The 60,948-nt window shown below is 38.3% G+C and overlaps 4 protein-coding genes across 5 annotated transcripts; 2 read left to right on the top strand and 2 right to left on the bottom strand.

The window, feature by feature from the left end:
* The first annotated feature begins 11,958 nt into the window (after nt 1–11,958).
* On the top strand, nt 11,959–13,374 carry LOC116248256 (protein CURLY FLAG LEAF 1). Its single transcript, XM_050076168.1, has 2 exons — nt 11,959–12,440; nt 12,681–13,374. Exons 1-2 carry the CDS (start codon nt 12,282–12,284, stop codon nt 13,077–13,079), a joined length of 558 nt encoding a protein of 185 aa, XP_049932125.1. The 5' UTR covers nt 11,959–12,281; the 3' UTR covers nt 13,080–13,374.
* Nucleotides 13,375–21,779: 8,405 nt separating this feature from the next.
* LOC116248330 (GEM-like protein 5) lies at nt 21,780–23,705 on the bottom strand. Its single transcript, XM_031621067.2, has 3 exons — nt 23,265–23,705; nt 22,829–23,103; nt 21,780–22,187 (listed from the first exon to the last, which is right to left on the bottom strand). The coding sequence occupies exons 1-3, from the start codon at nt 23,575–23,577 to the stop codon at nt 21,966–21,968; spliced, it is 810 nt and encodes a 269-aa protein (XP_031476927.1). The 5' UTR covers nt 23,578–23,705; the 3' UTR covers nt 21,780–21,965.
* A 1,814-nt stretch (nt 23,706–25,519) lies between these two features.
* Nucleotides 25,520–32,028, top strand: LOC116246821 (cysteine-rich and transmembrane domain-containing protein WIH2-like). The gene is made up of 3 exons (XM_031618700.2): nt 25,520–25,708; nt 26,161–26,386; nt 31,669–32,028. Exons 1-3 carry the CDS (start codon nt 25,669–25,671, stop codon nt 31,715–31,717), a joined length of 315 nt encoding a protein of 104 aa, XP_031474560.1. The 5' UTR covers nt 25,520–25,668; the 3' UTR covers nt 31,718–32,028.
* A 13,764-nt stretch (nt 32,029–45,792) lies between these two features.
* Nucleotides 45,793–49,185, bottom strand: LOC116246659 (protein TIFY 9-like). 2 transcript variants are annotated; one of them, XM_031618462.2, is made up of 6 exons: nt 49,002–49,185; nt 48,735–48,903; nt 48,505–48,595; nt 48,277–48,418; nt 47,449–47,512; nt 45,793–46,219 (listed from the first exon to the last, which is right to left on the bottom strand). In XM_031618462.2, the coding sequence occupies exons 1-5, from the start codon at nt 49,084–49,086 to the stop codon at nt 47,451–47,453; spliced, it is 549 nt and encodes a 182-aa protein (XP_031474322.1). In that variant the 5' UTR covers nt 49,087–49,185; the 3' UTR covers nt 45,793–46,219; nt 47,449–47,450. The 2 variants fall into 2 exon arrangements, with proteins under 2 accessions (XP_031474322.1, XP_031474321.1); XM_031618461.2 differs by having other exon boundaries at nt 47,455–47,512.
* Nucleotides 49,186–60,948: the final 11,763 nt, after the last annotated feature.

Raw genomic sequence — 60,948 nt, 5'->3', positions numbered from 1 at the left:
GTTAAACGAGTTACATGAGTTAACACTTACACGAATTAAACAAGATAAGACCTACTCGAGTTAACGTTAAATGAACTAATGCTTGAACGAGTTAAATGAGTTAAACGAATCGAGTTCGTATTCGAGTCGAGCTTGAGCTTGGCATAAAGAGCTCGACTTGAGTTCGAGCCGACCTTGAGCTCTAGTTTTTTTAGTCGAGTTGAGTTCAAGCTGGCCAAGCTCAGGCTCGACTCGGCTCATGTGCAGCCCTACCGAGAAATAAAGTTAAAACAAGTAAAAACACTTCCAGTAACAAGGACAAAAAAGAAAAGTTAAAAAAATCACTTTTTTACAAACCAAAGGGTAATGTGAGGGGTAATGCGTTTGAAGGATATTCGTTTGAAACGTTCCAAATCCCAGTTAGATGGAATGCCATTTTTTTATTTTGAACCCCATCATAAGTTTTTTTTTTTTTTTTTCCAATATCCGACTTCTTGAAGTAGTTCTATCGCATGTCCAATCTGAATCCAATCAATTGATATCTCCATGCTCTGGGCTTTTAGATTATTGAAACTTTTTTTTTTTCTTGTTACTTGCTAGCTTAACATTTCGTACAAGAGATCAAGTGGCATTCTCCTAATTGGCTTTGGACTCATGAAAACCAAACTTTGATGCATAACATTCTCCTATAACATGCTTAATATACTATGGAGAAAATAACATATCTGGGTCCATATAACGTTTCGGGCTTTCTGTTGGGTACCTCACCTGACCCATAACATAACGTCTCAGCCTGGACTTGCATGGAAGCTTCCGGCCCAACTGTGTAGCCGGTGAACCCAATCCGCACATTCGATTTGACTGTACTTGGTTATGTGGAACCAGTCTTTGGCTACTATCGAACGTTATAATGATTATATATTCCAGACTAACGGACACGATACTAAATTTATAGTTACCAATTTTTCAATTATAACTATGACGAGGTGTGGGGCTGCACCATGTAACTGATCCCATGTTCACCTAAATTTCAACATGAATGTTACCAAGAGTGGGTTCCACCTGCATCCACCCCTGTTGCAGACATATTTATAAAATCGATGTTGGTAAAATTGCTTTGAATTTGAAATGATTTAGATAATGCCAATTGAAGTCTTAAAGAGTTGACACAATGGTTGGGGCAGTTGTTGGCAGTGGCTCAGTTCATATTTTGAATTTTTGAGACATCAACTCTTTGAATTGTAAAAAGAGACACTAACACACAAGTTAAAGCACAATAGAGATGACATCTAGAAACACCAAAATAAGAACTGCATCTCCTGAGAACAAGATGTTAGGTGAAAATTTTGACTCTTTTCTAAATTGTTTCTCACCCAAAAATCGATATCAATTTTAAAGCAACAGACTAGATGCACCGATTCGGGTACGTACCATTCCTTTTTCCATTAATTTGTAATGTACATTTTTGTTATTATTTAATCTTTTTTCAGTTAATCAAATCTGATCAATCCATGTCCATTTCGTTTTCAATTTCCTCAACAATCTTTTCTTCCTATCTTCCTTAATCTGTTCAACCTCCCAACCAAGCGGAGGGAACTCTTGTTTGTGAGGATTTCTACTTCTTTATGAACTCACATGATTTGAAACTGCTAACTGAACCCAACTAGGCGTTAGTTCAGCCATGGTAACCGATATTAAAAGACCGTAATCTGACAATCCCAGTTCATTCACGTCCCGGCTCGCCCGAGTAGTGTTGCTGCTGTTAAATTTGACAGAGACGAAAAGACCTTCATCTGACACAAACTCCAGTGCATTGACATTATGGGAAAAAGATAAGATATGGGCAGCAACCAAACACGCACAGAGACACATGAATATGCAATTTTCAAACGAAGGATTTATGAATTTGAAGAGGCCTGCAACTGTAGATTTGAAAGCTTGAAACGCCAGTTGCAGAAAGGAACAAAAGAGGTTAATAAATGGTCAAAGAAGAGATGAAGCAGTGCATAGGAAATCACGCCAGGGCCCAGGCGTGGCCACTTTCAGAATACCAAAAATCTGTGCTGTTAATTTTTCAATGACCAACTAGCAGAGATGCTAATGATAGAATCACGACCCTGGCCGCGTTCCCAGTCGATGTGCCCGAAGAGGCACCAAGAATTCCTTCATGTGGCCATGTTGGTCACGTGCAGATGCGGATGCATGCGTCCCTGACTCTGTTCCCCTGCGCCCTTTCCTCTAAACATCTTTCTCGGTCTAACCCTCCACTGCCCATATGGATCAATCATGGCTTCTCGGCAGCAGATTTGGTTAATTATTATTAAACCTCTTCGTTATTGGAGACCTTCAAGTTGAAGACAGTGTTGTAAAAATCAGTTTGAAAATCAAATCAGGAGCAATTCAGCTTCAGATGTGAATCAGCAAAAAACACTAAAATAAGAGATCTCTTGAAAATACTTCAAAAACTGACTGTGGCAGTCTCGAATCATTTCGATCCTGATAATGCAAGGGCTTAAGAGTTTGATACTCTATGATTTTTTTCCTGCTGCACTGCCTAAATTGAGACAGGCGAAGAGAAAAAGTTGCTGTGTTAGGCAAGAAATGAGTGCCTCAGGAATTTAATTTCACAACCAAACAAGATTTGATAGTTTCCAGATAGCTGCGCCCGCTTGGCACAACATGATATATATCGAACATCGTGATTTCACAAATGTAGTGACACTTTTGACTAGGGGATCAAGCAATTTCCTCAACGAAGAAACTTTGTCTTCGAGACAAGTGGGGTATTGCTAGCTGTTAGAGGCAGTCCTTTTGAAAAGATTTTAGATAAGCTCCATTCCATCTAGAAAGGCCACTGCACCTAGTGCAGATCAAATCTAAAAGATTTCTCTTCTCTACAACTGGTCACTCAGGAAAGAAATTAAACACATCACTATCCAGAAGATTGAGGCAAACGCTTGAATATTGCTGGAGATTGAAACACGAGATATTGTCCCTGCTACAAGCTAAATTTAAACGAGTGTTTCATGGATTTTCTTGAAAGTGGGGATGGGTTTTGTAGCTATAAATCAGAAAGGCAAACAAGTGATTGCGATTTTTTTTTTTCCAAATTTCTCTTTAACCTAATATCAGCGAGAGAGACCTTGAGGGTCCTTCATTCTTGGGTTACGAGGCCAAGAAAATGTTGTCCTTGTGGCTACTGTTTTATATCAAGAAGTAGTGACGGATACAGCGTAGCCTATGCCCTATGGTTTTCAAGGGAGTTTGTTTTCACCATCTTTGGGACCTTGTTCTTAGTGGTATCCATGATGTTCTTGCTTGTTTTCTCTCTTAAGGATATGTACCCAAGGAAGATAAACATGACTTATACAACCCTATTCATAAACATGAGTTATAAATGATAAGGGCTCCTAATTTAAGTCAGTTTCGAAGAATCAGTCTTTGTAATTTTGTTTGTAAAGCTATTACCAAACTCATGGTAAGGAGAATGACTCCCATTCTTTGAAAGATTATTAGTGGCAGGCTACGTTCATTTCTGAAGGGTTGAAGCAATTATCTTGCTCTCTTAAAGAATCCATTGATTTCATGGCTCCTTGCAAATAATTATCTTTTATTTTTATAGGATTGTTGATGCAAGCTCTGCTTGTAGAAATGCCAATTTAGAACCTTCTTATAACTACTTGTTGTAAAAGTAAAGTGCAATAACGACAAGAGAAGTAAAAAAAAAAACAAGCATTAAAGTAGAAACATTTTCTTTGTTCAACAGCTCAACTAAAGACAAGTAAGTTCGTCGCCCATTTATATGGATGAATGAAAGTATCAGTAAGTCCTGAACAAAATTGGATCTGAATGGATCCAAACATATACAAACTGAATATAAGTACAAAATGAATCCCAAAACAATATATAATCCAAAATCATAAATCAAGTAGACTAAGCCGACGAAGGACTATATGCGCGTCGTGATTGTCCCTTGGTTCACCTTGAGAATCTACGCACAAGTGCCTCATCTCGACTATGCTCCAAATCTGTAGTGGATTCACTGTTGAGGTCTCATGGTCTGCACTGAAACGCAAAGGTGGGACCTAAGGTGTGAAACTAGAGCCAGGTACACGATGGGTCTGGTCCTGATCAATTGTAAACACTCTATTTAGAATTTTTTGGAGGAGATAGCTGGATTCAATTCTAAGTTTGGACATAATATTAGCCTAAATAAGTTCTCCCTTCTTATGTTTACAATGGGTGCCATGAATCCAGTTGACTACTGGCCTGCAACTTTCGCTACTCCCTTCACCTACTTGGGACTTCGGTCTTCTTCTTGTTGTCGGCAAGCTACACATGACTGATGTGGCCCTCTACTTCATTCATTTGGAAAGAAGCTTGACGGTTGGAATGAACTTCATTTTATCCTTTGCAGGTGGATTGATTCTCACCAAATTAGTCCTAGCAGCTCTTCTCACTTATTGGATGTTGGCGGCCTTCCTTTGTCAGCAAGCTCTTATTAATGTCATGGAGTGCATATAAGAGATTAGTTTCTTATAGTAGATAGTTCATTCCAAGAGGCATTTTCACTATATTGGATCATGGATGAGAAGGTGGTCGTCCTAGAGAAGAGTGTGAATTGGGCCTTTGGAATTTGAGTGAATTAAACATTGCCCTTCACGCTGAACAAAAGTGGCCCATTGTATCAAATAAGAACTCTCCCTGGAGTTTGATGATTCACCTCAATCCATTCTCGTTCCTTATTTGACGTAGGGAATCGAAGCAGTGGGAATTTTGTTTCATTTTGCTAGATTTATAGAAAAACAACCAAGCAGGTTTCATTTTGGAACTTCAAATTGTATGCTTGGCTCTTTGCAAGTTGAGGAATAAGGTTACCTTTCATGATGGACCATCCCTTAGAAATGAGCCTATCATCGTTCAATATTATATATGTTGCTAACCATGTTAGAGAACTTAATAAATCTTCTAAGTTCTAATCATCCTCCAGTGATGAAGTTGGAAGCTTACTTTCAGTGTCAAAAATCTCTTCCTCCATAGGGCTGGATTAAATCCAACTCTTTCAATAAATTTGAATAGGTGTGGATTGCCCTACATGGTCAAATAATGAGGAAGCCGACTGAATTAAGTATAGTTAAGCACGTACAACATTATTAGGTACAATTGAAGAGAATGATACAAATAAGTTGAAAATCATTTTCTCTTTTAAGGTATTTTAGTCATTTTCAACCTAAGTCTGTGACAACATACAACTAATTGAGAACAGGTAATCTCTTTATAATTTCAAAGCTTATGTGCATTCTTAACGATACTGAAAATTAAGTTATTTCTTTTATTATCGTGGATTTTTTAGTTATTGTTGAATCTTTAGGTGCATCTTGGAAAGTTGTGTTTTCCTTTAAAAGGAAATAATTTAAGAACCTCAGCGAAGCAAGCCTCAAGTGATTTTGGAACACATGCCTTCTAAGGGAAACAATTAATATGAGAAAGTTCATTGTACAAAATCACACGCCCAAGCCCCCAAGCAGAGTATTTTCTATGGGCAGTTGCCCGCACCAGCCTCTTAAAATTTTTTTATTTTTAAATATAAATCTTAAATATTCATTATTATATATATATATATATTGGCCTCGTATACCGATATGTCTCAACCATCATGTCGTGTCCGCAACATTTGTCATGTCTTACAGCACATCACTAATCAAAGAGACGTTCTCCCATGTAATTCTCTTAGTTGCTGCTGGAAGCACTAATATTTCCACCCCCAACTGTGGAGAAGATTGTCCCCATCTTTAACGTTGTTGTCATCCACTGTGGGCGTATGGTGACAAGAATCCTTCATCCCATTTTCCAATTCACTGCACTTATTTTCTACTTCACTATTGTCCATCATTTCAAAGGAAATAAGCTAAAGAGAACGTCTAGTCATTTTTCTCTAATCTGATTTGAGTTTGGCAGACAACCATATTAATATATTTAGCCATCTAAATCGGAGTTGCTTGCATTATCCTTCGGCATAATTATCACATTTGAGAGGTGTTTGATTGCTCTTAATATAATATAAAATCATCAGAATTTGATAACCATCAATTTAAGGTCAGACCCTCCACTCCGATCTTAAATAATCATAACTGTGTCAACATCAAAAATTACAATAAGGATTTTAGATTTGACCTAAGATAATCAGTTTAGCGATCCATGGAGTTTAGCTCGAATCTTTTGCTACATCAGCAAAAATATGTCACATCACATTCACGCCAGATCTGTGGGTTTCAAATGTGAAGTGATGAAATATGAAATAACCTCTTAACTTTCAGAGTTAGCAAGACTTCCACGCATGCACTAGATTAGGGTTGAACTTAAGGCCAACCTTCTGGTTGGAAAAAGGCAGGAATTCAATATATATCCAGATTAAGCATCGGCTGCCATAATTTCAGTCGAGACCGTTTCCCTCAGTTTGGTCAATGTGAAAATCAAAGCTGATCAAGGGATTTTTACTAAAGGATATACGGAACTAGTTAGTATGATATACGAATAATAAAATTTTGAAATAATTTAACATGAAAATATATAAGAATAATAAATATAAGCTGAATAAAGTGACCCGGCTAAGTTGGCCCAAATATCATTTGAGAAAGGGCTCAATATGTCCCTTAATTTTGTCATCATGAGGTTTCCAGGCGGCGTAATTAGTACCATCTTTGCAATCTTTGATCGTATGTTCCAACCAAATCCACCAAAGCAAGCTTATGAATATATTTTGAAAATTAGGTTTCTGCCAAGATTAGGGGAGTGTTTTGTTTTACCTCTAAAACCAGGTTTTTGGAGTGTTTGGGTGCCATCAAAACTGGGTTTGAAAAGAACTCCGTTTTGACAAAACCTGGTTTTGTAAAAGGGAGTGAAAATTCAGGTCGCTTTAAGTTATTCAAAAACGAGGTTTTGGATGTGTCCCTTAAACAAAAAGAAAAAAAAAAAGCTTGTAAAACTCCTAAAAAAAATTGGTTCCCATAAAACCTAGTTTTTATAAGAATGGGTTAATGAAAAGTGTAATCCAGAGTTTTTTTTTTTTTTTTTTGTAAACCTAGTTTTGATGGCAATGAACACTCCAAAAACTCGGTCTTGAAAGTAAAATAATGAGAGCATTTGGATGACACCCTCGTCTAATCCAAAAACACACTTTCTTTGTTTAGGATATAAACCTAAAATCCAGTTTTTATAAATGACTCAGCGGGGTCAGGTTTTTCACTCTTTTTTACAAAACCTGGTTTTGTCAAAACTAACTTTCCTTGAAACTCAGTTTTGATGGCAGATGAAAACCTGGTTTTGGAGAGTCATCCAAACGCCGCCAACATTTTGGAGTGTCATGCGAACGCCTCCTTACAGATTTCTTCGATAGAAAGATGAATGAAAAAGAAATAGAAAGAAAAAAGGAGACCTTGGGGGAACGATTGCAGAAGTGTTGAGCTTAATAGTCTTCCCTAATTTTTGTGAAATTTTGTAAAGACATTTATGTAACTCTTACTGTTTGCCTTAATCCCTATGTTTAAGAGGGGATGGTTTCTTGTATTTTTTTTATTCTTCTAGGGTAAAGAAAAAGTCTTAATGATCCATAGGGGTGAACACGAGCTGACTCGAGCCCAAGTTTAGTCAGCTCGAACTCGAGAATAGCTTGACGGAAGCAGCTCGAGCTCGATCTCAACTCCATCAAGGCTCGACAAACTCGTATGAATAGAATTGATATTCATCGTTACATGTTGAGCTCGAGCTCGACTCGATTAAGACTTGGCAAACTAGTTTCAATAAAATTGATATTCATCGTTACGTGTTGACCTTGAGCACAACTCGATTAAAGTTCGATAAACGCGTTTGAATAAAATTGATATTCATCGTTACGTAACTCGATTAAGGCTCGACAAATACGTTTGAATAGAATTGATATTCATCGTTACATGTTGAACTTGAGCTTGACTCGTTGAATATATCGATTTGATTAAAGCTCGACAAGCTCGATTAAGGCTTGAACGTGAAATACCTATGTTTTTCTTTTTTAATTTCTTCTGACAGAAAGGGGCTCGCTCGTTCCTAACAAAGGAACAAGAAGATGTGGAAGGGTGTTGAGATGGAGGCACAGTAGAACTGGAATTGAGCGCCACTTACTTGTAAATAAAAAAAAAAAAAAAATCCATGGCAAAAACTTCGGAGCTTAAATCGTAAATATTGTTCCAAAAAAATGATGAAGATCCGAAAGCAAGAGATGGAAGAAGTAAGCGGACGGTACGTGGGTCCCACCACTGAAGAAGGGAACATAGAAAAAGCGAGGCACTACAGGATGTTCCCTGAGTGCGCCCGCATTGGAAAAAAAAAGGCCACTTTTTAGGTGTAGTGCTAGTGTGCCTGCCCCCAAATAAGAATAAGAAAAAAACAAAGGAAAAGAAACATTCATTTCAAATGCCAAGGACGCTGCATCCTCATCTCTCTAGACCTCTCTCTTTCTCTCTCTAACACAAAGAGAGAGAAAGTCAGAAAGAGATAGAGAGAGAGAGCAGCAGCAACTTTGTTATTAAATTTATTGTCAAGAGGCCGTTGTCCTTGTGCTTCTAGAGAGAGAAAGAAGGAAAGAGAATCTATTTACTAATAACTTTCATTATTTAATGTCAATGATCAATTGGTATGAAGAGGTGGTTTACCTTTACCATCTGCAATATAAAAGCGATAGAGAGAGAGAGAGAGAGAGAGTGTGTGTGTGTGTGTGTGAAAGAACCAAAAGCTATTTATCAGTGATGGCGACGAGTGGAGAAGGGGATGACAGAGGACGTTGTTTCTCTTTTTCCTTTTCTTTTCCTTTTGTCTTTCTGCTCTCTCCTTCGCTTCGTAGTAAATCCCGAAAAGGAATGTTTGGGCTCCGTAAAAGGCAGACTGCCAGCGTATCGGAGCAGAGAATCCCGAGTCTTTGAAAGCGAAATGAGCGAGTCGTGCTGTCAGAGAAACTCAGAAATTCCCTTTTTCTAAAAGCCTCAAGTTGAAAACAAAAAAAAAAAAGAAGAAACGCCCGTGATTATTTTCACCCTCTGTTTTCTCATGACATCCAGCTTTTTTTTTTTTTAATTTAAATCTAAATCTCGTTCTCTCTCTTCCCTTTTCTTATTTTCTTTTAGCGTCTCCTCGAACCTCATATCAAGTCAAAGAAAAGGAAGAGAGAGAAAAAAAAGAGAGTTGCTCATTGACTTTGCATTCCATCTTTAAAAAAAAAAGCATTTTGAATCATTTAAACAATTTTTAGAGGCAGATGATGTGCGTTTTAGGTGTGTGTTTTTTTATTTTTGGGATTATAGTGAAAACGGTAGGAATGTTCTTGTGGATTCATTGGTGTCAGCATACGACAATCTTACCAAACAAATTAACGATTATCTGATTTCTTTCATTTATTTCAAAAGTTTGCCCCGAGGGTATAGTGTGACTGACAGGTTAATAAAAATCTAGTCCTAGTTTGATACTCATTTGAACTACAAACACGTGTAATACTCTAGGTATACCGCTTTCAACCTAAGTTGAAAAGTAACCTGAACTTTAAGGGGTAGTTTGACAGCAGGTGAATGCTCCATGAATCTTTTCAAAAAATTGAGAAAGGTTCATGAAACAATAGTTATAGTGTTTAATAAACCTTTTATAATTATTGAGGTAGAATCATAAGACACTTACAAAATGTCTTTATTGCCAAACTTTCTCTAAGGCTTCGACCTACTTCAAAGTATCCCTCCACCCCCTCCCAAAATTTCAAAGGCGAGGTCAATATTTCCTGCGGAAATTAAACCACATGTACTCCAATGTTCTCCAAATGGTATTGAAATGCGTGCGTGATTTTTTACCATAAACGATTTGAATGACACCGAAGTTGAATGCATTTGCCAGCTGAAGGATGCATCACAAGGGAAATGAAGTTCGTGAAGTTGGTCGTCCGACATTGATGCGTAATCTGCAGTACAAGATGAATATACACTTTCGTCATGTGAATGAGGATGGATTGATCAAATTTTGACGAGCAAATTGACGGGTGAGTAACCAAAATGGCTATAAGATATAGAGCCAACTTTGAATTCAACTGAGATCTCCCCATTCTAAGTTACCAGATATTGAAGTAGATTTCACGTCAATTAATGGGTAGTGACCAAAATAGTTATAGGATGTGAAGCCTAACTTGGAATTCAAAGTAAGCTCACCCCATTCTAAGTTACCAGATATTGAAGTAGATTTCACGCGGCCTTACCAATTTGACTGCCTATCTTAAGTCCAGATTCCAAACTCACGCTACCTGCCGGTTGAATATACAGGGAGTCTTTGGATGACACCCTCAAAAATCTTGGTTTTTGAAAACCAAGTTTTGTAAGAACCTGATTAAAAACCCAATTTCGTAGGATGTTTGAATGACAAATGAAAAACTTGGTTTAGAGACAGAATTTAGTCTAACTTGAAAAACTTGAAGAGCCGCAGGTTTTTCAGGCCCTTCATGAAAACCAGGTTTTAGTAAAACCCAGTTTTAATGTCATCCAAACATTTTTAGAATGGTGTTTTGGGTGCAAAACCTGGTTTGAAGTTGTCATGCAAACAACAGCATAATGATCCTAGAAATAGTCTTTAAAAAGACGCTAAATTGGAGAATTAATAAAACCAACTGGCAGATCATCATCCTCGGCAATTGCTTTACTCTTAAAACTAAGAACATTCACTAAGGATCATCTTGGACAATTAAACAATGTTTATTAGGTGTCGTCTATACATAATTTAAATACATGACAACTACTGCATGAATCCACACATAGGATGATGATCAAAGGAAAATACTTTAGTATATCAGTGGACTTTCAGGGAAGCTATTTTATATAAAAGCACGAAGTATACATGGAGTAGGTTATGCATTCAATTAATGTCTGCCAACACATCAGAGTCATGGTGGTTTGTATACGACCATAGTTTATGTGCGTTTGGCACCATATACAACCTGGTCAAGTTCACGATTTCCAGCCTTCTATATTGCCACTACCAACAAGGAAAACATGAACTTGCTTGACCCCAAAACTTGCCTTTCTAGCTTAATCATATATTTTTCCATGGTTTGTACGTTTTTCTCATATATAATGCGTGTTGACATCAATGGAAGCTATTGGTGGTAGGATTGAAAACCTAACACTTGTGGCATTTGCCGGCTTTTAATTTAAATTGACTGTGAAGGCACATTTCGTCCTCTTTCTTCGCCGGGGGACTCAGTATTTAGGAAAGGACGTTCAAATTTTCAAAAGACCTACCTTCCTTGTTTTCTCTGCTTTTCCTTGTTGGTATCCATGGAAGAAAGATCTTTGTCTATGTCAAGAAGGTCCGATTACACGGTACATGAGGCCCACGCTGCCGTCCAACTTTAGAATCCAAGATAAGAGCCAAGAGTCAATAACTTATGTGGGTGCATCTTAAAAAATTTCAAGGTTGTGATTGATAGTCTGGGGTCTTAGATATGAGGCTGCATTAAATAGTGTACTTTAGAAGATCTTTATGATTTCAGTAACATAGATTTAACATTAAGACAGAAAGAGGGGGTCGGACCTTAAATCCGTGAAGTTGAGATCTTAATAATCTCAAATCACTGCACTGATTGGAGGTGAAACAAAAGTCTAGCTTAGATTTGAGGCTGTATTAAAAGGTGTATTTTCTTAACAAATAAAGGATCCCGATAACTTGGACCTTAAATTCACAGGCTTTTATCCACGTTACATGTAACTAAGGGCAGATTGAGAGTGGGATCTGATTTTAAATCTAAGGGTTTATTCTCAAGCTAGAATGACATCCTAAACTGAGTTTATTAATCACATCCCACAAATAAGGTTAGAAAACTCTCTTTGGGGCATGATGTTAGCTGTACCTATTACAATGATTGATTCTTACTAAAATGTCAAAAGTAGGAAGGCCGGCCGTCTATTTTTATTGCTTTCCTAATGGGGATCAGCTCATACCGGTATACAAGGCGAGGCAGGCAGGGAAGAAGTTAGCGGCCGGAAAGTATTCCGGCGGCAGGCGGGTAGCCGGTAAATATCCCGTATAAAGGAGGGAGGAGACAGATGTTTGAAAAGAAGAGCACCAGCGGCAACCTCAAAAGAAAGGCGTCTCTCCATCCGTCTTCCCCCTCGAAAAGAAGAAGTCTTTTTAAGGAAACTCGGCTGCTCTGATTTGAACTGCCTTTTCATTAATCAAAGTTATCGTTATTTCCTCCTTTTCTCTCCCGTGTTCTCTCTCTCTCTCTCTCTCTACTCCAAAGGATGGAGACGTATTCATTAGAACGCTCCTTCCGAGCGTTCTCCATCAACGACGCCAGCAGCGCCGCCGGTTCATCGCCGGAAAATAACGCCCCTTCTACGTTGGAACTCAATTCGCATCTCTCCCTCCCCTATCAGTGGGAGCAATTTCTCGACCTCAAGGTACGCCTTCTGTTCTCCCCACTACCCACCAAAAGTGAGTGAGAGAGTTTAAATTCTCGTGCTGCCATTCGATTTTTCCTTCTTTGCACGCTTTTTCTTTCTATAGAATCCGAGCATTTTCGGTACCACTCTCCGCCTCGTCGTCCGTCGAGTTTTTCCTTAGTTCAAGAAGTTCTCCGTTTCTTGGTACTTTAGCTTTTCTGTTGTTTTCTTCCTTGGTCTGTGATTGTTGGTCGGTAGACGGGGGAGGTATATTATATTGATTGGCGGAGTGGGAGGAAGTCGAAGGGCGATCCTAGGAGGCTGCAGAACTCAAGAAGAGGAGAAGGCGATCGCGGAACCGACTATGAAGCAGGAGAACAAGAAGAAGAAGCAGATGAAGGCGACGACGTAGAAGAGGAAAAAGAAGGCGATGAAGAATATGAGGGAGGAGAGAGCGAGAATGGGAGCTGCTCGTCTTCCTGCTCGTCGACCGAGGACTACTTGGAGGAGCGGTCCATCCAACATGACGACGTGCTGGTCGTCGCCGGATGCAAGCGTTGCCTCATGTACTTCATGCTTCCCAAGATCACAGACGAGTGCCCCAAATGCAGCAGTTTGTTGCTGCACTTCAATGGATCCGAAAGCACCTTGCTTTGAATCTGCTTGTTTCGTTTCATCATTGTGGGGAGTAAGGGATCTTCAAAATCTCTTTGGGATCATACTTTTATCGGAGGAACAAGATGAATGGATTTGATGGTCAGATGATTTCTTCCTCTATTTTCGTTTTTGGTCGATCTCTTCTTGGTCATAATTTGTTACGCCCTTCTCCTTCCTGTTTGATTTTTCTGGATGTTTGGACTTTTCTCTTTTTTGGATAGCCATTGAAGTTACAGATTTGAGCTCTAAGGATATCAAAATGGAAGATGGAACAATAGAACCACTTGGCGATTAAGACGTGTGTCCCTTTTCCGTTTCGTTTGTTTATCTTCTCCCCTTCTTTCGCAAGGCAGGGTCGAAAGGGAAAAAAATATACATGGAGGTTAGGTTAGCGGTTAATTCGAAGTTGGGAGAGAGCAATAACATCGAAGACGAAGAGATTCAGGTGAAGCTCAATGACTGGAGTGCCCTTCATTAATCAATCTTCTTGGAATGTCTTTGTTTTGTAATCTACAGATCGCATTCAAGTCTAGAGAGCCTTTAACTAACTATAGAAATTTGAAATCGTGTTTGTCTGATAAGTGAAGTGATGGACGGTAGAAACCATAGTTATTGAATGCTTAGTAAAACCTCACCTCTCTTGTCTTGCATCTTCATGCTTGCAAAGCATTAGGAGAAGAGAAGCATGCTTGATCTTAATATAGACGAAGTTTTAGATCATTATCGTTGAAGTATCTTTCTCGTTAGTGCTACGTTTCCTGAATGATTTACACAATTAAACGTTTCTTGAATCTTTGCTTGTTTCTGCCGAAACCGGCCTTTTCTTACCGGTAAGTATGGTATAGGGGTGCAATTGCCCTAAGGTGGAGTTGTCGTATGGACCATGAAACTTGATTGGTCCCTCCACTCGGCATCTTCCTCATTCCTTATTTATTAGGCTAGTTGCAGTTTAACAGATATTGACAATAACGAGGCATGAAAATCAGCCAAAATTGGCAGCGTCAAGTTGGTCCTCATAGATCCATATACCTGCCTCATTTTTTCCCTATATGGTAATATATTTAAGTAAAAACAACTAAAATTCCCTTACAACCTAGCCCAAGTTGATGAATTTACCAATAATATCTTTACCTTTAAGAGATCGATTTGGCAAACAAATAGTATGTAATTGTTTCATAAATATAACCCAACGAATGTAATACCTTAAAAACCAATCTACCTTAACTTTTAGAATAGATTCATGAAACAGTTACAAACCGTTTTGCTGTAAAACAGGTCCTTAAGTATCATTGGTTAGTTAATTCCTTCAGCTTAAACCCATTTTGCATATTAATAAGACTATGTTATTAGAAGGGCTAGTGATTTAAGAAATTATGGTGTTGCTTTCAGGAAGTTCCTGAAATTCTAGTGTGCCTGCTCTTCCACTAGAGAGTAAGGGTATTCTGGTATTTTGTAGTGTTTCTCTAGACCCGTTCAAGCATGACTTTCTGTTCTTTTGAACTCTTCCTTCTTGTTAGCATAGCAGAACCAATTTTGGCACAAGGAAGTTTTAGTTAAGAATTGCCAAATCTGTGATTGAATTCCTGATATCAGGATGCAAAGTGTCTCTGATTTCCACAAGTTGTCGAATACTGAATACAGTGCTTTGGCTCATTCCTTGATGTGAATATGTGGTCTCCAAGTATCATGCGCCTCATCGATCGGTTCATTTTTCATCATCACATATGATTCTAACAGATGAATGAAGATCATATAACTGGTTATCAGAAGCACAGCATGTATCCCTAATTCTTCCTTTTCTTCCACCTCCGATAGTACTAACAAAAGGAAAAAAATGCCCAAGTTAATGGGTTTTCACTCACATGCACATACGCACGCGCGTGCGCACACACATATTTTAAACGATAGATAAGCAGCAGCCAACAATGGCATTAGATTCTGATTACGGGTTGCATGCAGTTGTCCTTTAATGTAGAGATACATCTTTTTAATGGACAGGAAATGACATATTACATAAAATATGGATGATTCACATGCGCTTCGAAGCGTTCCCGTGAAAATTACTGCAGTAAAAAGGAAAAAGAGGAGAGAAAAGGTGGCTGGCCGTCTGAGATTGGAATATCATTTGGGTGGGCAGGATGCTCTGTGGAGAGGACAAATCAACCTTTCGTTAGTAGCAGGAGGGAATCCAGGCACGAGAGAGAGAGAGAGAGAGTTCTGAGTTTACGTTCATGCAGAGTTATTTTTTAGGTAGAGATGTTCTCGGTTTTGGCGAAAGTACCTTTTCCCCTTTCTTTCTACTATTTGCACCTCGCATATGTATGTTATACTCTCTCCCTCTCTTCTCTCTCTTCCCGTCGCCTCCCCGCCCCACTCTCCTCTGCTTTTCACCATCCTGCCTCATACAAAAGGACAAAGCTTGGATACGGTAAAATTTCGCAGAGAACCTTAGCAGCTTTTCTCTGGACCAAAGACATGCTTGTTTTATGCTTCCTGTATATATCCATTTCAAATATTGTCAAAATGGCGTTTGAATGGGAGACTTGTAAAAATTGCTTTTCAACATGTACGGAAAGTGATGCATCTCAGCGATAAGTAAGTATTGTTTGGTTTCGGCATGGAAAAATTAAAAAGCAAAAACGGATGCCTGTCGGTGGAGTACGTGTTCTTGAATCGGTCTAAAAGAGAAAAAAAAAAACTTAAATTTTGTAGTTAATTTGTTTACCTTATCGGCCACAGAATCGGGCATCACACGACACGATCCAATCCTTGTGAAGGTTTCACTGTTTCTTACTTCCTTGTGAAGAGAGGGGAGATAATATGAAAAGACGGAAGCTTCTGTCCTTTTTTTTTTCTTCGTTTTAAGAGGCAAGACTGGAAAGACTGCCTTGAAATCTTAGTGAAGAATGAAGTGAAAACTGTTCTATATTGAAACACTGCTTCCACGCTTACAGGGCCCATCAACTAAGAGTTGGGCACCCGCCATTTGAGTTCAGGAGAAAAGCCTCCACAACGACCAACCTTTCACCACTTTGCCTGACCAACCAGGATATGCCCTAAAGACACTTTTCTATTAAGAAGGGCAGTCACTTCCTAGAGAAGAAGCGCCGTGAAGTATCATCAATATGCACCAACAATTGCAATCGAACTCGCGCCTATAAACTTGGATCATAGCGTACTCAGTTTCTTAATCAAATGGTCTGTTAAACTTCCAACCTAAGATGCATTCCTAACTAAAATCATGTCAAAAACTGAATCAGTGATTCTGTGATGTCTATCAACCGACCCTCTAATAAGAACGATGCTTCGTCTTCGGTCATGGAGTAGGTAACTGGACTGAGCTAGAAATGTTCACCAGCATGAAGACTGTATCGAGTTAAATGTGGCAATCTAAGGTTAAGCAGCCTGGCTTCTTCTCTCTCGTACTTCTTTAGAGCCGAAAGGAAATACGAGCAAAGAGAGATAGGACGTCCTTTTAAGCTTTAAACTCAGACCATGACATGTGGATGACAGAATATATGCTCTACATCTCTCTCCCTCTCTGCGCTGGTCCCCATGACTCCGACAAAAATATTCTCTGCATTAACTCATTTGTGGGGTGAAAAGATAGCACGACACATAGCTTTACTACATCTGATGCGGCTCTCTCTCTCTCTCTCGCTCAATGGGTTTGACTCTTGGGATTGAGCAGCGGATGTGGTCATGGCGGGTGACGGTGGCGGTGACAGAAGATGATGATGGTTGTGATCATTGTGAAGAAGACGGCCATGGCGGTGGTGGTGGACGACTCGGTCGATCGCTTGGTGTTCTCTCATCTTCTTCCTTTCATCGGGGAAGGCAGATTCTGCTGTTCCGCGGTCTCCCCACATCATCAATGCATGTCATGCGGTCACTGTTATGCCACACTAACAAACAACTTACACCCCAATATCAATCAGTGGGGAATCTTGACGCCCCGCACCCGCGCTCGAGAGAGAGAGAGAATGTCGAGTTTTCATTTCCACTCACGCGCGCGCGTCACACACACACACACTAATCCATGGAGCGAGTAAATTTTGATAAACAGTTTATTTACCTTTCAGTAAATGTGTAAATATTCGAACAAAATTGTTTGAGTTGCTTAAAATAATAACTATTGTTACTTAGTTTTATATGTTTGTGTGTGTATCCGTTGCGCATTGGCAAACTATACAAAAAGCATTTAGAAGAAGTAGTCGGTGTTCTTTACAAATTTTACGGGGAGGGTCTTTCTTATTTTCCATAAATTTTAAAGAGCTCTGAAGGTTTTCCAAAATATTTGAATAGAGAGGTTCTTGTCATTCTTAAAGATTCCAAGGGATTATGTATGTTTTTCCCTAAAGTGAGCTTTTAAGAAGATTCAATATTATTTAGGGGTTGTTTGATAGCAAGTTGCTTTGGGATCAATGAGAATTTTAGATCCACATATTTAACGTTAAGCCTTCCTTCCTTCTGACCTCAAATATGATGTTTTAGCCACAAATTGAGAACCTCAATTCCTCTTGTTTAGATAATGGTAGAATCTGGTGTTCGTTTATAATATGAATCACACATATAAATGGATCTTAGGCCAACTTCGATCCAAAGCTATCAAACACACGCTTATGGCCCTTATTTGCTCTACCCATATGTTTATGTGCATGGGAGCTTGGGCGCATTTAATATTTCGAATACAGTGATCCATGAATGTCTCTACAAATATAAATTTAAATGTAGTACTTAGTTAGTGAGCAGCACTAGAACGAAATTCCATGACACTAAAAATGCTTGGGAAAACTATTTCTTGATGTTTAAGGTCCTACACATGAGAAATCCTTTTGGGCTTCGAAGCTGTAAGAAATCAACAGCTTCGAAGTTGCTTCAGAGGCGTAGTATAACTGGTCGGGTCGGTGAAAGGTTAGCCATCGGTTCGATTCTTGTTGGTGTTATTCTACTAAACAGCAAATAGTGGACTATAATAGTTGATCATGAGTGTCCTGCTTTCCACTTAGGTCCTAAAGCCGTCTTAGACCTCGGAAACATGAGAAAAGAAGACGGTTTCAACCTCTCATGGAATTGCCAATACTTCCAAAGTTGTCTATATTTTTTCTTATACCAGACAAAACCGAGCAATCCCCAAGCACATGCACGAAAGGAAGTGTCCTCATCCTTCTGAGCCCGACAGCAAGGATAACCCAAAGAAACCATAATGGTATGGAAATATAGATGTACGTAGCAGGTTAAACATGTTATACATCATGCCATAGGATGCATCAATGCATGCCGAGTGATATCAATGGGAAAAATAATACAAAAAAGTTATGTGCGTGAAGGTGATGTGAAATTTACATTTACAAAACGTGATATATGCGACATGGATGGATGCATGTGACAAGTTGCACATGCATGCGAGGTGATGTTAATGCCATATGAGATGCATATGCATGCATATTAAGTAAAATATGAATGACATGGATGATGCATGTGGACGTTTATGCATGTTAAATATGATACATAATTTACATTCATTTCAAGGTAATATGGATGTGTATGGTACAGTAATTTAAAATTTTTAATATGGCAATGCAAGTTATATGAATGTTTAATTTTGAATACCGCATGCCGAACCTGTCCCTGAAGCAAACCTAAGACAACATGCTTCCAATAATAGTGTTTTTCTAAAGCAAACACTAAACTATTAATCACATTGTTACTGACCTCCAATTTTGCAGCTTCCCCCAAAATGAAATATTATTGCAAACCCTGCTTCAAGGAATCTGGTTGGCCTTAGCAAAGCGACCTGTACCATCATAAAAGAAACACTTTGCTGAATCAACTAAGGTGGTGTTTGATTACTCCGGATTTGAAATCCATGGATTTGATGTAGCAAAAAATCCATAATACAATTCATAGTTTTATCAAACTAAGGATCTTAGGTCAGGCCTAAGATTCACACTTAGGGTCAAGGCAGATGAAGAAGGGGAACAAAAGCTTAATTTCCTCGAACCTTTTGGAATTGCAGTGTTTCTACTTTTCCTCATGTTTCTTATAACTAAAGAGTGAACCATGCATCAACCATAATTTTGACATCCATCATCTCTCGAAGGAGCTCGATAACACTTTGAGAAAAAAATCCTTAAGCATATCTACATGATGAATGCATCTATCAAATCTTTTTTTTTTTTGTGGAAAACCACATTGTTTTAGATTATATACATGAAAGTAGTGTATGCATGCATGGAGGTCTTAACTATAGTTTCACACAGGTAGCAATGACTAGCAAGAGATAAAACTGTAGAGCTTTGAAACCCCTTTACAGCAAGAAATCTGCCGTCAAAAGAACCAAGAAGAGCTGGGCATTTCTACATTATTTGACTATTTAACACTCCAATTCTCTGCCTCTTTTTCGGGCAAAATGGTTCATATATATGTATCATTCAAGCTCAAAGAAGAAGCCCACATAGGTTCATTCTATGTTCAGTATTCCTCGTGCTTAGAAGGAGATGACATATCAAACCGATTGTTCTGGAATTGAGTAAACTGAGTGTTGCATAAAGGTTTGATTAGTCCAACCATTATCTGGTTTTCGAGGAGATATAATTAAGCTACCCACAACCATTTGGTCTGCTGATATTTGGTTGCCTTCGTTGGAAGATTTTTCTCCATGATAGGCAAAATTTTGGTTTCCTTAATGAGTTATCTTCCCAGTAGCTCGTGTATATCGTTGTTTGTTTAACTGTTCCTTCACAGGAACTACATTGACACTAGAAAAGCTTTCCAATTTACCAATACTTTGAGCCTAGTGTGCAACTCATTAATAGTTATATAGGCCTACTTTAGGGGATCATGTAGTCAGAAGAAATACTTTGTTAGCCTCCCATAAATCTGCTTCAAGAATTGGGATAAGTTCATGAAATGTTCCATGCATCATGAGTCTAAAAGATTCATGAGACTCACGAAGTTTCCCTACTGCTAAACAACTCCTTAATGTTGCTCCTAAGAGTTTGTTTGATTAGAGAAGATGAAAAGGCATACAAAGGAGACATTGGTACGTCACCTGAGTGCTTCTAAATAACTACGTAACAAATGATTTATATGTATATACACCCTCGTCGCACCACCACCTAATTTTTTTTGAAAAATTGCCGCCTTTGTACCCACATTCATACTCGCACCAGCACCCACACCTGCACCGCACTCAGCCGCCTTTGTGCCCACATTCACACTCACACCTGCACCCACACCTGCACCGCACTCAGGTGATCACATGGGTTTTAGGGCTGTCTTAGCTTTGGCAAAGGGTGGTTCACCCATCCACTCATTTGATCAAAGAGAATATATTGTTTTTTGAACAGTGCAAATTTGTTACAGGTGTTCAAAGAGAAAAGAAAGAAAGAAAAAGTTTCTACATACTTTTGTATCCCTTGTTTAATGAACTATGTGTGCTTGTGAGACGCTTAGAGGATGTTTGGGAGAAATGATGCTAATAAAGTGTTTTATGAGTCTTAACACAGACTCATAAAACACGATATTCTAGTGTTCCATATGTCCTAATATTTGAGACAGTTTCATTCAACACCGTGTTAGTGTTTTTGTGACCGATTGCCCCGTTAAGAAAATATGAGATTGAATTCTTGCAATCAAATAACAGTTAAATGCATATTCCAATTATATCAATTGAAACTTAGATTCATTTTCTTATTCCAACAGCAGGCCTGTCCCTCTGCAGAACATATTCCTTTTTATTTCCGCTTAAAAAGTTGGTAAATATATGAGAAGACTAAGTCATCGGGTCAGAGAATTGGTTCAGTGACTCGGATATAGTGCATTTTTTTTTTATATAAATAAAACAAGGAAGTAAGTCTTTGGAGACTTTTTTTCATCAATTAAAACTGAAGAACGTATAATACGAGTTTTTATGTATATTTAGTAAAGTTTGTAATATTTCACAATTCAAAAAATAACAAACTTTAGTATTTACCAACACATGACAAAATAGTTGACAAGTATTTCTATTCCAATCAACTTCTAATTTCATCTGTTCGTTGTGCCGTTTCATAACAAGATTTTTCGGAGCTTGGACAAGGATCCGACCTGATCAAACGTTAACAATATACGTCTTCGGATTCAGTCAGTTAACAAAAAAAGAAGGACCGAAACCGAGTCTGAATTCAAGTCGGCTTTTATAATGTTATGAAATCGGATTTGAATAATGCATTCCCTTCAGCAAATCGCATTTATCGGACATTAATTAGATTTTGGGTTCAAATTGATTCAAATCAGAGCCTCAATCGCGTGCTGTCTGCATAGCTGGGTTCGTATCAGATGTTCTGTCTTAAATTATGTGATGCCCACATATTTGAATTCGAAAAGAAAAGTTTACACCATATTTGGATATGATTTTGAAATTCACAATCTGAATTCGTGACCTTTTAGATTCCGACTTTGACAACTAAATGTGAACTGCGTTATGATGCTACGACCGACTTGTAAAATGCACGAATAATAGATATAAAATATTTATCTAAAACTAAATGCAAGTCCAATTTAATCAAACATTTATTTAAAATTATATCTGAATCGAAATTTGAATGTGATCAGATGTTTTTAAATTTCAAACCGATCTGATTTCTACTCAAATCTTAAGTTCTTTTCTATAACAATCGTTCTTGTTTGATGTGCGCAGAAAAGAGAAAGACCGAAAACCGGAAAAAAAATATTCCATGCCAATCAAACAGTCCTATATAGGGAAAAAAAGACGAACATCCTCCAAACAATTTTCACATATGTGCTACCAGAAACACTTCATCCAAAGAAAAAAAAATGTGTAGAAAAATCTAGATAACACGACGACAACGATGATGACAGCCCTCCGGCTAGCCGGCTGGTTCAAGATGACGGCGTCTGCTGCGAGGCGGCGGCGGCAGCAGCAGCAGCAAACTCAGAGCGGGTGTCGAGGAGATGGGTGAGGGCCTTGTCATAGCTGACGAAGCCCATGAACCAGAAATCATGGCCGTCCATGGCGGTCACCTGAATATACCTCTCCCCTCCAGCTTCCTTGTTCGACCTCACTGGATTGATCTGCTCCACCTTCTCCAATGGAATCACCACCTGAAGGCAAGATTACCAGAAATCAATCTTGAAGCAACGATCACTAATTCGCGCCACAAGCTAAAAGAAAATGAAAGATATCAATCCATTCAAAACGGGCGTCGGACATTCTCCAAAAAGTCATAATATGTGATAAAAAGTTATAATATGTTGCAGGATAGGACGATTTTTAAAAATTTATTGTTAAAAAATCATATATATATATATATATCCAGCATTTAACTAGAAAGAGACACACCTTCAAAGATAAACACTAAGAAAAATGGTAAACTTAACAACCAAACAACCTATAAACTAATACATAAAACAGGAAAAGTTCTAAAAAAACTCATAAGAGATTTTTAAAAACATCTCTTTGTGAACCATCGGGTCGAATAATCCACTGAAAAAAAGTGCCCAACCAGCACACCAAATCTAGTTTTGCTATGTATATCATTTTTAACACTTCATGTTGTTATAATAGACATTACATCACATATTATATATATGTGATTTTTCAATATTACATGTCAAAAAAGCATGATGTTACTGTCGACTCTACCCTAGTGCCCTACTTTACACACCAAATATTGGACTCAGGTTTAATCGGGTAGCGCGCCCGAGTCCGAACAGTTTACGAACCAACAGGAAACGCATGTTACCTTGTAGTAGCTCCACGCTTCCTGGCCGGAAGGAGCAGTGAAGGTGAGGGGGCGATCGCTACAGAAGGCGATCTTCACGTTGGAGAGATAGAGAGTTCCGGCGACCGGACCGGTCGACGTCGACAGGTAACACGCGAACGTCTTCTTCAGTTTCTCGGCCGCTTCTGACTGGAAGGTCTGCTTATACAGCGACTCAAATCCTCCCTCGGTTAATGCCTTCGTCGTCAGGCTCACCTTGCCCCAAGCTGCCTCCGACATGGACGGGGCCGTCCTCACTGCCATGCATTAATTTTCGTCAAAAAGATAAGCAACAGGAATCGAGAGAAAGCAACAGAAACTGCCGGCAGGCGGCAGCAGCTGGTTTCCGCTCAGTCTGGCCACTGCCATCTGCCATCGAAAGAAGAAAAAAAGAGGGGAATTAAGGTGGTATACGTACGGTTGAGCCAAATATTGGAAGCGAGAGCCTCGGCCTTCTTGCTCCATTTGTTGAACTTATGAAGGGCGGTGTCCATGGCGCTGTTGGGCTTCTGCACCGGCGCCTGCACCACATAGGGGTACGGCGCCCGCTGCTGCTGTTGCTGCTCCTGGAGGTCCTCGCCGGCCGTGGGCGCCCAGTGTGCGGCCTGCTGGTTCTGTGGGTGCGCCGAGGGTTCGGCCGGCGCACCCATCACCTGAGTTCCCCACCTCTGATCACCATGCAGCAGCTGCTCGTCTCCCCCAACGCTGGGTTCCGCCTGCTGTGCAGCCATCGATCAAGGAGTTTGCGGATCAGTAATGGAGATCAAAAATTCTGAAAGCGGGCTCTGCGTTAAGCAAAGGAGGCGTGGCCATGGGGGATTTAAAGGAAAGGGGGACATGCAGTTCCTTCGGGAGGCGGTTTTCTTCATGGGGAAGGGAACAGCGTCGGCCGCCTGGTGGATTAAGTAGACGGTGGGCTCACCGAAGAAGACGTGGAGGGTCTATAGGACAGCAACGCGGAGAAGGTTCCCTGTGAGCGTGACGTTTGCCCCGCTCCACTGAGATATTTATACTCGAGATTTCTTATCTTGTGTCAATTTTCAAATTCGTTTCCTTCATTTTCTTTTAATTTCTAAATTTGGATTTGAACTCAAATCGAATCGAATATAATGAAGATAAGTCTCTATCAGGTTTGAATATGACTTATAGTCACAATCCAAATTTGAACTAAATCGGACTTTTAAACTTACATTTGAACATAAATTCGACTTCTAATGCAAAATTGTATCCAAACCAAATTGTGATTTGTTAACAATGGAGCTTGAATAGATCTCGAATATAGATATTTATTTTAAATTGAATTCAAACGCAAATCTAATTAAATATTTATTTAAAACCAAACCCTGATATGATCCAATGTCTTTTTTTTTTTTAATTTAAATCCCATCCAATTTATTAATTAGATCATGTGAAAATTTTTCTTTATTGAACTCATTTGAAGCAATTTGATCGGATGTGAGTTTCATGTCAATCTAATCTATTGACATTAAATTCTTGTACCTATCTCCCTACTCAATTCTTTATATGCAATGAGCACTGAATGAATGAACATTAAAGGACATACTGTAGTTAAAACTATAGCTAGATGTTGTATTGATTCAAATCAGGCCTTATATAGACACTGAAGACATGTTTGGTTATCTTAAATATCAGATCACAAACTAGATATAAGAAAGGTTATTTCTCATATTTCTGGTGTTTGATAAAAAACCAAACAAAGGAAAACCGGTATTATAGAGAACTGGAAGAAGAGCGTAATTTATAAGCAATTGGATTCTTAAACATGAAAACGTTTGGGTATGAAAACATTAGTTTACCTTTTTGCATTAAGAAAAATCAGAAGGGAAAATTCTGATCTTAAATCCTGATGATTTAAAATCAGGAGCAATCAAATGCCTCCTTCCTATTATTAGCCGATAGCTTAAATATGGGTCAATTGTTCCCATAAACCGTAATTCATTAATCTAATAGTTTTGCATATGCAAAAGGGGTTGATTGACAATGATACTAAGAGAGAGCATTTGATTGCTTCTTATTTACTTTGACCTTAAATTTCTAGGATTTGAAATCTATTGATCTAAAGATCAGACCAACCTCCTTTCTAATGTTACATCATACCTTTTTAGTAGACTTGGAGTACCCCCTTCACACTTGAATGCCCTTCAATCATAGTTGGCAAAACTCGTGAATAGATTGACTCCTTAACTCGAGGAATTAACTAGTGTACTAGGCTGAGTTTTAAAATAACTTGAATCGGTGAGTCAGGATGAGTCAAAGCCCTTCCAGAACTCACGGCTAAGTTTCCTAACAATCCATCGATCAAGCTTATAGCTCGATGAGAGTCGGGCTCAGGGCGATGACCCCATGTTTAAATCCGAGCCTAAATTTGGCCTTATCAAAATAAAAATATTAATTGAATATAAAATAAAAAATTTTTAAATATAAAATATATGTATTATTAATAAAATAAAAATAATATTAAATAACTTGTCAAACCGAATCGAATCCCTTCGAATCGAGGCCTTTTATTTGTTTGGAAACAACTTATCGTGCGAGTAAATGAGAGCACGGCGCAAAATCAGCGTGAAGAGGAGAGAAGAGGAAGGGTTCCCGTGATCTGGACGGGCGGGCGTGGGCCCCAGGACGAGACCTCCCTCCTCTAAGTAATCAAACGGCCCCAAAACTTCGTCAACTCCCTCGCCCCGTCCAACTCCTCCGACTCGATACAGAGGGAGGCGTGGGGAGGAGGATCTCTGCTCTGGAGAGAGAGGCTTCTCGTGAGTCGTGATTTTTCTCCCTCGGAGGCTCGAGAATCTGCGTCCATGTCCTACCAGGATAGAGTCAGCGCCTACCCTCCCCCAGGTACGCTCCTCAAATTTCTCATTTTTTCCCCCGATTCGCCGTCATATCTTTGATGTGGTTTTGATTTTCCTTCCGTTTTGTTGTCTCGCCGGCTAGAATAATTCGATACTGTCGAGTTCGACGGAGGTTGCGTTTCTGTTGAGTTTCCTCAAATTTCTTTTTCTTTTTCCTCGTCTTGTTTTGTTCTTTCATCGGTTTGGTGAACTGGGCTCTGTTCGCTTCTCTATATGGTTGCATTTCTATGGATTGATATGATCTTTCCTTTTTCACGTTAACGCTTATTATTTCCTTTTATCTTTTTTTCGTTTTGTTGTTGCATCGATTCGAAGAACTGGGTTTTCTTCTAGAATAGAAGGTCGATTTGCGTTTGTCATGAATTCTTTTCTTTTTCTAATTTACTTGATTGCGTTGTGATTCAATTTCTCAACTTCACTAATTGGGCTTCTTTAAAGGGTACCCGCAAGGGGCGTATCCATCTGCTCCTCCGGCGTGTGAAGAATGTCTCCATGGTTATCAGCCAGTCCCACCGCCTCCACCACCACCGCCACCTGGTTACCAGCAAGGCTACCAGGGTTACTTTAGCCAGGGCTATCCACCACCTCCTCCGCCGTACCCTCCTCAGAATTATTATTATCAATACCAGAGGCAGCCGAGCTATACTTCATTTTTAGAAGGATGGTGCGTGGCTTTATCGATGATCGGTTTTGTTGTTCTTTTCATTTTTGATATATCATTATCCATTTAATGTGCTGTTGCTTATTTGTGACAATTCTTTCTTCAGGAATGATATTTTCTGTGCTCTATCATCACCATACTTTTTCTTGTCCCTTTTGATTATTGATATGTTCTTGATCTTATATTAATGACTTGAAGAGTGAATCAGATGAGTTGAAACGGGTAGAAATTTTAATCAAGGTTGGAAAAGAGATTGTCTCGATTTAGATTGATACTGTTTTAGCAGTTTAATATTCTAATGCATAGTAAATTAGACTTCATCTTTTTTTCTTTAAGAATGATGAATTTAAAAAAAATCATATGATAAAGTATTTTTGGCAGCTATCTAAGCCAAAATATGTTTTTGCGTTGACAGACAGTAACTAGTAAGCTGCCACATAGAGGACCTAGAACCAAGACTATAATCAAGCATCATCTTCATGAGCAACAAGAAAAATATAAAAAACATTCACTACTTTGTGCATGAACCTGAGAAACAAACTAACAAGACATAAGCTGCTAAATGATGCATTAGCCAACAAACTCCCTAGTCCTGAAGGAGTGATCCTCCTGTTTATATTTGGACTAAATTCTTCACGTAGTCTATATTCTTGATGAGATTCTGCATCCCAAATGCTAGTCCGTGGAGGCAATCTGGATTTTCTTTAAAAAGTAAGATGACAAAATGAAATTTTTATTTACAAAGTTTTAGGCGAGAGAATGACCCCTGATGTTGTCTTCCCTTTGCATTGATAGCAAAAAATCCATTCCTCACATCAAAGCACATCCTAGGATTCTGAAACAAAAACTGGATTTCTGTCTTTGAGAACTCCCAAAATTTAGTGTCAAAGCCTCAAATATACTGTGGTTATGCATCACAATCAACTCCAATGTTTCTAATTGGTCAAGGTGACCAGACCTATCAAAAGTTTGAAAAGGCTAGAAAATGATGAATGCTTCATTGTGCTGGTATCACATAATATGCTAGAGAACCAAGTTACCCCTCAAACCAGTTTCAAGTTACGCCAATAATGATTTTGGACCAAATATGTCATATATCATTTGGCATCAGAGAATGAAAGCAGGATGCATCATATATGCGTTCATGGTTTTTTGCTTGCAAAATCTGCTAACAGATATAATCAAAAGAAGTGCCATTTCAGATAATGTTTCTTAGCCATTATAGCTTTTGATGTTTTTGCCTTGCCGTATTGCCCAACATCTCAAGATGAACCTACCATTTCCTCCATATGTTTAGTTGCAATGACACTCATATGTGCATGCACAAACTTATGTTTAACTGAGTAGTTATTACTTGAAAATAATATGAGATCCAAAGACTTGCACATGTGCAAGCAGAAATGCTCAAAAACAGGGTGAAAGTCAGAAAGGTTTTGAGAGCAAAACAAGCACACATGCATCAAATTTTATTCAAACCAATGTAAAACAGAGGCATTAAAAATGGTAGCCGGTGAAAACTGTAGTACTAACTACTAAGCCAGCATCATATATTAATGTTGTATACTTTTGTTTATTTCATGATCTCATGAATTGGTTCATTCCCAATATTCTTCTTTCCAAGATGCAGAATGTAGCTCATATCCTTTAATATGCTGTGAATATATATTTGGAAGATTAGAATTTCATGTCATGAAGATCTGGGTATCTCTTTCTATGTATCCATTAAGCTCCAGCAGTAAGGACCTCATTTTGAGAATTTGAAGTGCCTATCCTTTCCTCCGTGAATCTACTCATTACAAATACCACATCCAAATACTTCTAGAAACATAAGGCACAGTCATTAATGCATAATGAATGACAACAAAGGGGAGCTGTTAATTCTCTTCGCATCTCCTCTGGAAAAGCCTAGTGATGGAAGACTAGGTTAGTTTATTACAATGATTTGAATTGCTAACGGCCGATGACCCAGTTTGCAGTTTTGTAGTTCTGTAATTCTTCACTCTTCCTGGACTTTATCTATGTTTAACTTGTGATTCAGTAAATGTTATGGATTCTCTATTCACTTCATATCTGATGACCTCAAAAAAGTATATCTGGATTACGATGTTTCCTTTTCTTTAGACATATATAATCCTGATGAACTTTGTTTTGAGCTAGATATATAACCACTTTCACTATATATTCCTGCCACTATTTGGTTGGCTAGTTTGATAGATATGTGGTAATGACATCTTTTCTAATTTCATCCTTTATTTATTTATTTATTTATTGTTTCAGTTTTCCATATAATATGTTCCGTCCCTATGAGCAAGCTAGAGAATAATCAATAGGCTGAAATTATCCTTGGTTTAACTTCCCTTTAATCAATTGATCACTCATCAACTTGCTTCTTTCCATGGGGTCTTCTGCCTGGGCATCTTTTTGTCCAATGTGTTTGCCTACTCTTTGTCTGAATCAACACGTCAGCAATGTTGGTCTCATAATATGTTAATTATGAAAATATAATACTAGGATTATGGTACATCTTTGAGGAATATTTCATGGAGCAGTAAGTAGTCTCCAAACCACAAAATGGCACGGACCTCATAAATTTTTCATCAGTAGGATTGATTTGTGGATGTGTTCTAGCTATGACCAGATACGTCTGGATAATTTAATGGCAGGGTAGTGAATTCAAGGTCTGAATCCAAGTAACTTTGTAGGTTTTGGTTTGTAAGGAGCTAGACAAATTTGGATTCGTTTGGGTGCCTGCCATCTTAACTGGGAGACTCTTCAGTTTTTATGAAGTCAGATTAAGTTATTTGTGTGCGTTTTCCTTAAGATTCATGAGGCCTTCTAGCTCCGTTATCAAAATCCCTCTAAGTTGTGTTTCAAACCCATGACTAGTTGGTCAGACTAGTCAGTAAGTCAGCTCCATCATCGATCAACTTATTAATCTCTGATCTATAAGTATACATGTGCATCCTTTATATAGATGTATATGTTTCTGTATTATTTTCATGTAAATGTATGCATAAATATATGAATTATGTAGTTAAAGACTTAAAGTCAATTGACTTGGACTGAGTTGGACCAGCTAATCCGGATTAGTCTTTTTTACCTCTTGGATGACCTGTATGTGACTTTCAATTTTGACAAAATTGGTTTTCTAGTCAAAAAGCATGCTGCAGATCACGTTAAGACCATCAACTGGTTCGTGACATAGCAGTGGCAAAATATGCTATCTTCTGGCCACTGAGGCTTCCAGGAATGTTTGCTTCCTAAGAACCAGCCACTGCTGTAGAACTACAAGCTTCTGGTTAAAACTGGGTTGCTGTTGGCTGTAAAGTGATCATGCTTCTTATGGAGGGAAGTGGACATTAAGATGGTAAGATGGAATGTTTTGCAAGGAAATCCCTGGACGTTTGGGCCTACCCTGTTCTGGTCATTATGCAGTGAATTGGTGGCAAGTGGAAACATAAAATATATGCGGGTCAGGCAAGAATTCATGTTGGTTCAGTCATGCATGCAATGTGAATGATATAGCAATTAAGTGAAAAGAGGGACAAAAGCTTCTAGAAAATAACTGGTGCCTGTTTTACATATGGTGGTATTAGACCCTTTGATAGAAATCTGGTACCAATATGTGTAACTAAAAATCTATATTCATGCAGGAAGATAGAGAGAGAGAATGAGACAGAGAGAGAGGCTAAGGAGAAGATGCCTTGACCAGGATGGTCTACATGGCCCATATTATTGCTGAATCCTAAGAGACTCTTCAATCACAGAATCCTAGGAGACTTCTCACATATCACAAGGACATAGAATACCCAACACAGTTTACAAGAACGTAAAATACAAGGACATAGAATGACGTGAGACATTGTTCAACGTGCTGGATTTTGGATCTAGATGGAAGATCCGAAAATCTTATTGTTTAGCACCCGTCACCTTCCTCTCCATTCTAAAATATGCTTCCTTATGGTGGATTTAGTCGAAATTAAAGTTTAGAAAGTATCTGTTTTTGCTCATTCCCATAAGAAAATGGCTCATGTTCACAACATAGTTACTTCGTTAGACATCACTTCTTGGCTGGTGAAATTATAAGAGAACAGAATGTGTTGTTTTCTTTCGAGGAAGCACTTCCATACCTCCTCTTTGGTATGGATATGACTAATAAGAAAGACACATCACTTGTCTTACTCGAAACATATCAATCCTGAGAGTGGCAGTAGCGATTTGATTCCTGCAATCTCATGGTAAATAATCTAGTATCTTGCCCGCAATGGTATTACACTCATCACATGTCGGGTGCCAAACTGCCAACTATGCCTCATTGCAGCTAGGTGCAATAAGTATACTAGTGGCCAAAACGGTCATTGCACAAAGAAGTGGAATGAGTTGTTTTAAATTGGTTGGCTCCGTGAAGGTTCCTAATTCTTGTAAGCCACTCAGACAGGCTTTAGTAGATCCATGATATTTTGAATCTGGGACCCAAGAGATTGAGTTTGTGGTGGGATCAAATTTGACTATTGATTCAATCTCCAAATCTATCTTGAGGATTAGGGATTCGTTTTGTCACTGTTGATCTGTTATTCATCTAATGTAATTTAACCTGTGGTTACTCCAGGCAGAAATATGTAAATCTCAAGTCGTTTCTTGGAACCATAGTTGGTATAATGTTGCTACTGTAAATTGTGTTTCCAATATATTTCTTTTATATTCTAATGTCTTCGATCCTTCCTTTCACCCATGAAGAATCTGTTTTCTTGTCTTTTCAGACCTCGAATTTATGCATTTAAGTGGCGAGCATCACTTTATCCAAATGATTCAAATGCTTGATGTTTGTCCATGGATGTCTGAATCCTTTGCACATGGAGATATGAATTGAGAATCTATTAAACAAATAAAACATATAGGATTTGTGTTTCTCATAACCTGCTATTGAGGTTCTTGAACTTCGTGTTGTGACACTGTTGAATATGCGTTTTCTTCACAAATTTTTGTACATGTCAGAAATTTAAAAATGTCGAAACAATGTATTTATGTCCTGATAAAAACCGTCTCATAAGCACCTCTTCTTGGTCTCAAAACATGTGGTGCCCTAAGTGTCTCTGATGCAGAATTTTATAGGTAATCAACATTTCATATATGCATGGCATTGTTTTTCACTGCTGCAACAAAAAGGGAAACGTCAGATGTGAATAAAGTAGCACCAGCTTTACCTGCAGCAGTTCTTTCTATTAGAGCAGTTCTTTCTATTAGAGTTCTGCTTCTAATGCTTGTTGTACATTCTCTTGTTGCAGTTTGGCAGCCCTTTGCTGTTGCTGTCTTCTCGAGGACTGCTGCTTTTAGGTGACTTTCAAGCATGCAGACGTCATAATGAATGTGGTTTTCTCTCGATTATCTCCATGCCATTTAGCGTCATCGGATTGTCATGCTTTGCATAGGTGAAACGGAAGATGTATTTAGTTGGTCCTTCGTGCATAGGAGGTTGTGACAAGCAAATGTAATTATTCTTCATTTGTGTTGATAAACTGGCTGTCCTGCTGTTTAATATTACGTATTTGTTCATGCATTTTGTTGGGTTGTTGAGCGGCTGTCCTGTTTCTTTTATTTAATGAATTATTATTTAATGAATTAATGTTACTTGTCCATATTAATTAGACTGGGCTTTGGTTGTCTTCAATTTTTCACATACTTTGTCATGGAAAACTGCAGTTCATGAACGTCCACACTGGCTCGAAGATGTTTGTCTAGAGGTATCAATCTAGCTATTGTTTCAGTTCATTGGGGGGCCGTATATGCCACAATCAATGTTGTAAAACGTGTATCGTAAGCCGTATCGGTCGGGCTTTAAGATACGCCGTATCGTAACGTATCGTAATCGTATCGTAAATTTTTTTAAAAAATTATTAATAAATCAGAAAAAATTTAAAAAAATTCAAAAAATTCATAAAAAATTCAAAAAAAATTAAAAATAATAAATTGTTCATAGAAAACATGTTTGAGATAACGATAGACTTATTATTGCTATAAACTTATGAGTTCATCATTCATAAACATTAAAATTCATAACAATAATACAATATCATTCAACAAAGCATAATGCCATAAAGTGATAAAGTCATAAATGCTAAAACATTCAATCAAGCACTCTTGACTTGACTCTCATTCATGATTCATCATTCATAATCTTCATCATCTTCATCTTCTTCTTCTTCTTCATCTTCATCGTCAAGAATTGAAAGATCTTCACCAACATATTCAGCACCAGCAGTAGCAGACTCTCCTTCATCAACAAAGCCTTCTGTTGCTTCAACTTCAAGGTTGAAGCATTCAAGATCTTCATCATCAAATATTGTAGTTGGTTCTTCTTCAATCCATGACTCTAGATCGTCAAAATTTTCCAAGCTGATAGGATCGAACTGAGATGTGTGCTTCCTTGCTAATGATTTTTCTAATTCTCTACATTAAATAAGAGAAAATTTGTTAGTATATACTTTCATATAAATATATTGTACAAAAAATGTAAACATTAATTAAGCTATATGCCTATATTACCTTTGTTTCAACCTCATATTATATCGAACAAAGACAAGGTCATTCAACCTTTTATGTTCGAGCCTATTCCTTTTTTTTCTATGGATATGTTGGAACACACTCCAGTTCCTTTCGCATCCACTAGCACTGCATGTCTGGCTGAGGACTTTGACTGCAAAACGTGCTAGGTTTAGACAATCAAACCCATACCTATTCCATCACAAATCTAAACAAAAATATAACAAATCAATGTGAAAGTTTTAAAAGAATCAAATGTAACAAATGCAAAGTAAATTAAAAATTTCTATGTATTTACGTGGACGCATAGTTGTCCTAGCTCGAACGGCGGCAGGTAGTCCCATGTTCCGAAAACAACTATCATATAGATCAAACTCATTGTGCAGAGCATCTTGTTCTGTAGAATCTTCCACTAACACATTAATACAATCTAACAAACCATGCATGACTTCTCTGTCCTTCTTAAATGTAGGAGAAAATATAATTGCAGGATCTAGATAATAAGCTGCTGCATAAAGAGGTTGATGAAACTGTCCAGTCCACCTTTTATCTATAATCTTCCATATGGGCATATATAACTTTTTCTTTTCCTTTAAGTTGTCTCGAATTACCTCTTTTGCTTTGTCCAATGCCTCATATAAGTACCTTATAGAAGGTCTGTCCTCGCTGTCAGCCAACCTGAGAACCTTAACTAATGGAACACAAACCTTCAATAGCTTCACACATGATTCCCAAAATACGTTATTGAATATAATATCCACAACTAAAGAAACATTTCTTTTATGAGCATGTGAATATGCAGCCCATTCTTCACTATCAAACATCTGTCTCAAAGGAGTTCTTTGTTTCACCACACTCTGCACAGTCAATACATTTGTGGCAAATCTAGTTTGTGTAGGTCGTATTAATTCAACTCCTTTTGTAAATTTTCTCATCAAACTCAATACATATGCATGATTATAGATAAATTTTGTTACTTCTTGACATTGGTCAATGGCTGATTTCATATCATGCATCTCATTAAGATCTTGAAGCATTAGATGAACACAATGAGTGACACATGGACTCCAATAAAATGTTCTATACTTTTGAAATAATAAATCTCCTGCAGCTCTATAATTTGCAGCATTATCTGTAATAAACTGTATAATGTTTGCAGGTCCAACTTCTTGTACGACATTATAAAAAACATTGAATAAAATCTCAGCAGTCTTAGGAACATCAGACAAGTCAAGAGATTTCAAGAACATTGTACCTTTATCCTGAAGCAAGTGTTCTTGACCTTGTATCAGTCCAACCATCTAACATAATGGAGCAACCTGTTTCCTTCCAACATAATTTCAACTCATCGCAATGCTCAGACACTTCTTTGACTGTATCCTGAAGAATTTTACCCCTCAACTGATGATATGATGACATTTTGAATCCGGGGCCTATAGAAACAATTGCATCTGCCATGGCTTGGAATTGAAAAGAATTAGCTGCATTGAATGAAATACATGCATCATAAAACTATTTCCCTACCTGCTTTTGTGCATGATATAGCATATCTTTAGATGTCATAGCAGCACGAATCTGCGGCTGACCACCTGGGCTGGTATATGAAGGGAAAAAACTCCTAATAGAACCAACACTAGACCTACCAGTAGGAACTCTACCACTAGGTGGTCGCATACCACGCCTGGCCCTAACATCTGTTTATGCCTTTCCTCTTCCTTCATGTTATGCCAAATCGACCTCCTTCATACATAATCCCTTTTCCTCTACGATCTCTACCTCTTGAGGTCTCCAAATCTGTTCTTAGACTGCTATCGTCTTCATCATCACATTCATAAGCTTCTTCTTCATCTTCCAAAGGCACATTATAGCCTACATATGCATCTTCAATTTTTTTTTGTATTCTCTTTTGACGTAAAGCATGAAGCATATCTAAACATTGTTGACGCACAAATGGAGGCAAAGGTTTGTTTGGTCCTCCAACACAAGGAGACGCATCTTTGGAGGTCCCTGCCAAATGGTGTTTCATTCTAATAATCCCTCCTGAAAGTGTATTCCCACAGAAGCCACATTTGAGTTTCAAACGGTTATTCTCCTTCACCCTTTCGCACCATTGCCATGTAGGATCCATATCTTAAAAAAAAAAAAACGAAATCCTATGGTAAACTTAATGAAAAACACTCAAAGTCTTCAAAATTACGATTATACGGTAAAAATTTAAGAATACATGGTAAGAACATGAGATTTCATACCTTACGAAGAAGAAATGTCTGAAATGAAGAAAACCCCTTTCCTTCCCACGAAAATCAAGCACCCACGCACAAATCGACCACTTAATCTTCGATTTGACGATGAAAATTAAGTTTTTCACGGTGAAAATGAACGATCGCCCTCCCTCACGGCACTATCCAAGCGTTAGAAATGAAGAACGGAAGAAAAATTTGAAAAAGAAGCCGAATAAGTAGGTCTCGGCCCCTTTTTGCGTTTTTAGGCCGTATCGTACGATACGGGCCTTGTATCGTGCGATACAGGGCCGATACACCCCCTTTTTACGATACGGGGGGTGTATCGTATCGTTTTATCGTACGATACGTACAACATTGACCACAATCTCAACTGTAGCTGTTGGCCTAAGAAAATATACGGAGATTTGTATCTGCAAGAAGGAAAAGGACGTTGGTGTGTGCATCCAAATCCTCATGTTGGTTTTATTTTAGATCACAAGCGCTCCCCACTCTGCCACATTTCCAATCCTGAAAAGTTTTTTTGTTATAAGACCTCTGAAACCACTGTTGTAGTATAATTTTTTTCCTTTTTTTTTTTCTTGAATCTTGATTTATGTGTAGTGACAATTTTTAAGTATAAGTTTTTTGCTGATTTTGAGGGGGGTTTTGTCAGAATATTAAGATGTTACAGCCAGCATCTTTCAGCTGAATGGTCACGAAGGTCAATGGGTTTATCCGACCACCTTTTTTGTTTAGATCCAATACTACTGTGGACTACTCCGTGCATTTCTGAAATGGGATATCGACATCTTGTTAGAAGTCATTGATGTGCATCAACTTTTCTTGGCTTCCATCCTTCGCGTTATGTGAGAGTTGTACTGGGAGCTTCACATAGTGCATGTTTTTGGGGTAACACAAACTTGGGTTTTCTAGGACCCATGCTGATTTTTGTGATCATGACCGTTAGCCTGTATCTTGAATGCAGGTGCTGAATTGGCAATATTTGTGGCTTCAGTTCCCTATCTCTCCAAATTTCAAATGCCTCAAATTGCCCTGGCTAGCACTAGTCCACTGCCTAAAGCCATGATACACCGTGTTCAGCCGCCATAGTCTCTGCCATCCAGTTCTCCCAGTTCGGATAACATCCTTCCAGCTTCTACTGGCGGAAGCGGCGAACACTACCATCTTGTTATATTCTACTTGATACATTCCATTTTGTAGGGACGGGTTTTCTTCCTTCTATAATTTCTTTCATTGGTCTCCAGCTTTGGTTATGTGAAATGATTGTAAGCATGCCCACTTTTTGCTGCTGAACGTATAGCCGTTCCTCAAGCAAATTTAGCCTCGTATCCTCGTGTGTTCACTGTTCTGGCATTGTAAGCAATGCAATTGCTAATGTGATCCCACCATGCTGCTGGTACAGTTCTCTTCTTGCTATTCCAATTGCTAATGTGATCCCACCATGCTGCTGCTACAGGTCCCGATGCAGCTCTGGACCCCGTGGCAGTAGGGGCTTCGGTCTCTAACGTGGGCAGTGGGGTTCCCTCCCGCTCACCAGGCGGTCTCCTTTATGATGCTCTTGGATATCAGACCCATGAGCCACCATATTTCTGTTTCTCCCTTTCCTCCTTGCTTCCATTTTAAACCAAGGGATACCTCCTTCCACATTCTCCACACTGCTCTACATAATTGAGTATGAAGAAACATATTCTTGGTCACACAAGCAAACCTAAACCAGGAGCACATTAACAGATAAATGAACTAATTCTTGCTCACACCGACAAACCTAAACCTTGCACACACCAACAAAACTTATGAATGAATGAAGGTGCACACCACCACAAACTTTTGAAAAGGGGTTTTTCTTTTCAAAATATAGTCGATTACCATGAATGCATATCCATATGGTTGAGGTAGCAAGTCTTGATATGAGCAATGGGCGTAGAGCACAAGTGCATATGGTCCGTGCAGCCCTTTGGATCTTTAAGTAGACAGTTAGTCTGGAAGAGTTTTTAAACAGCACAACGGGATCCAGTGTCTCCTTAATGAACTTGGTGTCAATAATACAGCAAAATTAAGCTACTCATAAGGATGCCAAACTTAAATGAGATGGCCTACGATGGAATTAAATAGTTTTTATTTGTAGGCAGGGTCAAATTCTATCCCAACTTTTCATTTAAATAATTAAATTGAGGCAAGTCGGGACCTGACCTTCTTCGGAGCAGAGTTATGTTTTTTGGATATATAGTCTGGACTTGCACAAAGAATGTCATCCATGGCAACTGAGCCTTCCCAGTGTGAATGGCACCACAGAAATGGTTGTCCCTTTTGGCTGTAAGGACACGATTAGCCATTATGTCATGAAAGAGAAATTGGGTCAGGTTTGCCATGTGCCCAAATGGAGAAAGATCTCTCCACCAGCTCGGCCCCCATGTGGAAAGAGGTGAAAAAACTTTGTTTATAAGAGATAGGTACTGCATGCCACCTGCTCCGGCCGGTCTCCGGACTCAAGATTTTTTACAAAAAGGAAAAAAAAAAAGACAAGAAAAACATAAGAGAAAGATTTTGTAACCCCAATTTTTCATGACTAGCAGACCGACAATTATTGACCCCACCGGTGAGACGTCATCCACCAAAAAAAGGAAAAAAAACAAAAACAAAAAAATTCCGAATCCATCTTCTACATGTGTAGACAATTCGAATTCGGCAGTACATGGTGTCTTATCTATCTTCCAAACAAATTTTACTCCGGAGACTCAGTTGACAATATATAACGACTTTGCTTTCTTGGAATCAACTGAATATAATTATAAAGAACAGAAAATGAGATTGGAAGAGCAACATGTTTTCATGCTAGCTAAAACAAAGTTTCTGACATGAATTCAGTATAAGTATGATCCAAATCTCTCGCAAGTGTTTTCCTATTTCATTTTTCTCCTTGCCTGATGAAGTGGAACTCTCTAAGAACTAAGAAGTTTAGGCTGTGTTTGATAGCCTTGGATTTCAGATCCAAGAAGATCATCTGAGATCTATGCTGAACTCGGATTCATGGACCGATCTTTTGTCCGATCTCCTCCCCTTGGTTAAACTACAACTCCATGGCTTTTGCATTCAAGTGTACATTTGTTATCTGCACTACTGAAATCCACTATGTACTTGTCAAACAGTAGCTCAATGGGTACAAGCAAAAAAACTAATGTTAGAGTGGCGTAATTGGAAGTTCGCCGATCGATGTCAAAGGGGATTAAAATTGTTGGAAACATTTATAATATCAAAATAGTGCTTTTTCAGAAAAAAATCAGTGTTTCTCAATTCTCAAAGTACGGAAGAATGTTTCTGAATGATCTAAATTCAGGTTAATATGTAGTATTTTGCAAAGCTTTATACAATATCTCAGGCCAAAACAGCCTCCAGTTCTTCAGGGGCACTCTACTCAAGAAAACATTCTTTCTTTGTTGTTTATTCATGAAAATATTCTTAGTCCTCAATGTTAAACCCATTAATGCAAATTAACCATACACTTTCGATTTGCTTTAAACTGAAGCAAAGGCATGTGATCAAGTTGCATGAAGTTTCTTGGACAAATTAATTAAGCTCTTTTGCTTTTGGGCTTTCATGAGATACTTTCCATTCTTTTGGAGTTTACAGCAATGACTTGGAAGATGGAGAGCAAAGAGGCCGTTGGTCCTGAAGTACCCCAGATTGGTATAGCAACTCACTTCTTTTCTATGTTGCAGTCGTTGTTTATACGCCTGTTTGAGAAAACATAAGGCTAAGTATGAATTAAGCTTAAAGCTCATCGCAGTATCGTGAAGATAAGTTAAGAAAGATCCTCTAATATCAATGTGACTTGCCAATTGGTTAAGGGAGGTTCAAAAGCACGTTTTTGAGACATGAGGAAATGACATATATATATATATATATATATAACAGCGCTCCCATATATATGTATGCCCACTCTTAGCTGATAAGCCTTAAAATGCCAAAACCAGATTGAAAGGCAGCTTTAATAAACATTTCTCACAAAAATATTTTAAAAGTAACGAAAAATTCATCAAAAAATCTCCATACTTGTCGGAGTTAGCTAGCAAAACTTGATAACCAAGATCTCACGTTCTTTGATCGAAGTATACATAGATCAAAATAACCCGTGTGACACATTGGCTCGATCGGTGACTGCTAAGCGGCTAGTCGCTGGTTTGAGTGACATGGGTGTCCTCTCCGACTATTGACTCATAGGTAGCCAGTCACTGGTTTGAATTGCATGGGTGTTTTCAAAGGTAGTAAGGGGGTAACCAGACTGCTAGGCAGCCGGGCACTGGTTTGAGTGGCAATGGGTGCGATCCCTTTTGTAAAGGACAGTAAGGGGCGACCTTAACTGCTAGGGGGTGGATCACTAGCTTGACTGGCATGGGTGCGTTCGAGAACTTTTGGCTCACACTTGCTAGCGAAATATTCTCCTCCTCTTGTGAAAACTTTTAAAAATGGATGGCTGCCCACCTAAACTAACAGTCAAGAGCTGCCCTACTAGATCGAACTCTTTTGGGCATGTGAAATTTGAGATTGCATCGAACAATGCAAACCGGTCAAAGACTCAAAATTCCTAGGAAAACGTACATGAAATTAACTTTTGTGGAGAACACTGCCCAACCCCCACGTTGTCCACATCTTTCGCGTGAGAATATTAGTACAAGCCGTGTCGGTCCTTTCATATCACCATCTTAATTCTGACATCAACGTTTTTGTTTGGGCGTTTCGGACGGTAGAGATTTTTTAACTTTTTTATTTGGGCATTTGCAGAGGCCTTTCACTGTTTTACCTGAAAATTTTTGACTGGCAGATATGAAGCCCTCTTTCAGGTGTTACTGCTAGTGCACCTTCTTCACTAGCAAAATTGTGAGGGAGACATGTTTTTCTTTCAAGTCACTTTCAGAAATTTTCTTTTTTGTTTCTTGAACAATCAAAGCCAGGCTCTACGCCAATCCCATTGGGGTCGTGTTAGAATCTTCAAAGAAGATTTTGTTAATATCTGCATTTAAGGTGAATCTCTTCACAAATGACAAGGAGTATTTATTTTTTTGATCTATTATGCCTAGTTGGTGTTGTGAATTTCAATTCAAAAATGAGAGAAAGGTAAAAGCTGAAATAGAAATAAGATCAGAGAGGAAGTGCAAATTTTAAAAACATTCTGTCCTCATTGAGGCAACAGGCTAATCCGATATGGACGCTTTGATATTATATGCAAACAGAGTAAAAGAGAAAAGAAGACAATGAATTTGTGCTTGGTTTGGCTTCAAGTGCGCATTTTGAGAGTTGGGCCGACAGAAAATTCCATATGATAGAGACCTCTGATGTGCTTGGTTAGCCATTCATTCGCATGTCAACAAAGTTTATCTCCATCCAAATGGTTATCCAGTTGTATTACTGCTTCTCATCTTTAACAATAGTTAAGTTTCAAAAATTAAGCAATCAAGTTGTTGAATACAACACCCAATTTTTCACTAGGAGGTCGACCTATTTTATCTCCATTATCTTTCATAGAATTGAGATCACCTATTGTTCCTATTGTGATTATGTAGGTGTCAACGTTCAGCCTCAAAGGGCATAGCATAGCTGGTTGGCTTGAGAGTCATACTGACACTTAGTTTGATTTCTATGGATGCTATTTTTCTGAACTACAAGTGGTGACTACATGACATTGAAGTTCAAGGAAATACTGTAGACCACCCTACTCCCGAAGTAGCCCTAGACCCAAGGGCAGTAACATTGATCATCCCAACATTCTAAACTCCTAATATTTAACAATGGGAGATATGGATAAATAAGTGCTAATAATTGAGCAAATGAAGTTGTCATCTTTGGTTCTCATGTTTATAATAATTCAGCATTCATTTGAGTTATTAGGAATACAAACCATGAATTCAAGTACCCAGCCATCCCTTGATGATTCGTTCAACATCACCATCATTGAATGTGCTGTGCTGTAGTGGGCCTACCACCAATCAAAATGACCACCAGTCAGGTGGACTCAAGTATCCCAAAGAAAATATATTTTTCGGGACGAAGGGGCTGAAATTCATGTAGTGAAAACTTCTGCATCTGACCTCATATGTTGCATAAGAAAATCTTCAGGGAGTTTGAGCATTTGATTCTCCTACAGCCAATTACAAGGGGTCTTATGTTTCAACTCTAACTCCTCACTTGATAGCCAATCCTATCCGCACCCACCCCGCCCCCCCGCCAAAAAAAGGACCTATCACTAACTTACTTTTTCACCACATGCACTACCCTTTCTAGGCTCTCCCAGTTATTTTTTCTTTTGTCTATACTGACAATATTTGGTAAGTTCTTGAGATCCATGAGAGACCATTTGGCAACAAAAAATATACTGTTGCTGTCAAATGAATGTGCCAAAAAATTACGATAGATTCGTGTAACGGTGTGTTAAAGGGTGCCATGAATTTGCCCCATTTTTTGTGGACCATAATTATAGGATAGTAACAACAATGTGTTATTGTTGGGAAACATTTTCCTATGGCACTAACTCCATTTGGCTTGAAAATATTAAGGTCCTAAACTTTTGGCAGAGAGTTGCAAGGGTGTACATCCTCTTCCTTGTACTTGGAATTTTCCTTGCTCAAGAAGCAGAACTTCGAGAAGCCTGGCGGAGAAGCCTCGCTCGAGGGGTCCTATGCAAGCCTCAAGTTGGTGCAAGGACTTGTAGTAAATTTTTAATAGGGGCCAACCCTTTTTTTTTAAAAGTTTTTATAGGGTTTGAACTAAAATTTTTGAAAATTTTAATAGGTTAAATTTAAAATTTGAAGACTTGAGGTTGTGTTTGTTTCACTGTGGATTTAAGATCTGTGATCCACAGATTTATGGTCTCTCCCTGGCCCTAAACCCTCTGACCTTAAATCCATGCTTTTTAACATATTCATGGATTGGATTTAAAATCCATGCTGTTAAACTGATAATATCTAGAAACACACCTTTTATGCAGCATCGAAATGTCGGGGTTAGAGGTATTTTGAGTTACATTTGGTGACATATGTATGTTCTATGTATCTTTTATGTATCTGCCACAAAGATTGCGGTAGATTTATGTCTATGTATCTTTTATGTATCTGCCACAAAGATTGTGACAGATTTATGAAAAAGTTTTACATAAATCTGCCACAATCTTTGTCGCAGATACATGAAACAGTAACATATTTTTCTTGCTGCCAAACGACCCCTACGTGTTCGGTTACCAATTTAATGTAGTTTTGCATAAATTAAAAACCTTCTCCACTACAGCAATGCTGACATATGGCCTGCTCCATGTAAAGTGTTCATCTAATGAAGAATCCTAGCTCAAACCCAGGATTCACACTTAAGATCTTTATTTTACCCTTTTGCATTAAAAAAAAAAGATTTTAAGATCCGAAAGAGGAGGGTCTGATTCTAAATCCACGGTTTTCAAATCCCAAGAACCTCAAATACGAATACTATCAATGCCCAAGAAAATCTTAATTTCTTTCCATAACGCACAAAGGCCACATATGATGTGACTGAACTCCTCCTCAAATTTCTGAACTCCATCTCTACATACATGAGATGGCAACCGAGGATCGGCCTAAACTGAGGACAATACGGCGACTACCACATGGAACACTGACGAAGCTTTTGGGAGGCATCACTATCATTTGCATTGGGTAGGACCACTCTGTTCACGGACGCGTAAGGGTGACCGTAGGGTTCTTGGCCCACCAACCACGACCAATTCAATATAGAGATGGAAAAAATTGGAAGGTGCAAGAATTGGCAGTATGAAGACGGACTTTGTTTACCTTGAACAACTGAGTCAGGGAAATACTTTAAAGTGATTGTCCAGTTGCAATGATCAGACCACCTGCATCGATGCTCTGTTTGGTACTCCATTTTTCCGTGCATGAGTTCCCCACTAGTACGACAACAAAACATTTTAAACGGAAAAGTAAAATATCTTTAATTATTGATCACATTAATTTGTGGAAAGATTATCTTGGAAAACTTTATCCTGGACAACTTCTCCATGCAATTGAATGCCTCTTTTGTATGTATATATGTGTGTGTAAGAGAGAGAGAGAGAGAGAGAGAAGAGGGAGAGAGGGACAGAACAAGATCTCTCTCATGTGGAACACTTAATGCAACCCTTCAACCCAATTCTTCAAGCCGTCCAAAGAGTAATCTGCATTGTTCACGCGCTGCGGGCTTGACCAGCTATGCGATACACTATTTAGAGAGGGAGAGAGAGATTTCTCCCTTCCATGCAGCTTCTTAAACCTTGGTAATCCGCGTTGTTCACACGCTATGGGCCTGACCAGCTATGCTATACACTATTTAGAGAAGGAGGGAGAGATTTCTCGCTTCCATGCAGCTTCCTAGACTTTCAATAAAAGGCGATCTAGTCAACATATTATTATCTTGTAAGTATACCATTTTTGGTGTGTCCTGATGAAGTAACAGGCCAACATGAATGTATGTCACTGCTTTCCTCCAAAAAAAAAAAAAAAAAAAAAAAAAACTTAGGCCCTGTCTTGCAAATTCGGTAAAATTGTTTTTCTACTTTTTAAATACTTTGGTTCCCAACAATTTTTGAAACTGGCCTATATTTGGTAAACCATGAAGATCAAATCTAGAAAATAAAGTCCGGTTTTCACGTTTCTTTCTTTTGGATGAATCTCTCTCTCTCTCTCTCTCTCTCTCTCTCTCAGACACACACACACATACACATAGGGCTGCACAACGAGTCGAGCCAGCTCGGGCTCGACTCGAACTCGCCCGGTTAAACTCGGCTCGAGCTCGACTCGTTTATAAACGAGTCGAGTTCGAGCTTACAATGAAACTCGAATGAGTAAACGAGTCGAGTTCGAGTTTTAAGAACTCGACTCGTTTATACTCGGCTCGACTCGTTTATACTCGGCTCGACTCGTTTATACTCGACGAGTAAACAAATTTCATCCCACGTCATGAAATTTACTAGATATTTTAAAAAGAAGGATCATATTTTATTTAGACGAGCTAATCGAGTTAATCGAGTCGAGCTCGAGCTCGACTTTATTTAATCGAGTCGAGCTCGAGCTTGTGTTAGGTAGCTCGACTCGAGTTCGAGTCGAGTTCGAGCTCTTTGAGTCGAGTCGAGCTCGAGCTGGGCAAGCTCGAGCTCGACTCGGCTCGTGTGCAGCCCTACATACACACACACTCTTTTTGGGATTCTACCCCAGTAGTTGGCCAATCAGGCTCGGATCGAACCCTAACAACAACACACCCGGCTTTTGACAATGTAACGTGGATTTGAAATCAATGCTGGGGCTGGTGCCCTCGACCCTGAGATCCGTGGGAAATCAAACACAATTTAAAAGCAATAAACCTGCAATTGGCTTTTGAAAAGGTAGTTTGTAGAAGACCAGAACATGGAATTTCTTGGTAGCAACCAAATGCATGTTGTTATTACACCAATTACCAATCGACCTCCCATGCAAAATAACCAAATAGTGAAAAAAAAAATTCCAAAACACATCTAAATGTTTAATTATAATAAAAAAGGAGAGCTAACTTTTTTCTTAGTTTGTGAAAAAGATTCATATCGTTTATTTCTTATCAAACTAATTATCTAATGGACAGAAAATCAGTTTAATTTACCTCCAAACAAGATATTAAGTGTGTGTTTGACAGCCTCATCTCTCTGATCCCAGGCAGATTTAAAAGATGTGTCATGTAAGGTCTCACGTTAAAACAAACCAGGGATTTCAGTAGCGTGGATCTCAAACCCATGCTACATGAAGCTTCTTGTTCAATTGATTTTATTTATTCCTTTTCTATATGCGGCGTCTGGCCTGAAATCCAGGAGACGTCTTTTGGATCTCAAATCCGCAGCAAACAAATGCCTCATAAAAAATACACAACTTGTTGCAATTATGATAATTCTTTAGGTATGTTTATTTTTTCTTTCTGTTAATATTACAGACTATGTGTCCTAATAACACCAAAAGGAGAACTGCGCTTTTGATTATTGCCAAATTCCTAACCCTTGATATTGGAGATTTTCCAGGAAAAAATTGTTACCGAATGTTATTCCAAAAATGCTTGGCGCAAGTAGTCAGAGCCGTCTCAATAAAGAAAACTCAGAAGATCGGTTTTCTTTGTCTCTTCATCTCTTTTAGGTTTGGTAAACTTGGAAACCGTATGATTCAAACCAGAGAATCCTAAGCAATCCCATTATCTAACTGCTAGTTTAAGGGCTTATTTGGGAGGAGTTAGGTGGAACAGTCACACAAAGATATTGAATTCTTGTTGGTCAAACTTATTCTGCTGAAGCATTAAGAGCTTAGTCACAACTTCTGGACACTTGTAATCATATGCAGCCAAAACAGATTTAACAAAGCTGCCATTTCTCAGCGCAAGAAATCAGAGGGTATTCATCTTTTTCACCGCCTACCCAGTAGAACTTTGAATCATAAGCTGAGCCATGTTTTAGTTAGAGCAGGTATTCAACAATATCTTATGTTATTTAGCATATATTTATACTGATGGACCATGGATAGCATTACTACAATAGTGTGGAATACACACACGCGCACACTCACTCACACGCACACAGAGCGAGAGAGAGAGAGAGAGAGAACATACTGAAAGTAGGTGTTACATATTAAATGTACAAGGCTGCTGAACAAAGCACCGTATAGTGTGCGGCAACCAAGCATAGAACTATAGCCAGACCGGTGGGCAGCCGGTGCAAAATCCCAAATTTCACATGGAACACAAGCAAAAAGAGGACCAAAAGGAAAAGGACATCCCAGTTAAAAGGAAAAGAAGCATTATAACAATAATAACAATAACATGCGTTAATCAATCTACACTATGCTCATCAATGGCAACTCATCACCATGACGCCTCATCCGACTTACATACTGCAGAATGCTGCATAGTGCAGAATGAGCGTTACAGAGGTTAACGGAGGTTAGGGGATTCCGGTGTCTACGAGTGGGGGGTGCCCGATAACTTCTTGTCCTGTTCATCGGCAGGTTGCTCGTATGGCAAGGTGGAAGACAGCCTGAGAAAGGAGAAGGAAGCTCAGTTACTGGGGCCCAACAGCCGACTGGTTTGACAGGGAGTATGAACATGCAAAAAACACAGTCCGTATGTGGCAGACATGTACCCAATAAGAGGGCAGATAGGGAGGAGATTAATGCAAAGTGCTTGGTGGGTGAGATGTCTCCCTCCTCCACTAGTGACAAGCACCAACTTATGCAGCTCCAGCAAAAATAGATCTACCAAGTAAAAGATGTGTTTTATTTTCCTTTCGGTATGTGCGTATATGTGTCCTTGCGTGTGCGCGTATGTGTGGGCCTCAAAATGTCCCACGAGTACCTTGTGCATATAAAAAACACAGGGTTCACCCGAAGATTCACTCTCCTTGACGACAATAAAGACCCACATGCATCGCTACCGCTAAGAACGCGTGAATTCATTAATTTTATCAGGAAGAAGTCAAATAAACACGAGAATGACGCACCATCATTTTAAAGCTCTCTCTCTCCCTCTCTCTCTCTCTCTCTCTCTCTATATATATATATATATATATATATATATATATATAAGCAGAAAGGTTGAACAGTCTCTTCTGCCTTCTGCCTACAATGTCTTCTTTTTGTTGTTCAAGGGTGACTGTACACTGAAATGTGCTTTAATGAGTTAAACCTTATAGTCAATAGGATCATTATTTCTTCCATTGACCAGCACACTTTAAAAGGAGCTGGGGAGATTTGTCTAGTTGATCATAGCAAGATCTAGGTCATAACCGTCTAATTTGAAAGGATCAGTCATACTCGATGCACCTTTTTCCTGGAAAAGAAATTAAAGATCTTTATTGATACTGAAGTCGAAAAATGGTGTACAGATAACTGGCTCACATCATGAGGTATCGGATCATGTAATCTCCCCCTTTTGTACAGTCAAAGCATTCAACTCTATTTACAGAAGAGAACTCTTGATCACAGAGAGGGAGGACTTATAAATGGGGCATGCCATGAATCTTCTGCAGAAGACAGGGTAGGGCAAGAATGGAAAATTCCTATTTCTGCACGATGAGGTCTAACGCCTGCCAAGGAGGGCGACCATGGTGCAGACCTTTGGCAGGGTAGTTAAAAGTTCGCGGAGATGGGTGCCAGAAAGGCTTTAACTGCAGTTGAATGTTTCAAACGAGCATTGGCCATCGAACCTTAGGCAACGTGTTTTGACAGACAGAACTAAACAAGCATAAGAAGGAGGGATCGAACGCACAATCACCTGTCCTTCCTCTTCTCCAGAAATCTCTGTAGTGACTTTCTTCTCGCAATGGGAAGATCTGCATCAACGAGTGGACCTGTATATTAGTACAGGCGAGCATATATGGTGATATAGAACTAGGAAGTTGAGAATCAAACAAGAAATAAGATTTGTTATGGCAAAAGACTTCGACATTGAAATTCTTTTGAATCTCCCATATTTCTATCTGTAAGAAATGATTCCATGGGGTTGATAATCTTATATACCAACATCTAAAAGCAGGGAAAAGGGATCCATGGAACTCAGGATTTCCTCTCAATGTTCCAAAAAATTTAACGAAAGGGAAAGGAGAAGAGAAAAGGAAACTGCCTCCTGATTCTTTTGCAAGAGAGATGGATTCGGTGGTTCACAGAATCAGCCTCAAAGAAGTTTGAGACCATATGCCAATAAACAAATCAGGAAAACTTATTTTCCCTAGCAGAAAGCCCAAGGGGCCTTTTTCTTCTCTTTTCCTGTACAATTAACAGAAAGATGTTTGTTCTTGAATCACCACAAACCAACGCCCCCTTTCCTCTTAAGCGTGTCTAGTTTTGTTAGAAGAGAAGGATTACAGTCCAATTTCATCAAATGTCCATAAAAGGCCGAGAAGAGCCATTACGACAGAGTTGGACTGAAAATTCCCCAGAAACAGCAGGTACAAACGCGCGTACTATGGAATGTGAAATCTTAATTTCATGGTAAGCCATGATATGAAAACGTTAATCGGCTTTAAAGTCCAACAAGATCCCAACCCAGCCATAACCACCATCTTCAGGGAAACAGGTAAGAGATGGCAAGACTCACCTTGGCTTAATTTGTTAAGCGTGTTGCCGACATCCGCTTGCGCAGCAGGCGCAGATCCGGGAGGCGTCGATCTTGCCGGAACTGCCGGGGGCTCCGCCGGCGTGCTTTTCCCATTTGCCGCTAGTTTGATGAGCTTCTCGGCCTGCAGAGCACCAGGTTCCGTTAGAAAAAACGATCCCAGAACCAATGGAAAAACAAGAAAAATGGGAGGAGAGAGTTTCGATCTACCATATCAGACGGAACGTTGAAGACGCTAACCGTCCCGTTATAGAAAATCGTCAGCGGAGCGGTGCCAGGAGGGCCATCAGACGACATCCCCCTAAACCCCCAAAAGGGTAAAAGAAAACACGGAGAAATCGCGAAATTAGCAACCCACTTCCGATATCTTCTTCCTTGAAACGAAAATGGTAAAAGAAAAAGAGAGAAAAGGAAGGATCAGATTTCAGATCCCCACGTACCCAGCAGCCGAACTGAACACGGGCAACGAGAAGTTGATCGGCCGGCTGCTCGCTGCCGGCCTGAACTGATCCTCGGACAGCCATCGATCGGCCATCGCGTCCTTGTGCTGTACAGAGAGCACATTCCTCAGCGCCTGCGCGTTGATCTTCGACACGGTTCTCTGAAATCCTGAACACCAAGAAGCAAAACAAATCGAACCATCAAAAAAAAGGAAACTCTAAAAGCGAAGAAAGAACCAAGAGGAGAAAACAGAATCAAGAACGCACGAGACATGGGAGCATCCAGAGTCGCAGCGGCAGCCGGCGCCGATCTGGAGGCGAAGAAATCAACCTCGACGATCTCCCTCGTCATCTTTGCAGCAGAATCCGTAACAGAGAATCCACGGTAAAGGAAGGAAAGAAGCAAGCGAGAAGATTGGAGAGGAAGGGAATGAAGAGAAGCAGGCGCTCCGCCTCGCCTTTTGTACAGCAAGCAAAGCCAGCGAAGAAGAGGAGAGGGCCGCGCGAAACACGTGAAGGAAGAAGGTACGAGCGGCGGGGCCCACGCGCCCAGAAACCACATCCCTACTTCTCTCCTTACAAATTCAGTCACGTGTACCTTTCCTCGGGCTCCGTATTCGACACGTGCCGGAAAGAACCGCGGAGGGAAAAAACCCTGGCCACGCCGACTTCCCTTGCCGACTCCATTCCGCCGCTTCATGACAAACGATCTGGACCCCGGGTCAAGACTCGGTCCCCGATACCGAATCGGATTCCGCGATTCATCTGAATCGGTCGTGAATCTTTTCTCTTAAAAAATATTTACCATAATTAAAATATAAAATAAAGTTATGAAATGTTAAAAGTTCATGTTATCTTATTAGAAATCGGCGCATTGTTATCAACTGAGATGCTAAAATGCATTATAGTGTTATATAATGTTATATAGTGATAAATGAGAGTTTTAGGGTCCGCTAACTCAATGCACTGGTCGAAACCTGTTTTTGTCATGTATCTAAACGAACTAACCGGGTTAAAAAGTCTATCAAACTCAAAAACAACGTAATGAGGAAAAAAAAAAAGAAACTTCAACTATGCAATTCAAAATATTTGAACACACACACAGTCTAGTCTCTCTACAATATAGAACCGCTTATCGAATCTACAAAGTCTATAATTTGGACAAACATGAAAGAAGCATGACAAATTAGAGACAATGGAAACATGTCAGTTTATTATCTTTTGATGATAAGAATATTTTTATGAGATCTATTGCACATGTACAACAGAAAAGAGTTTGAAACTATTGTTATTAAGAAGAGACTTTGTCTAACCAGAGTAAGCAAATAGAATTATACATAAAGATGTAAACTGATTTGATTCAGATCGGATATACCCTTAATCATATCCGCTTTTCGGATATTCACATACTCATATTCGAATGCGAATAAAAAAAAGTCATATCCAAACTCAAAAAGCAATTACAATCTGAATCTGATTTTTATATTCACCAAATCCGAATTTTAAACAGAATTTTGTCAAATTTCAAACTATAAAAGCATTAAATACAAGATATCTGTTTAAAAATGAATTTGATCTGAATCCGATTGGATGTCACTTATTAAATCCAAATCCGATTTGTTTTCTTAATAATGTTTTTTCATATCCAATTTTTTCAGATCGGTTCAGTTGGATATCCGATTCAAAATGAATATATTGACATACCTAATTATATATTCACCCAATTACAATTAAGCTATGTATGATAGCTGTAGATTTGACGGTAAATTGAAGGTATTAACAAAACTCAAATTTTCCACAAAGGGAGGAAATCCATGATTTTGAGATTTAGCGAGTTGGATTAGCATAGCATAGCTGGTCAGATTGCCTTTGGGAGTTCCATCTAAGAAATCTTCTTGCGACGATTTATTGGTTTTTGGAGAGTGCTACTTTTTTGAATGTATAAGGACAAAATTCGCTCAACTAAAAAGAATATATAGCAGTTGAAGGCTTGGAGAATAGCCCTCGACCATATATAAACAAAGAAAAATTAATCCATGACACAAGTACTCTGAGGCAGGGCGGAGCTAGGATTTTCTTTAGGGGCGGGCCGGCAGTCTAATATCTGAATCCGGGTAGGGCCAACTGAATTCAAATCCAAAAAATACATGGCACAATTAAAAAATTTTATTTTTTTTAATGTAATTTTTTTTTTCATTAGCCGGGGTGGGGCCATGGCCTAGGCGCCCCCCCCCCCCTCTCCTCTCTCCAAGGGGATGCTTGATGGCTTTGGATTTTGATTTTAAAATTAAAATCGTGAAAATAAAATTCCACTCGGCTGGCATTGAAATGAAAATTTTGGTTTTTGTGTTTGTTTTTGCGTTTAGTTGAAATTTTGATTCAAGAATTGAAAATGATGCGTTTGATAAAATAAGAATTAAAATTTTAGAATTGATGAAGTAAAGCCAACACTACATGTGTCCTAATTAAAGACGAAAAAATTCTAAAATTTTTGAATCATAATTTCACCCCTTATGATAAAATCACAATAAAAAATAAATAAAAAATTGGAAAAAAGCGGTTCAAATTGAACCAACCAAATTGTGTCGGACTTGTTGGACAAAGCCCTTAACCCCATCCGAAGACATTATCTACCGAGATGAGGTGGAGCCAGAAAGTTGTGGCCGAAGAAGTGATCATTCAAAAAATTCTGGACCCTCCAAAGTCACTATATGTAAAAAGGTAAATGACTAAAGGGCACTAGCATAAAAAATACACAAATATGCTGGGTCAACTAATATGTAAATAAACAGTTTGGTGGAATACTGTGTGGGCAATTGCCCACACATGCTCTCATGTGGCTCCACCCCTACCACCAAGTCACCTGATTTTTGCGATGACCTGAGAAAAAAAAAAACATTGACTTGGCTCATGATTTGGATAATTCTTCTCAAGCAAGATAATGGTCCGCGGGTGGTAGGTGGGCTGACCCTACCTGTTACCATTTAATTCATATATATATATATATATATATATATATATATATATATATATATATATATATATATATATAAAACAACGAGTCAGAGGCCCCTCAACCTTTTTATTATCAAGAAATAAAGGACTAGATACAGAGGGTACTAAACCCTTCAAATACATAATAATTTCCTGGAGACGCTACAAAGAAACAAATATGGGCCCCGGCGAGCAACTGCCCACACAAGTCCACATGTTACTACTGCCCGCACAAGTCCACATGTTGTGTGGAAGGTTTCGTCTTGACCGACTTGGCTTGTTGTGGAATTCAAACAAGTCATCTCCAAAAGTATTACATGGGTCATTTGACCGGTTCCTTCTGTGGCCTCAAACAAGTAATCTCCAAAAGTATCACATGGGTCATTTGACCAGTTCCTTCTGTGGCCTCAACTTCGTCATGTCCATGTGCTAAGTTTGGTAAGGAACAAGAACCTTACCCATTTAACCACAAAAATGCAATTTACATGATTTTTTTAATGTTTTAGTTACGAAAAACCTCCTTTAGCATAAAACCAACTGTATGGTCAGACCCATTTGTCTTTAATATTGTATATCTTTCAACTTGAGTGTCGCACCTTACCACTGTTTACAATGTCAAGTAGTAACCCACCAGAGTCCGACAATGATTAAACTTCGGATTCGTTCGATGTGAGCGACCTTGTCGCAGATTGCGCTGCATCGACATTTTTGACTTAGGCAACTGGCAAACGCCGCACTGCCAATGGGGCAAGATTGGCCTTACTCGGCGTTTTTGATGCCACCACCAAACTTTTCGACACATAAATATGTCTTATCTATTAAGTGGGCTTGGCGATTTTTCTACGTTGTAGTTGTCAATGACTTCTACCTGAAAGGTTAGAAGTCGCCTTTTCGAGGATTTCTTGCTTGAGAGGCGAAAACATGGTGGAACTCATTTCTCATCTGTGGAAATGAGTCTCTCGTTTTTCTCGTTGCCTTGGAAATGCGTACGTAGTTTTTTAATTTATTTATTTTTTCTTACGAGTTCTACAATGATAATGTTGTTGACCTTTGTGTTAATTTTCTAAACATATTCTCTTGTTTTCTGATTTGTTCATTTCTTTTGTGCTGCTGTTTGCAATTATTTTTACATTATTATTTTATAAACATTTATTGCTTCTTGGATTCCTAAGGCTCGTTTTTAACATATGTTTCCAGGATTGTGTATTATATTTCTCTTTTCATTCATCAACAGGTTTGGGGTGAGCGAGAAGTTAATCCCACGGCCTTAGTGAAGGTTGACGGCTTTGGGGTTACTCATCAATGGCCTGGTGAGCACTCTAGAATCTTTCCTTGTCTGGTGTGCACCCATGTTCGGTACGCACCCGACTCGATGCGGACTCTAGTGCGATAGTAAAATAGAAGAGTCCAGTGACTTAGAATCACATGAATATTGATCTTCCCAAGCAGTCTAGTCTCTTTCCTTTTTCCCATAACAAAAGGATCATATATTCCTGTTTGTATGGTATTTCGGTACTTGGTTTGGTTTTTACACTAGGTGTATTTAATACTTTTCTATGGTTGTATTCCCTTGATCAAAGAGTGTAGGGGTTTTCCTCACTCCGGCAAACATTAATTTATTATTTTATACAAGTTGCTAAACTCATATCTTCCTATCTTTACAACTTTATGAGTTTAGTCAGCTCTAACTATTCCACATGATGGCATCAAAGGACTGAAAGAACCCAAAAGCACTAAAAGAAGGCTTTCTACTATAAGGTTTCGTTGGACATTAGAAACATCATGTGAGTGTTCTATAAAGTTTCGTTCATGGAATAATTACACTATGTTTCTAATGTCAAACAGCCCTTAGGGTAGACAAGGAGTCGGGTATGGAATACTTACACTATGTTTTTAATGCCAAACAGCCTTTAGGGTAGACAAGGAGTCGGGTATGAGCTTCAACTCTCTGTCAAGCAATAGATTTTTTCGGTCACCTGAACCTCGAAACAGTTTATCTCTCATCATTCTTGGTTAGGTTGAATTCTTGACCAATATGTCAGATATGTTCATCTTGTTTTACACAGGCTGATCAAATTCTAATGCATGGGGGATCAGAAAAATACCCAAATACACTAAGAATACAACTGTAATGATAGAATCAGTGATTAAAAAAATTGGTTCTAATCAAATCTAGTACAAATTGGCACAAAAAACTAATTAATAACAACATATTCACCTATGGTAGTCTACAAGATTGAAAGAAATTGAAGGAAATTTTTGGTTGGGATGTTCTCATTCTATTCCACCTTCAAAAGATGTGACCACAATGATTTTGGTTCCCAATAAATGAAAACCATGGACTTGTAAAACCTATTGACTTGGGAGGTGCACATTTATCATGTTTTAAGTTGTCCTATTGATTTCATCTTCCTTCAATTCAAGAATTAAAACGTCAAATCCAAAGATAACAATAGAATGTCAATATATGGATCGGATTCGGATAGGATATCCAACGAATTGAACTGCTTTAGAAAAGTTACATATACAAAAAAAATAATTCGGATTTAAGAATGGGATTTGGATCGGGATACAATTTTATTAAATACTTGATCATATTCAATTTTAAATAAATATCCTACGTCTAATGCCCATACATTGTCCAAGTTGACTTTTAATTAACATATCATAAATATCATGGTGTGATCCAAATTTGGTTGTGTGCTTCAAAGCCGAATTTGGATTCAGATGTGATATAGCTATTTGTTTATTTTGAATTTGAATCCGAATTCAAATCCAAATATGTGACTGGATATGGTAAAGTTTACGGCCAGTCAGTTGACATTCTGAGATAATTACCAAAGCGCAAAGAATTCTCCCCAAGTAGCAGTCATTTAAAAAGGATATTGGCTGTTTCTTTCAACCGTCGTCATAAAAATGAAAAAAAAAAGCATTAAAACATGAAAAATAAATCTGTCGAAAAAGGCCAAAAATGCTGTTTTTTTGTCTTTTCAACGCTTTTTTTTTTTGCCTTTTTTTCGTTTTAGGCATTTTTTCACATTCTTTTGACGCCAAACTGTTGTTTTTGTCCTTCAATTTTTATTTTTTCCCTTGTCTACTTATTTTTTATATTGTTTTATTAGTTTGTCATTTTTTTAATCTTTAAATTTTTTTAAAAATTTTACGGTATTTTTTTTCTTTTAAGTTATTATATTATATCCAAGAAAAACCTTCTCATTTAAACTAGATGTGCATTGCTGATATGCATTGATTTGAAGCAGCTCACGTTTTAAATTATTGGTGAACTTTTACTTGGAAAGGAAAGTTTTGTCACACATTGCATTTTAATGTTTTATAACTTATCAGGCTGAACCGGGTTGGCTCTACTGTGTTCGATTCATCGCAACAAGTTTTTTTAATATTATTTTTATTATTATATATAATTATATATCTTTTATTGTGATTAATTATATTTATATATTATTTTATATTAAAAATAAATAATTTTTATTTTAATAGAGCAGGGCAGGGCCCAAACCCAAACTCAGGTTTCGGGTGTCAGGGCCCAACTCAGACCACAGTCACGAGCTGTGACCTACCCTAAGCCTGACTCTTTATTTGTCTTGGTCAGGTCACAAGGTGTGACCCAGCCCAACCAAGCTTTATTTGTCTTGGTTGAACACTGATCATATGTATTAATTACTCCGTAGCATATTATCATGAACAGCACAACTCTTGAAAAAAAGCATAGGTGGGCCTGGCAAGGAGGTCTCAAAGAAATCAAAATTAATTATTCCAAAAAAGTGGTTTTATATATTAGCTTGAATTTTTTTTATATTAAATATACTTTGAATATACACCAACAATAACCATACAAAGTTTGCATACCAGAGGTATCACCTCCAAACACGGAAAAGAGGCTTGGGTGGTATGATGAAGTGTTATTCACCCAACATAAAGCATATCCAATAACATCATCAAATTATTCAGGGGGAGGGGGGCACTAGGCCATGGTTCCACCTCAATTAATTGAAAAAAAATGTATATATTAAAAAAATTAAAAGAATTTAGTTGTGAAATACATTTTTTAGATTCGGGTTCAGTTTGACCCTACATCGAATTTGAGATTGGACTGTTTGACCTGCCCCTGAAAAAAATCAAGGCTCCCGCTAAAATTATCAATGAAAGTTTATCAAAGTATATTTTGTTAACAAGTTGGTGACCAAGAGATCGCTCGTGATTATTTTCTTGTCGTTTTTCCTTACATCCGAAAAGTCTAGAGTGTATTCTGGTAAGACCTTAACGACAAAGCAAACAAGGTAAATTATTCGGGAATAAGTACTTTTCATACACAAGATCTTGAGCAACTGAGACAAGAAACAGGACATTCTCGAGATTAATTACCAAGTATGAACATATGGACCATGTGTACATAGACGAGCATAGACGTGTTCGTTTTTTGGCCACTTAAAATGAGACGACATATCTTTAAACCAGGGGCGGAATTAGGTGTGGGCAGTTGCCCACATTGATCCACAAAAGTTATCTTATTTACATATTGATGATTATGTATTGGTACTCCTCGATTAATGTAAAGAGTTAATATGTTAGTTCCCCCCAACTACACGATTGAGCCACTGCTTAAAACCCATGTCCCAGATATTTCATCCAAACAAATAAACACTGTACTTTTAATGATGTAAGCCTGCATGCATAGTATACGGTATGACATTGAGAAGGAATTGCATTGTTCCACAAACAACCAAATCAAACATGTGTCTCGTGGTACTTTCTTGTCTTAAGGAACGTAGCATAGCTGGTCGATCAAACGGGCACATAGACAAAGCATCGTCGGTTTGATTCTTATATTCTTGCCTTAAGGAACGTAGCATAGCTGGTAGATCAAACGGGCACATAGACAGAGCATCGTCGGTTTGATTCTTATAAGTGTTATTTTCTTAGACTCCTGCTCATGTTTGAGCCTAGCAACTCTTGAATTTTAGAGTCGACTCCAGCTGAGACCATTCCTTTTATTGCTTCGGGTGAGCAAGAGACTGATCACACTACTCAAGTGAAGGCTTTGGCTGCCACCCGCCTTTCCCCTTTAGCTCGGTCTAGAGTTGTTTTAGTGTCTCGAACAAGTGTTCCCGCTATGCACTATTTGCATATCGGTGTCTCCTCATTTGTAGTACAGAGGATTGACACCACGAAAGAACAAAACAAAAACTGGTCGCCTATCAACCCCTGCTCCAACCCCTACTCCGACTATTGCACCAACCCCTTTGGGATTTGTGCCAGTCTAGAGGGCATACAATATCAAGTGGGTGGACCAAATTCGACCAATTCTTCACGTGAGAAACAAGAACACACATTGTTCTATGCAGAAATAGTTTGACAGAATTGTCTAACTTAAGGAACGAGAAATGTCGGTTACATTAAAGAATACTCCTTTGCGGACATTGAATCCTTCAAAAAATGTTAGGCTCAACTTCTTAATCAAGTGGATGTGAATGGGCTCGTAACCCAGAGAGAGTGTTGGAGTTTTCTATATTAAAAAAGTTAATAGAGTAAAAACGCTTTTTATAAAGATAAAAATAAAAAAAAAAGTTAAAATTCACCTTTTCGCAAGAAAGAAAATAACCCTTAAAACAATGAAATGATGCTTGTGAAAACGGCCACCTTACAATTTAGACAGCACTGGAAATCTTTACCAGTCACGATTTCTGGTTCTCTAGTCCAACTTTTTGGATGTGGGCAATCATGAAAAATTTCTGAGTTTTTTGTGTTTAAATACTTGATTTCATAATGTTTTTTATTAAAAAAATCACAAAAGGGCACCTAAAATATTTGAGCAAATAACAAATCACTGTTCAACTGTAAAAGTCGTGATATCCATCTAAATTTTCAAACGAACCTTCAAAGAGCGTTGATAAGAGAAAACAATAAGGTATTTTTTGAATAACACACTAAAAAAAAATGGTTTCGTGAAAATTAGCTTCGTACAAAATTGGTTTCTAATCAGTTTCGGAAAACTAGTTTGTGAATTTGGGTAATATGACCAAAACTTTCTTTTTTTTTTTTTCAATAACCTGAGGTGCCAGGTAATAATTCACTCTCTTTGGAAAATCAAATTTTTCCAAAAATGAGTTTTGGTAAAACCCATTTTTAATATAGTCACCAAAGATGCTTAAAATGGCATTTTTGAAGTAAAACTATTTTTTTACTTCCAAAAATTGGTTTTGGGATAGGTATAAAGTTTTTGATATAAATTGCTTAAGAAAATACTCCTTTTAAAGGACCACTCATTTCTTCACAGACGAAAGATTTTTTTTTTTTCTCCAGACGGATTACATTGGTCATTTTTATGCCAAAATTAATATTTCCTATTAGCTGCAAACTCTTTCAGAATTTTCTCCGAAAAAGTGCCTATTTGTATGTCAGCTTTTCAAAGTTGAGAATTGATTTGTTTTGTAATTTTTTTATTATTAAGTTTTAATTGATTCATGAAACACTCATGGACGATCTCAAAATAAAGGGTTGATAGCCAAAACATATATTTACAAAAGGCTAGGCGCAGCTACGATGTAGGCAACTGCCGACACCACCAGCCCCTTAATATTTCTTCGTTTTTATATTAACATATTCAAATGTTTGCAATGTCATATATATAAATGCCCTACCGGATATGATTGTGAATGGATATCTTTCTAAAAAAAAAAATTCTGGCCTTGCCACTTGCCACTGCTTACAAGTGTCCAAGAAAAACTTGAAGGGGCACTTATAGATAAATAAAATTGACTAAGGTCTTAATGTGTAATTAAAGCAATTTCTGCGGCCACGAAGGGACCGAAATCCGCATTTTTTGAACTCGTCACATGGTTTAGTTCTGCCATTGTGGTGAGTCCGACCGTGCGTGGTGCCCAAGATCTTTAGCCATGGCATTACCATAGGTGCTAATTATAATTACATGATCAATTTTTTTTTTAAATTAAAAAATGCATGTACATCTTATCTATAAAGATTAGATGAACAAAATTCTTTTATGTTTCATGAAAAAAATAAAAACCTTTTTTGTAATTGGGTGTAGGTGCTGCCAGAAGCATCCTTGAAATTTTCTTTTATGAGGATTTTCATGCACCCTTCTTCTCCATCATTTGCGGAGGCAGTGCGTGCCATTGCCCACACCGCCCCCCTATTAAGATGTGTTACAACCCCAATTTTTATTTATTTATATACAAGTGCCTCTTAAAATTTAAAAATTAAATAAGTAGTGCCCTTTTTTAGAATATATATATATATATATATATATATATATATATTTCATTTGGGCCGTGCTTTAAGATTCTCCATGTGGATTAAGGATTGCATAGACGACCTAAAGGCCTCTGGCACGTTTAGATTTTGATATTTTGCCTGGCATCAATCAAACGCTTTCCCCAAAACCATTTCCAATATATATATATATATATATAATCAGATTATTCGCTATGGTTTTGTTTCACGTTTAGCATGTTAATTTTTATTCAACATAAATAACACTTGTTTTGAACCAAATGAGTATTTTTATTACTTGTCATAAATTGAAAATGCACTCAGTGGGCTGGCTTGTGCTAGCGGCCCGGGCCCAAGCTCAACCCAGATATAATAAATAATATATAAAATATATTAATTTGGTATATATTTATAAATAATTGCAATGAAAAAATATGTAAATATATAATAAATATAATTTAAAATATATGTTATCGGGTCAAGCCAGCCTGCCCCAAGTCCGATTTTATGGCCCAGGGGCAACCCGTTTTGGATTGGGTACGGTTAGGTTTACTCATTATGGATATGTTGTGGAGATTTCCAAACTCTCCTCACCTCTTTTTCTTGCTCCCAAGGTTTAGGAATACTTTGGGATCTGCATGGAAGGCTGAACACCCGTCAACTAAAGTGCAACACATTCACTATTTGCATTTTAAAAGAGTAATACTCACAAGAATTGAACTAACGATTAGGCTTGTAAAGCCGAACACTCATAAACTAGAGTGCAACAGATTTACCATTTGCATTTTAGAAAAGTAGCACTCACAAGAATTGAACTAACTATTAGACTTGTACCAACCTGTCAGCTCCGCCAGCTATACTTATGCATCTCACTATTATTATGGACATATGTGTGACTCAAAGGAAGTTTATATTTGTTTAGGAAGAAAACAACAACGCTAGTAGATCATGTGATTGACATGGTTATAACAAATTCAAATAAAAATAAAAGAACGTGTCGTCATTCACATGCTTGTTTGGGCAATAATAAAATACGTAATTTGTACTTTCTATATCACGCAAAATTTGTGTTGATTATGTGTCACATAAACATCAAAATATGAAAATAGAAGAATACTTGTGCCCCTTACAACTAAAAAAGATAAGACTTTTTAGGCCCTCATGTATAATTAAAAAAAGTGTTTAAACTTATATTCATTTTCGGTGAATAAGAGGTTAACAATCCGCCACGTAGAAAAGATACACTACCTAAAAGAGAGACACTCAGACCTCCCGGATAGTGTTCAAACCTATATTCGTCTACAGTTTTGGTGATTATCATTTGAAAGCAGTGCCATATACGGATGTGCCGTGCGGTCATCTGTGTCTGCACCTGCACCGGCACTCGCACCCCACACTCAAGTGACATAGCTGTGCAGGTAAAATGTGGGCTGCTGTGAGCAACTTTCTTTTATTTTCATGTGGGTGCTTGAGCAATTTGCTTATTCCTTTATATTCATGCCCTTTTAAAGTGTAAAAATTTTTGAAATACTGTCTTTCAGCTCCGGATCTGCCATGGCTTTTGCATAAGAAAGAAAGGTTGCCACTACAAGAAGAACTCAAGTACCACATTCTCATGTGGTTGAATTTTTTGGGTACCTCAATCTACGACCATGATCATACATCTCTGACATGACCTTCTTCGACTAAAGCCTATACTCCTGTGAATGAACATGTTTTACTAGAGAAACTTTTTCCAGAAAAAAGCTTTCTTTAAAAAGTAGATTTGGGATTTGAGATAAATCTTGGGTGAAAAATTGAGCTCAGGGTTCATGACCATAGAGTTAGGCCGGGCGGAGCTAGAAATTTCTTTTAAGAAGGGCTGAATAGTATTTCTGAAATTTGTATAAGGACCAAACAATATTTTTTTAGAATTTTTACATATACCAAATTAAAATTTATTAAAAATATAAACATAATTTTTTTTTTT

Source organism: Nymphaea colorata, chromosome 2 (genome assembly GCF_008831285.2).
Source record: "Nymphaea colorata isolate Beijing-Zhang1983 chromosome 2, ASM883128v2, whole genome shotgun sequence".
Classification (NCBI taxonomy): domain Eukaryota; kingdom Viridiplantae; phylum Streptophyta; class Magnoliopsida; order Nymphaeales; family Nymphaeaceae; genus Nymphaea; species Nymphaea colorata.
Note: the sequence above shows the minus strand (reverse complement) of the source record. Positions and strands in the feature narration are given on the sequence as shown.

Coding starts and splice junctions, on each gene's coding strand:
- LOC116248256 (XM_050076168.1), top strand. CDS start 12,282: ATGGAGACGTATTCATTAGAACGCTCCTTCCGAGCGTTCTCCATCAAC. Junction 12,441..12,680: donor AGCAATTTCTCGACCTCAAG/GTACGCCTTCTG, acceptor GTTGGTCGGTAG/ACGGGGGAGGTATATTATAT.
- LOC116248330 (XM_031621067.2), bottom strand. CDS start 23,577: ATGGCTGCACAGCAGGCGGAACCCAGCGTTGGGGGAGACGAGCAGCTG. Junction 23,104..23,264: donor TTCCAATATTTGGCTCAACC/GTACGTATACCA, acceptor AATGCATGGCAG/TGAGGACGGCCCCGTCCATG. Junction 22,188..22,828: donor AAGCGTGGAGCTACTACAAG/GTAACATGCGTT, acceptor TCTTGCCTTCAG/GTGGTGATTCCATTGGAGAA.
- LOC116246821 (XM_031618700.2), top strand. CDS start 25,669: ATGTCCTACCAGGATAGAGTCAGCGCCTACCCTCCCCCAG. Junction 25,709..26,160: donor CAGCGCCTACCCTCCCCCAG/GTACGCTCCTCA, acceptor GCTTCTTTAAAG/GGTACCCGCAAGGGGCGTAT. Junction 26,387..31,668: donor ACTTCATTTTTAGAAGGATG/GTGCGTGGCTTT, acceptor CTCTTGTTGCAG/TTTGGCAGCCCTTTGCTGTT.
- LOC116246659 (XM_031618461.2), bottom strand. CDS start 49,086: ATGACGAGGGAGATCGTCGAGGTTGATTTCTTCGCCTCCAGATCGGCG. Junction 48,904..49,001: donor TCTGGATGCTCCCATGTCTC/GTGCGTTCTTGA, acceptor CTTGGTGTTCAG/GATTTCAGAGAACCGTGTCG. Junction 46,220..47,454: donor CTGGAGAAGAGGAAGGACAG/GTGATTGTGCGT, acceptor CTCCTTTCTCAG/GCTGTCTTCCACCTTGCCAT.